This window comes from Dromiciops gliroides, chromosome 1 (genome assembly GCF_019393635.1).
Source record: "Dromiciops gliroides isolate mDroGli1 chromosome 1, mDroGli1.pri, whole genome shotgun sequence".
Taxonomy (NCBI): domain Eukaryota; kingdom Metazoa; phylum Chordata; class Mammalia; order Microbiotheria; family Microbiotheriidae; genus Dromiciops; species Dromiciops gliroides.
The window spans coordinates 65,472,364-65,543,415 of NC_057861.1; the positions used below are offsets into that span (position 1 = coordinate 65,472,364).

The 71,052-nt window shown below is 47.3% G+C and overlaps 1 protein-coding gene and 2 non-coding genes across 10 annotated transcripts; 1 reads left to right on the forward strand and 2 right to left on the reverse strand.

Annotated features, from left to right (window-relative positions):
• Positions 1–5,254: 5,254 nt before the first annotated feature.
• DPP9 (dipeptidyl peptidase 9) lies at positions 5,255–57,207 on the reverse strand. 8 transcript variants are annotated; one of them, XM_043975594.1, is made up of 21 exons: positions 57,021–57,207; positions 53,305–53,394; positions 43,135–43,388; positions 39,119–39,231; positions 35,746–35,919; positions 35,149–35,317; positions 34,638–34,751; positions 31,391–31,519; positions 30,418–30,479; positions 27,622–27,722; positions 25,975–26,152; positions 25,506–25,668; positions 24,874–24,953; positions 20,244–20,396; positions 18,331–18,466; positions 16,726–16,871; positions 15,261–15,407; positions 13,932–14,084; positions 13,194–13,336; positions 11,066–11,177; positions 5,255–8,561 (listed from the first exon to the last, which is right to left on the reverse strand). In XM_043975594.1, the coding sequence occupies exons 2-21, from the start codon at positions 53,358–53,360 to the stop codon at positions 8,469–8,471; spliced, it is 2,676 nt and encodes an 891-aa protein (XP_043831529.1). In that variant the 5' UTR covers positions 53,361–53,394; positions 57,021–57,207; the 3' UTR covers positions 5,255–8,468. The 8 variants fall into 8 exon arrangements, with proteins under 8 accessions (XP_043831529.1, XP_043831530.1, XP_043831531.1 ...); XM_043975595.1 differs by having other exon boundaries at positions 57,106–57,188; XM_043975596.1 differs by lacking the exon at positions 57,021–57,207 and adding an exon at positions 56,826–56,844.
• A 229-nt stretch (positions 57,208–57,436) lies between these two features.
• TRNAG-UCC lies at positions 57,437–57,508 on the forward strand. The gene has a single exon. It is a non-coding gene; the product is annotated as a tRNA-Gly (tRNA).
• A 149-nt stretch (positions 57,509–57,657) lies between these two features.
• On the reverse strand, positions 57,658–57,730 carry TRNAV-CAC. Its single transcript has one exon. It is a non-coding gene; the product is annotated as a tRNA-Val (tRNA).
• Between the last annotated feature and the right edge of the window lie 13,322 nt (positions 57,731–71,052).

Here is a 71,052-nt window from a genome sequence, read left to right on the forward strand (position 1 = left end):
TACCTAACTGCCCCGAGAAGCGCTAAAAGCGCTTTCTATATTCAAGGCTCGGTGCTAGGCTGTAAAGTTATTTTGAAATTATGTTGTATTACATCATAGATGCTTTGCGTTTGCGTAGTGTATGCAGGTTGAATTTGTAAACCCCCACCGCAGTCTACAGCCTTTGTTATGTGGGACAAGTCCCGGCACACTGGACCTGTTTCTTCATTTGCTCCAAAACAAGGAGCTGGGAGTAGGCGACTTCCAAGTTCTCCTGGGGTCCCAAAGCCATGTGTCCTCGCAGTAGGAAGTTTCATTTTTGTCTCTGTTTCCCTAGCAACCCAGCATTGCGTCTTGGACGTATGACATGCTTAATCAAGTATTGTTAATTTGGATTGAAATTCAGGCCATGAGTCACAGAACCTTCTCTCCAGAAGCTTACAACGAATTGGAGCCATTCTCCAACTGACAAATGATCAAAGGATGTGAATGAGCGGGTTTCAAGGGAATAAACCCAAACTATATATAACCATGTGAAAAAAAAATGCTCCAAATGACTGTCATTGTTCAGTTGTTTCAAACTCTTCCTGACCATATTTGGGTTTGGGATTTTCTTGGCAAAAATAATTGAGTGTTTTGCCATTTCCTTCTCCAAGTTCATCTTTTTTTTTTTTTTTTTGGGTGAGGCAATGGGGGTTAAGTGACTTGCCCAGGGTCACACAGCTAGTAAGTGTTAAGTGTCTGAGGCCACATTTGAACTCAGGTACTCCTGAATCCAGGGCTAGTGCTTTATCCACTGCACCACCTAGCTGCCCCTCCAAGTTCATCTTTACAAATGAGGAAAGTGAGGCAAAGAGGGTCAAGTGACTTTTGGAGGGTCACACAGCTAATAAGTGTCTGAGGTCACATTTGAACTCATAGGGGGGGCAGCTAGGTGGCACAGTGGATAGAGCACCGACCCTGGATATAACAAACTTAGGTAGTTAACCTAAAAGGGACAAGGGGGTAAGCAAGAAGAGCTTCTTGCAGAAGGCAGGACTTGAGCTATGTCTTGAAGAAAGCTGGGAGGTGGAGATGAGAAGGGAGAGCAATTCCAACACAGGAGACAGCCAGTGGAACGGATACAGAGTTGGGGAGGTGGGTGGACTGCCATCTAGTAAGAAGACTAGCATTGCTAGATTGTAGCTAGGAATAAAGTGTAAGAGAACTGGAAAGTAAAAAGAGGACAACTCATGAAGGACATAAAATGCCAAACAGGGCATTTTATATTTGATTTGGGAAGGAATTAGGGAACCATTGGAATTTAAGTAGGGCAGCATGGTCAGACACAGGCTTTAAAAAACAACAACACTGAGCTGAATGGAAGATGGGTTGGAATAGGGAAAGACTGGAGGCAGAGAGACTGATTTAAAGTTGTCCAGGCCTCTGAAGGACCTATGAAAAATGCAATCCATCTCCAGAGAAAGAACTGATGGTGTCTGAATACAGGTTGAAGCATATTTTTTTTTAGTTTTTTGTGTGTGTGTGTGAGGCAATTGGGGTTAAGTGACTTGCTCAGGGTCACACAGCTAGTAAGTGTCAAGTGTCTGAGGCTGGATTTGAACTCAGGTCCTCCTGAATCCAGGGCTGGTGCTCTATCCACCTACCTGCCCCTGTCTATTTTCTTTTGCATGACTACACATGTATAACATATTGAATTGCTTGAGTTCTTAAAAGGGAGGGTGGGATGGGAGGAAGGAAGATAATTTAGAACACAAAGTTTTAAAAATCAACCTTAAAATTGTTTTTAGATGTAATTTGAGGGAAAATATAAAATTCTAAATTAAAAAAAAAAGTTGTCCAGGCTTGAGGTGACGAAGGCCTCCATGAGATGAGGGTAGCAGCCGTGTGAGTAGAAAGAAAGGGCCACATGGAAAGATGCTGGTAAGGTGGAAATGACAAGATGGGACAGTGAATATAAGTAGTCAAGTATGGTAGAGATTATGGGAATGAATGACTAGGAGGGTGATGGTTGTAGGAGGCCAGTTGAGAGGAGGGGAGGGTTTGGGGGAAAAGATAATGAGTTCTTCTTTGGACACACTGAGTTTGAGACACCATGGAGATATCTGATACAAGATGAGTAAAAACAATTAATTTGGAGAGACTGGCACTCAGGAGAGAGACTAGGCTGGATATATTGATCTGGGTAGCTGCATAGGGATGATAATTGAACCTTGGGAGCCGATGAGATCAAGTCAAATAGAGAGGGAGAAGAGGGGGGCGTTAAATGCCTTGGGGTGGGGGGAAACCCATGGTTAGCAGGGATGATTTGGGTGAATATCCAGCAAAGCAGACATATGGAAGGAGAACCAGGATGGAGTGGGGTCAGGAAGACCTAGAGAGGAAAAGAATTCAGGAGAAGATGACAGTGCCAAAGGCTGCAGAGCGATCAGGAAGAATGAAGTTTGAGGAAAAGCCATTAGATTTGGCCATGAGGAGATATTAGTGACTGTGGAGAGAGTGATTGCTGTTGAATTATGAGGTCAGGAGCTACACTGCAAAGGGTTTAGAATTGAGTGAAGGCAGAGGAAGTGAGACATTTTTTCCTCTATTATTTTGAGGGGGAGAAGAGATGTAGGATGATAGTGGGGATGGGTGGGTCAGGTGAGAGTATTTTAGGAATATGGGAGGCATGCATATGTTTGTAGTCAGCCTGTAGATAGGAAAAGACTGAAGATCAGTCAGAGTGGGGATGATAGTGGGGGACAATCTTCTGAAAATGGGATGAGATCAAGCACATGTGGTTGAAGGAGAAGGTAGCTGATTCCAGATGAGGAGGATGGGAGAAGAGGGAGCTCTTGTTGAAAGGCCCCAGTTTGTTTTGGTGAAGTATAAGAACCTCAGCTGAGAGGGTAGCTTGAGGGGGTGTACCTTAAAGTCTTGAGGAAGAATGAAAAGGCTTGTTTGTTATAAATGCTATGGTGTGTGGGATATTGAACTGGTTGGGGGAATGTAAAAGGATTGCCTTGTCCACTGAGGACACCAGGTGAAGTTATGGAACATAAATTTGTACGAACTCAGCTCCATCCTGCAGCATGTGAATGGTTGGGGCAGCTATGTGGCAGATGGATTGCTGGCCCTAGAGTCAAGAGGACCTGAGTTCAAATCTCACCTCAGACACTTACTAGCTGTGTGATCCTGGGCAAGTCACTTAACCCCAATTGCCTCAAACATCAGGGGCCATCTCTAGTTGTCCTGATGTATATCTTGCCACTGGACCCAGATGGCTCTGGAGGAGAGAGTGATGTTGGTAACCTTGCACAGCCCTCCCTCACTTAAATCCAATTCACTACATTACCCTGATGTCATGGTCCCCTTCAAGAAGGACAAACAATAACAATGTGAATGGGAGCAAAGGTGTGATGGGTGTAATCTACAACTGAGGCCAAGCAAGGTACATTCAGTGAAAGGACAAGGGGGTGGGGGTGGGGAGGGATGTTATTTGAAGAGGGGGAAAAGGAACAAGCATTTAAGTGTCTACTATGTACCAGGCAGGGTGCTAAGCTCTTTACAAATATTATCCCACTTGAGAGATAGGTGCTATTATCCTTCTCATTTTATAGTTGAGGGAAACAGAGGCAGTCATCAGTTAAGAGATTTGCTCAGTCACACAGATAGTTAAATGTCTGAGGTTGGATTTGAACTCAGGTCTTCCTGACTCCAGGCCCAGTGCTCAATCCACTGCAACACCTAGCTAATTACCCTTTGGTGACAGGAACTGTTTTTTGGTTTTGTGTTCTCAGTGCAAAGGAAGCACTTAATGTTTTTTATTTAATTAAGAAGAGGGAGTAAATATAGATTGGTTTTACTAGAGTCCCCTCAGTGAAGGAGAAGAAAGAGATAAGACTGAACAGAAAGAGAAGATAGCAGGGCCTAGGGAAGGGTGTTTTTGTTTTTATTTATTTTGAAGTTAGGGAAGACCTGAACTTGTTAGTATACAGAAGGAAAGGAAGAGATTGGGGATAAGGAAGAGGGGGAATTAACCAGGGGGCAAGGTCTGTGAGGAGACAGGAATGGAATCAGTTCCATTAAACTCCACCAGTAATGTCTCTATACTAGGCACCAGGAGTACAAAGACCTAGATGAAAGCGTCTTCCATGCTCTCCAAGAGTTTACATTTTACTGGATTAAGGACACAAATGGGGGAGGGGGGAGCTTTGGCAAGAACAAGGAAGGAGACGGGAGGACTAAGGAGAGATGGGGAGTGTTCATGGTTGGGATGGCTTCACTGCTCAGTCAATGAAAGCAAGTGGAGTTAGGAGGCTTGGAAGAGATTTGGAGCAACTGCTGGAATCTCTGAGAAATGAGGAAAAGGATTACCGTTCTAATAAAGCACTTTCTCCTTTGTGCATCATACAGAGTACCCTCCAGATGGTGTAGGAGGCCAGGAGTCACAAAGGGCAGGATTTCTTCTCTCTTCTCGCTTAGAAAGCCCTTCCTTCCTCACCTACACTTTAATCCTCAGCTCTGTGAACAGCTCTTCAATGAAGCCTTTTTTCTGCCCCTTCCCTCTCCTTCCTCCTCCCACCCCGCCATTCCTCATACACTTACAGGCACAGGGACTTTCTGAAGCAGAAGTGGAAGCCAGGTCTGACACAGGACATTTATTTGGCAAAGCCTTTTAAAACGTCCACTTTCTTTTCTGGACAACGGGCCTGTCCAGGTAAAGCCAGCATGTGTGTGTCCCACTGGCTCAGTGTTAGCCATAAGCTGCCTTGTGATCTGACTCCAGAAGTCCTGGGTTTGAATTCTGACTCTGCCTCTCAGGAGCTGTGTAGAGTAAGTTACATCACCTTAACCCAGGGGAGATGAACCTTTAGGGCAAGCTGTACCATCCTGATTGCTAATCTCTTGGGTCTATGGTCATTGTTACTTAAGCCTGGTACCCTAGAACTTTTCCTTCACCTGTCCCAGCTCTCTTACCTACCAGTTTCCCTGGAAATTACCCAGGAAAGAGTCCAGCACTAAAGGAAAGTGCTCAGTAGGTGTCATGAACTGAGGTGAAAGGCAAGGAAGGGCATGGACAAACCAGACTAGTTGGATTTTATGCTCTCTCTGGTCTCTTACAACTAAGGCACAGAATTGAAGTTACTGTTGGAGATGGAGGGCACCCAAGGGAACATTTCTCTCTCTCTCTTTTGTTTTTTAACAGGAAACCAACCTGAGGCTAAGAGAGGGGAAAAAAAAAAACCAACTAGCATGAGGTCATATAATGAATACATGAATAAAGCATTTATTAAGCGCCTGCTATATGCAAAGCTAAGTGCTGGAGATACAAATAGAAAAGGAAGATAGTCCCTGCCCTCAAGAGCTCACACGCTAATGGAGGAGATGAGGCATACTGGAGGTCGGATGGAAAAGTCCCATGCTCCTTAGGGTGCAGCCCCAAAGCAGGGGCTAATGCCTCTTTTTTATGCCATTTCCAGTGACAACAATCACGCCAGTGTCTGATGTTGAGCCGTTGTGCAGTAGCAAGGACTTTAGTGACAGAAGCTTTCTTTCTGGGTCTTGTAGCACCCAAGGGAGTGCTTTGTTGCTAGGCTGCGGTTTCCCGTGATGACCATCACATGGGTGCTGTGCTGGAAGTATTGGGATTTCCAAGGCTGGGCTCGAGGTCCTGGGCTGTCTTCATCAGGGTCTGAGGAAGATGGGGGTGAGCAGTATCCTAGGTGGTGTAGGCTTGACTTTTTTCTCCCTCAGGGCTCCTTCTTACTTCGGCCGAGCTGGCTTGCCTGGCCAGTGAGTGACAGCTGGTAGGGATAGCTGACCCCCTTTGCACAGGGCTTGCTTCCTTGGACAGTGGATAAAAAGTCTGGGTTGGAAGCAGACCAGTGGGGGGGAGAGATTGGCAGGGCACAGTGTGGGGACAGCAGTACTGCCACCCTCAGGGATCTTGTGTCTATCTGTTAGTGGCAGTTGGTCAGCAGTGGTTGCTTATGGTGATGCCGAACGTGGGTCTCTTTTTCAGTTTCTTCCCTCAAGGATGGCTATGGGGCTGGGCTGGAAGAAAGTCTGGGAGGTCAGGGCCACATCCTTGCCAAAGGTTCGTGGTCCTGGCCTGTTGTCACCATAGGAGTATAGTGAAAGATGGCAGTCAAGGTGGCGGGGGTGGTTTGACTTAACTGAGTTAGAATCTTGCCTCAAACATTTACATAGTGAGTCAGTGTCAGCATTAGAACCCAGGTCTCATGACATCTGGGACAGCATTCTTCTCTTTCCCCACAATTTAACCTAATCAATGAATGGATCTGTGATTACCATTGGAAGTTGTTTGATGACTGGAAGAGAACTGCCTTCATCTATTGCTGTCACAACTGGTTAAGTGAAAACTCCAGTCAAGCCCAGTTACGGCAAATTACTGTAATAAAATAAAATGTCTTACTAACAGATCAAATCATGCCCATTATGTTTTGTGGCACATAGGGCAGATACCTCATTGTAGAAGGGAAGGCCTTCTACAAAAGCAGGCCTGTTTTTGCCTTCCACCAGTGTTGAGTCACAAGACTTGGGTTCAAATCCTAACTCAATGCTACTTAATGGCTGTCTGACCTTGCGAGCCCCTCTCATCTCCCTTCTCTGGGCCCATTTCCACATCTGTAAGATGAGAGGGCTCATTGGTGTGACCTCTGAGGTCTTTTACTGCTTCTAGGTCACTCCTATGTGTGGGGTAAGAATTTGCCCTTCTGAAAACTTTATCAAAGGCACTGTTGGTTTGAAGGTCAGCAGGTCAGTCACCACTGTAGAGTTCACGGATGGAGGCAGCAGCTCCTCCAGATGGCACACGTCTAGGTAGGCAGCACCCTCTCTAACAAGAAGAGGAATCTGTTCCCTTAAATGTCCACACTGAATCAGGAGACGGGCCTTTCTCTAGCAGTCACCAACATCTGTCACTGACTAGTCAGAGTTCAATGGGTTCTCAGGCTAGAAAGAACCCTTGCACCATTAAGTCCAGCCCCCTTGTTCTAGAGAGGCAGAAGTAGAGACACAAAGAATGAATGTTAAGTGACTTTCCCAGGGTCACAAAGGGAATGCTGTAATTTAGCTCCAGTTCCTTTGACTCCAATTCCAACATTCATTCCTCCCACCTTGGTGAGGGCTCAGGCCGGGGTTATTCTCCCAAACCTGCTCACATGCATCCCCACTCTTTCCAGTTACATAGAGGCCCAACCCACCTGAATCTTCGCTTCAAAGAACACTCCACCAGATGCTAGGCTGGCATTTGTAATGTTTTTAATGAGTTGCTACGTCTTACACTCATAATTATAAAAGAATAAGAATCCACAAAAATATTTTCTTTTCATAATACGCACTTAAAATACTCGGGCAAAGTAGATGTGGTTCGTTTACTTTTCTTTAACGCCCCTGGCGGAACTCTTGGCTGGGAAGGAAGGCAGGGAAGGGAAGGGTTTACCCTGATGTGGGATGGTTCTAATTCCCAACCCCGGACGCGTGATTCACATGAGCTAGGTGAACAGAGATGCATTGCAGGAGAGATGGCGAGGGAGAACAGTCACTGACCTGCAGAGAACTGAAGAACAGCAAATATTTCAGTGCATGCCTGAAAGCTCAGGGAACGGTGTTGGGGAGGGGGGAGGCTGATGGAGAAGAACCAGAGAGGAAACAGGACAAGAAACATAAATATTCATTTCATTTCATCTAGGAAAAAATCCTGGATGACACTCCTGCAGCCCCTGGATGGGGGAGCTGTCCAGAGGCCAAGATACCTGCTGCCACTGTTCTGCCCATTCTGGGGAACAGAAGAATGTGTGCTGAGTCATCCCAACAGCCCCAAGCAGTTGGGCCGTCCCCTCACACAGCCCCAGAAATCTCTCAGGCTGCCCAATCCTATGTGAAAGCTCCAATCGTCAAGAAGCCCAAGTATGGAGGAGGGAAAGGAGGGAAAGACCACGTGCCTAGGTCCCAGATGGCTGCTCCTATGCTGTGGTGTGTCTCACGGGACCCAAAGCAGGTGGCCAGTCTGGATGCCACAGCCTCCTGGCTTAAGGCAGCTTTCCTAATTCGCTCATCTCGGCTCTGGTCTGGGTGCTCCACCCCCTACCCCCACCTAACCAGGACAAACTCCAGCCGTTTGGAGGCCCTTTATCCCATTCCCTGCAGACAGCTGTAAAACAGGTAGAAGGAAGATGCAGAAAGGGAGCCCTGGTGGAGACTGGCCACTGTCTTTCAGTCCTGGGATCAAAGAAATGGGAGCCAAAATAGAGGGTCGTTAAAAAAATGACAAGCATCAGCTGGCAATGGAGAGCAATTCCACAGGGGTGAGTCAAGGGAGGAGGCACCATTCCAAGCATCCTTGGCCCCTTCCCCATGCTCAGGCCAGGTGATGGGGAGCCAGGAGGTGGGCTGTTGGCCATTTGTGCTCTGGATAAGAAGGCTATTAGGGGTCAGAGGTGAGCTGTCAGTGTTCGGTGGGTCTGGCCAAGACCATGTGCTCAGAGGTATTCTTGTAGAAAGTGCAGCAGCGTGATTTCGTAGTGCTCTCCTGACTCGGGGCATCGAATACTGTGTCTCTCGTTGGGGTAGATCTGTGTGGGAGACAAAGGAGCTCATTACTGGGCACTCGCATGACACAGCCATGGAGGGAAAGGGAACTTCCGTCAGTTTTGCTCCTGCCCTTGCTGAATCACCAAGTCCAGGGCACCATCCCACTTTCTTCACAACCCTTCTCCTTCCAGTGACATCCTGTCTCCCAGCTCCAAGGGCCCAGTTGTCTCCAGTTCTCCACCCTCCCCACTAGCAAAAGCTGCTCTGAGGTATCATGGAGGGGGGAGCACTTTGGGGATGAGTAGGGAAGTTGATAAGTAAATCCACACTGAAGGATAAATAACTGTTTTAAGGAAAAGTTTCCCTAAAAATTAGCCCCAGAGGAGAATGAAGTGCCTCCGGAGGAAAGGGACTCTCCCAATGCAATAGATCCTCAAGCCAAAAGCAGATGAGCACTTGTTGGGTGTGTTGTAGAGAGTATTGTTGGGTCATGAGTTGGAGGTAGGTGGTCATGGAGGTCCCTCCCAATGCTGAGACTGTGTGACTAATAAATGCTTTCTGAGACCATCTGTCTTAAGAAATGAATCTCAAATGGTAGAATTTCAGGCTACAGACACACTTTGAAAGGATTTCTTGGGCAGAACTGTCTTTCTGGCACGCCTCAAGTCACATTATGAGCAGCAGGGAGATGTAGGAGTCAGAGAACCCAGGCTCATCACTGACCAGCAATGTGACCTTGCCTAAGTCCCCTAACCCAGCTAAACATCTGTTCCCTCACCTGCCAGATGGAATAAGTGACTAGCTGCCTGCTCCCTCAAGCTCTTGGGAGGATCAAATGTAAGAATAAGCACAGAAGAGCTCTAGGCATCCTCAGTCATGCTAATGGAGATGTCAGCTGGTGAGTGAGAAGTGACCCACTCAGCCCAAAGGACATACAAGGCATACCGTGCCTTCATTTACTCAAAAAGTTTATTTTTTAAAATTTAAACATTTAAAATTTTTAAATTAAACTGTAAAAAAACTGGAAAGACTCATATGAACTGATGTATAGTGAAGTGAGCAAAACCAGGAGAACACTGTGAACAGTTACAGCAATATTGTTCTATGAGCAGCTGTGAAGGACTTCATTACTATAAGCAATACAATGATCCAAGACAATCTCTAGGGACTAATGATGAAGCAGACTATCCACCTCCAGAGAAAGAACTGATATTGACTGAACACAGACAAGCATGCTATTTTGCGCTCTTTTTTTTTTTACTTGAGTCTTTTTATATAAAATGACTAATATGGTAATGTTTTACATTATTGCACATGTATAAGCTATTATCTGACTGCTTACCACCTCAGGGAGGGGGGAGGGTAGGGAGGGAGGGAATGAGAGAGGGATAGAATCTGGAATTCAAAACTTAAAAAAAAATTTAGATTGTAAAAATTTATTTTATAAACCTTAAAGCGTTCTATCAATGAGAATTATAGTTATTTTTCACAATGTGAATGAGTGGGTGGGGACTCTTCTTCAAGAACAGGGTAAGTGGGTAATGCCAACTGCCTGTGTACAACTCCTCTCAGGGAATGGCTACAGCATAAGAGGCCTGGCAGAGCCTGGAGGGGCACCAGAGGCATTAGGAGAAAGGGAAAGTGATGGGGAAGGGGAAGGGGAAAGGGAAGGTAAACAGGAGAAGCGGGAGGAAGAAGAGGACAGGTTCCTTCCTCTCCACTACTTCTCTCTACGGAGCAGGTGACCACCCCCCAAAAAATATCATTAGCAGCCCCAGCCCCACTCTGCACCAAAGGCTTGCCCATCCTCAAGTCTCCATTGAAAAGGCAAATGCAGGCACCTTGTTACCATTAGCTGGGGAAGGAGCCCAGCTAGGAGACAAATGGGATCCCCAACTCTGGATGTGGCCTCTGCCATCCTGGCCCAAACCCCACAGTAGACCAGGGTTTGGTTTTTTTTTGTTAAGTCCCTTGAGCCCCTTTGACAGTCCCTACAAAGCACTGGCTTAACCTCTCCCCCGCTCTATAGCCACTTGGCCTCACTCAACCTTAGCTTTCTTGTATGTAAAATGAGGGTGTTCTCCTTCCTTCCCAGAGCCCTTCCCAACTGGCAGCTGTTGCTCCGCAGGCAGCAGCCTGCCCTGATGGAGGCCCTCTCGTCCTCTGCCACCCGCCTTGCCTACCCTTGCCCGGTCCCAGTGTCAGAGGATTTAGAGTTGGAAGGCCCTTGAGAAATGACCTCATCTCAACTTGCTGTGGGATGGCCCACAGCTGTATCCCCCTCCCTGAGCCTCCTGGCAGTGGAAAGGGCACTGCATGTGGACTGAGGACCCAAGTGCCCATCCTGGCTCTGCCTGGGCACATCACTGTAGCTTCATGGGCCACATAGGGCTCTCACCTGTGAAATGAGGGCTTGGGACAAGGCCCTTCCAGCTCTGACAGCCTAGGATATACAGAGTGAGCTGTGGGCCCCAGGCATGGTCCCTGGCCCTCCCCAAGAGTGCTCCTGGAGTGACAGTGGAAATGCTCACCAGCCCACACCCACCTGCAGCTGGTAGGGTTTTCCAGCCCGGATTAGCTGGGAAACGAGGAAGTTTGTGTGGAAAAAGTGCACATTTTCATCCAGGAAACCGTGGAGGATCAACAAGCGATTTGGCCTGGAAAAGAAGGTGTGGATGAGAACCTTTGGGCAAGAGTACAGAACAACCTCCTCACCTTGGGGCTAAAACCCAAGAGTCTCTCCCAGCCAGCCCCAGAAGCAGAGGCATGGGAAGCACGTTTCATTAGGGTGGACACCCAGGGAATTAAAAATATGTTTGAAGACCAACATTTACTAAATACTCTATCATAAAGATATCTTTATTGATCAAACTAAAGAACCTCAAACTTAATTTTAAAAAATTAACTAGGGGGCAGCTAGGTGGCTCAGTGGATAAAGCACCAGCCCTGGATTCAGGAAGACCTGAGTTCAAATTCGGCCTTAGACACTTGACACTGACTAGCTATGTGACCCTAGACAAGTCACTTAAACCTTACTGCCCCACAAACAAAACTAAAAACAAAACAAAACAAAAAAGTTAACTAAAGCTTACTTTTAAAATACACACTTTAGGGGGCGGCTAGGTGGCGCAGTGGATAAAGCACCGGCCCTGGATTCAGGAGTACCTGAGTTCAAATCCAGCCTCAGACACTTAACACTTACTAGCTGTGTGACCCTGGGCAAGTCACTTAACCCCAACTGCCTCACTAAAAAAAATAAAAAAATTCACACTTTAACAATGAGACCCAAAGTTCCCATTTTTTTTTTTTGTTGAGAAATTAGGGTCCACACCCGGGTACTGACTGGCACTGCCTGTCCTGGACATATTTATGCCCAGAAGCTAAGGGCTTCTCTCCCTAGTATCAACAGGAACAGAGCCCATAGCATGCTGGGTCTTTGGGGGTACTAGTGTTGATGGTCAAGAAGTGTTGACTAAAAAGGTACAAGCATAAAAAAAGGAGGAAGAAGAGAAACCAGCTGCCGATGTAATGAAGTGGGGGAAAGTAACCATCATGTGAGGGATCACACACAAGGGAGGAAGGTTCCAAACACGTGTATGCCAGTCTGGCATGCTGAGGAAAGACTCAGCAACAGCCGAGTCTGGTAGAGGGACTGTCAGGAGAGTCCACGACTCATCTCCTCATTCTGACACTCAATGAAGGGGAAATCGCCTGAGATTGCTCATCTCAAAATGGGAGGTGAGGCAGAGGAGCCGAATGTCAGAGGGAGAGCTGGGGCCCTGACCCACCTCTGACCCAGACTAGCTGTGTGACCCTGGGCAAGTCAAAGACCAACCCTCAGCCAATCAGTCCTCCGGGACCACATACTATAGGCAAGCTGCGGAGCTGTGCCAAGGGAGGGAATTTCCGCATGAAAGGACAGGTTCAGCCAGCTCAAAATGGAGACGCTGCTATTTCTCCATCTACCTCACAGGGCTGGTATGAAGAAGTCACCAAAGCACTCCAAGACAAGTTAGAGTTCTGATTATTAACGAGGATTTCCTGAGCACCTGCCCCACAATGGTCAGAGGGAATCTAGTCCGATGGCCTCATTTTACAGATGAGGAAAGTGAGGCCCAGAGAATGAGGGGGAAAGGGAGGGACAGAGGGGATGAAGAGTCACACGACGGGTACAGACATTAGGAATTCTGGGAAGGCCCGGAGGACTAGGACAGTGAGAATCAGGAAAGGCTTCGCAGAGAAAACAGCATTTTGAACTGGGTTGTATGGCATATCTTGATAGTGGGAGAGCAGGGCTGACCATTCTAGCCAGTGAGACCAGTATGATTAAAGCCCATAGTTATTGGAAAGGACAGCACCTGACCAGAATGGCTAAAGCAGGGAGTCTGTGTGGACCTGGGGCTCTTCACCCCAGGCCTGTGGACTTGCTTTTAAAGCATTCTGATAAGTGCATTTCTTTATAACTGGCTTCCTTTGTGATGCTACATATTTTATTTTCTACATTTAAAACTATGATTCTGAGAAGGGCACGGGCTTCACCAGACACCGGAGGGGCTGTGACCCCCCAAAAGGCTCAGGTCTCTTCACTCGGAGGTCCAGTGGAGGAGGAGCAGGGCAAGTGGTGGTGGTGTCCACCTGTAGAGAATTCTAGCAGGGTCTCCTAAGCCACTTACTCATTCGGCAGCTTCTCCACGTGCAATGCCACAGAGCCTGCCTCATAACCCTGCTGGTTGTTCTCCGGGACATCCATGTACCGCTCTGTATATCCAGTATCATAGGCCATCCATACCGTGACTGGGGCGCCCGCGATGGCAACCTGGCAAACAAGAGATGGGCAAGGACACAAGAAGCTAAGGTCATCCAAACCCAACACACCAGATGACCCGCTGGCCCTCACTCTAAACTCGAGAGACCCAAAGGAATAGTTTTCATGAAGCTTGACTACTGGGTCCTTTGCGCACATCAGTGGGCTGGTGGGGAGGAAGATGGGGGCCCTTAGACGGTTGGCTTTTGAGGCCCTCCCAAGCAGCCAAATCCCCACTATTTATTTGTTTACCTTGTCCTCATCCCCCAACCCCAGCCACCTCCACAGGCCTAATGACCCCTCACCCGAATCCTCTCCACACCATTCCCCACCTCTGCCCATCTGAGGCCGGAGTCCCGGGTTCAGCCTTAAACACAAAGTTGCTGATGGGTTTTGTGAAGCCGGATGCGGTTCGTGGATCAGCAGTGGAGGGCAATGAGGAAAGAGGGCTCTTCCCCACAATACTGCTGCAGGGAGAAATAGCCAAGTAGCACGACCACCTCGCTGGCACGGGAGCTGCCCACGTTCCGTCCCCAGCACACTGAATTCTCGCACAGCATTACAGAAGGGCAGAGCGGGGCCCGGAACCAGTCTGGGGGGCACTCACCTTGAACACATGGGGCTTGTGAATCAGCCCCATGAGGGACAGGAAGCCCCCATAAGACCAGCCGTGGATGGCAACTCGATTCAGGTCGATGAACCCATATTTCTCAGCCACAAAATGTAAACCTTCCACCTGGTCCTCTATTTCTACCTGACCCTGGGGAAGAGAGAAAGCAGAATCAGGAGGCCTGGCCATGGCAACTATGCACGGACATAGACTCCCAGAACCAAACGGACAGACTGCCAAAGGGCATGGTGGCTTCCCTGCCGCCAGGCCTGTGCAACTCAAGTCCGACCCTGCTCTAGAAGCCTTCCTTTACGATATGGGGCAGTAGAAATGGTGCTGGACTTAGGTTAGGGACTCTCTGTTCAAGTCCTGACCCTGCAGCTTGCTAACTGTGTGGCCTTGGATAAGCTGCTTAACATTGCCTGAGCCTCAGTATCCTGATCTGTAAGATGGGTAAATTGAACACTTGCATAGCTGACTTCCCAGGATTGTTTTCAGGTTCAAAAAAGATGGTGCCTGAAAACCAAGAAGTGCTACCAGCACTGTAGAGTTAGGAGGACATAAGAGAGTATCTACTTTGACATCTCTATTTGACAGAAAAGGAAACTGAGACCCAGAGGGTGGAGCTTACGTGCCCAGGACCACATGGCAGCTGGGAAGCGGTGAAGCCAAGATTCCAGTGTAGGTCCTCTGACCCCAAACCCTGCCCTGGGAACATTAACTGTCTTCATCTTTCCCTTTCTTCCTGAGCACCCTGAGCTTTTGACGGACACACAAGTCCTCTGGGGCGCTGATCATACGCAGTCTGACATGGCTGGTTTGTTTTCTCTTTCAATTGTCTCTCTTCAAGTTGAATGTGAGCTCAGGGCAGGGTCTGGCACAGCATAGCTGCCCATTAAATGCTTACCAATTAAGTGGTGGGTCTTGTTCCTGCCTTCTGCAAGAAGCCTTTCCCAGTCTCCTTTGACATTACCTAGAAGTTAACATCTATCTACACTCATACACGTATGCACAGATAGTCTGTACATCACTGTTCACTACTGTCTCCACTATTAGATTGTGAGATCCTTGAGGGCAGATTCTGTCTTTGCCTTTCTTTATATTTGTATCAGTGCTTAGCGCAGTGCCTGACACACGGTAAGCACTTAAGAAGTACTTGTTGACTTTTTAAATTAAGAAATGCCATAAGGGGTCCAGGCAGTCTGCATCCAGCTTCTGACAGTGGGACAGTGTGATGGGAAAGACAGCTCTCTTCCCAGCATGGTGTCCCCAAGGAAACCCATCATGGGCCTCTCCCTCAGGAACAGAACTGGAAATAAGGTTTACCATTTGGTTTTTAAGAGCCCCTTCGAACTGAAGTCCTCGCTGACAAGAGCCCCGGCCATCGATCACCACCACAGCATAGCCAAGAGATGCTAACGTGTTGAGCCTCAAATATTTAATGCCTTTGAAAGAGTTGTTAACTAGTTGTACCTGAAGGGGGAGCAGAGAAGGAACACAATTCAAAAGACCATCATGATATGTTTTAGGCAGTCACAAAAACCAATGGAGATCCCCTTCCCTTTCTGACAAAGCTCCAGTACATCCTAGATCAAGATGGTCACAGCCCTGAGAGACCCATCTCCCTGTACTGTCCAACACGGAGCCTTCATTCCATCAAGGATCACTCCACATCCCACAAGGTCCCCCTCCACCTTTAGACCTCTGGCCACGCCACTGCTCTCCAATCCCAGCCCATCCCCCAACCTCAGAACGCCCCTGCTCCTCCTCTCCATCTAGACATTCAGAGAATGGCCTTGGGTGTCATCCAGTATCTGAATCCCTCATTTAGTGCAGAGAGGCCAAGTGTTCTGGCCAAGGCCCCACAACTAGTAAATGGTGGAGCCTGGGCCCAAACTCAGGCCTCCTCACTCTGAAGCCTCTGCTCCCCTTCACATCAAGCTACCTCCCACCAAGGCCAAGTAGATGGTGCACCACCTCCCCTGTGAAGTATTTCTAAACCGAGTCCAGTCCTGGGCGATTACTCTCTCCTGTTCTGCTGTTCTGACTTTTATCATAACCCTTCATGTGTTCCTCATCTCTTTGTCTGTGTTCTCCCTGGCTAGGAAGCATGTCTGATGCACCTGGGCACTGCTGACAGTGTTGCTACACTGGCTATATCAACACAGAAGCCAGTGAGCCACGATGTCATCCGAGGGTGCCCCCGGCACTGCCTCCCATGCCTACCTCGTGCTCCCCAAACCTTAGGCTTTATCAGTGACTGTGACCAAACAACACCCCCACCGCCAAGGGCTGACTTTGTCCCAAGGAGCCTCCATGCAATGAGCGAGGCCTGCCTTGCCAATCAGGACTGCACTCAAGATTTTTCAGCCCATTAGAGCCTAGCTGTTAGTTCCATTTACTGAATGATTGACTACAATTATCTTTCTTTCCTCACACCTCATGAAGCAGACTCTTCTCCTCCAGTACATTTAGGCTCTGTTTTGGTGATCTGTGTCTGTGTCATAACCTACCAGCCCCAGCCCCTTTAGAAGACAGACTGAGCACAAGGACCATATGTTAGCAGTCATTGCCTCCCCTTTTCCAGAGTCAAGCACAGGCCTCTGAATGAACACACATGCCTAATAAACGTGGGATCAGCATTTGAAGAATGACGTTCTAGCTGGCCAGGCAGACAATGGCCACCTGACTCGGTCTTCCTGGGAGACCAGCGCTGCCGCAGGACACAAGTCCCAGCTGCAAGGAGAGGAAAGCCAAGGAGGAAAGGGCCCGAGGTCAACTGGGTACTGACCTGAGGTCCTCCGTATACAAAGAGCACCGTTGGATGCTTTTTTCCAGGCTGGACATTGTGGGGTTTGTAGATCATGCCATACAACTCCACATCAGACTGCGTATGGAAGTGAAAGATTTCAGGAGGCACGTAATCTGGGGGACAACCTGCAAAGCACAAGCCGGCAGCTCAGTGGTTAGGTTCAGCCTCTGGGAATCCCTGACACAGCCCAGAACTCTGAGGGCCAAAGCTGCGCAGCTTAACCTGCGCCACCTCTGGCTGATGCTAACCCATAACCATTCCCTTTTGTAAGCAGAGGACACAGAGCACTGTGGGGACCAATTTTTAATTGGGGAGTGTTAGCTAAGCGGTTTGCCACAATATTGGGGCAAGGAAGGAGACTGGCAGCCTCCCTCAAAACAGAGCAGGATTTATTTAACAAGAATGAACTTAAAAAAACACAAACAGGATCAGTAGGATCAAGGGAGAAGAAATAAAATGGGGAAAGGGAAATTATACAACCTGAACAACACAACTGCCCAGGAATCAGCTGAGAACACACAGCCGCATCCTGTCACCTTCCAGCTTCAAGCTAGAATGGTGAATCTCCTCCCTCCTTCCCAGCAGACCCCAGTCTGACCACACACAGCCCCCAGCCAATTGGCTGGCCGCTCTGACAGTCACATGACTGCCCTCACTAGGCTTCCAATCATTATAATTTTGTCAGGCCCACGTAGGCATCAGCGAGTGGTGATGATGTGAGGTGCCAGTGGGTGAAGCACCGTGCCGTTTGCGGAGCCCCAGAGGCTGGTGCGCATGCAAGGTTTTAAAAAAAAAATTCTAGCCAAAAGATGGGGTCATAAAAACCTCAAATAACAATTAATTCTTTACAGTGCAGAATAGTGGGGCAGGAAGGACTCGTAGCACCTGGAACATCAGAGCTAAAAGGGACCAGAGAGGGGAGAGACCGAGGTCAGGGGCAGGGTTGGGACTCAAACCCAGGTCACCCAGCTATCGGCCCAGTGCTCTCATCTGTGCTTGAAGTATCCCACTAGTAACCTATAGCAGGGCTTCTTAAGCTTTTTCTATTTGCGACCCCTTTTCACCTGAGAGATCTTTACACGACCCTGAGTATAGAGGTATATAAAATAGCTATACATAACCTTTAACTATTGCCAAATTTTTCACAACCCCCCACATTCAGTTACAGGACCCCATATGGGAGTTGAGAGGAACCTCAAAGGTCATCTGCTTAGCCCAGTGCCTGGCATACAGTGGTCGCTTAATAAATGTTTACTGACTGCCTGCTTGAGAAGCCCAGATTTCTAGGCCAGGGTTTTTTCTACTGCTCTGAGCTGCCCCTGACAGAGGTCAGAGAACAAGAAGTCACACTCATGATGTAATGAAAGGGTTTCAAAGCCCCTCTGTCCTGTTACCCTCAGGCACTAGAAGGCAGCCACAATCAGAAGCAGTGGAATAACTGCGTCACAAAAGAAGAAAGGACCAGATGAACCCTTGCTGTCTCAGCCTGAGGTGCAGAGGCCTTTGCTGTCCCAAAGGGCCAGGTCTCCTTGGGGGTGGCCCTCAGTGTTATCCCAGCTAGAGCAGGAGTTTTCTGGTACTCACTGGCTGCCTCCATCATGCTAGCCCAGAACTTGGGCTGTCTGTGCAGTGGGTCGTCTTCAGAACCGCTCAGCTTGTAGACGTGCACACAGGGTGGGGTGCTAACGTTGCTGTAGTGGCTGATGAACATGTCAAAGTTCTACGGGCCAGAAAGAGATGGAGGACATGTTAGGAAGGCTGGCCGGATGCGTCTCTCTGGGGGCTCAAGGGCCCCTTCCTAGAGGAGTCAGAAGGCCTGGGCTCCACCTCCAGCTCTGCTCCTCACTCCCAGCCCCCTCCCTCAGTGACTCGGTTTCCTCCTCTATGACATGAGGCGCTTAGACAGCTCCCACCATCTGCCTTCTGAACCTCTCTGCACACTTCCACTGAACCAAATGAGGCCTTATCATTATCATCAGTCACAATAACGACAGCAGCTGCTGTTCCTAGGGCACTTCAAAGTCCACACGGCGCTTTCCTCTGATTCACCCTGTGAGTACGGGGTACAACTATTACTATCTATAGTCCAGAAATGGGAAAGTCCATGACCTGCCCAAGGTCGCCCAACTGGGAAGGGTTCCATCATTAAGCACTTACTATGTGCCAGACACCATGCTTAGTGCTTTGAAATACAAAGGTAAAAACCCACAGCCTCTGCCCTCACGGAGCTGTCATTCTCAGGGTGGAGGCTACATGTACATAACTTCTCCATGGGATACATGGCGTGTGAAAGGGAAGTCAAGTGGAGGGGCCAGGGTGAGGAAGCTAGGAGAGAGAGCACTGTAGGTGGGGGCCAGCCGGAGAAAAGGCCCACTGCCCACTGCGAAGATGGACTGTTGTGGGGGAGTGACAGGGAGGGGGCAGTGAAACAGGCGGAGGGAGGGGAAAAGGCCTAAAGGGTTTTTGTTTTGTTTTGGGGTTAAGTGACTTGCCTAGGGGTCACACAGCTAGTAAGTGTTAAGTGTCTGAGGCCAGATTTGAACTCAGGTACTCCTGAATCCAGGGCTGGTGCTCTATCCACTGCACCATCTAGCTGCCCCAAGGCCTAAAGGGTTTTAAAGGCCAAACAGAGCATTTAACATCTGATCTCAGAAATAAAGCAGGGGATGTGGTCAGATCTGCCCCAGAGGCAGGAAGACCAAGCAGACAGCCCAACTGCAAGTGTGAGGGGAGAATGGCCTTCACCGCGGTGGGGGGTACCTCGTGGCGCTGCCAGCGACAAGGCCGGGCAACAGACTGGATCCATGGAGTGGGTGTCAAGAGAGGGGAGGAGGAGGACCCTGAGCCTGCAAGCCTGATGGAGGGAGCAGCAGCAGTCGGCAAGTTCAGGGGAGGGGAGGAAGTCTGCTGGGACATGTTCAGTTGAGGTGCCTGTGGGAAATCTGGACAGAAGTGTCCCAAGGGAGCTGGAGATGGGAGACTGGAACTCAGGAGAGATATTAAGGCTGCTGACACCAATCTGGGAATCATCTACATAGGGATGATCATTAAACCCACAAGACTAGATGAGATCTGGAAGAAAGGGGGCAGGAGAGAGCCTAGGGGTCACTGACAGTGGGAATGATTTGGATGAAGGTCCAGCAAAGGAGACTGGAGGAATAGTCAGTCACAGGAAGAAAACCAGGAGGGAGCAGGGTCAAGAAACTAGAGAGAAAAGGAGATCAAGGAAAAGAGGGTGATCAGAAGCTGCAGAGAGCCCAGGAAGGCTGAGGCCTGAGAAAAGACCACTAGCTGGGGCAGTCGCGAGATCACTGGTAACCCTGGAGAGGGCACTTTTGGCTGAGAGATGACCCAGGTCTCTTGACCCTTGGGTCCCAGACGGTTTGCACCTCATCCATGAGATGGCTCTCATCACCCCCAGGGCTGAGCATGGAGTCACAGTCTATGGTAGGGCTGGGGTGCTAAAGGGTCAGACTGGTTGGCCTGAGCGGGCTGACCTGGCTCATGGAGCAGCTGTGTGAGAAGCCCGGCGTAGTGAGTCTCACAATCTCACCAGAAGATTCGTAACTGACCACGTAGAGATGGTGCTCCAGGGGGGTGTCCTTGGTGGCCTGGAAATACACCAGCTTTGTCTCCTCATTCACCCAGATCTGCAATTAGAAAATGAACACCGTTACCTCAGGAAAGAGCAGCCCAGGTCCTGGCCCATGAACCTTCTTATCACCTGGTAAATTGCTCCTCGGTTGCAAAGGCCATATTGGAAGGAGCTATTCTATACATTAAAGAAGAATGGGCAATTCAACTAAGCAACCACTTAAAAAGCACCATTGTGTATGCTGGTGCTCAGGAGATTCAAAGTTTCAATTAAAAAAAGTTCCTGCTAGGGTGGCTAGGTGGCGCAGTAGATAAAGCACCGGCCCTGGATTCAGGAGTACCTGAGTTCAAATCCGGCCTCAGACACTTAACACTTACTAGCTGTGTGACCCTGGGCAAGTCACTTAACCCCAACTGCCTCACTTAAAAAAAAAAAAAGTTCCTGCTCAAACAAAATTAATGCATCTAGGCAAAGAAAGGAAGTTGACAAATGGTTAAAAAAAAAAGCTTTGTATCAAATTTCTTAGATATCGGTTTTATATTCAAGATATGGACAAGTAACAGGTATATGTAAGATCAAAAACCATTCCCCAGTAGATAAATGGGTAAAAGATATGAACAAATATTTCCCTCTCAAAAGAAGAATTGCAAACTTATTAACCATTTGAAAGACTTCTCCAATTGCCAATAACGGAAATACTCATCAAAACAACCTTGAAGGGGGGGCAGCTAGGTGGTGCAGTGGATAAAGCACTGGCCCTGGATTCTGTAGGACCTGAGTTCAAATCCGACCTCAGACACTTGACACTTCCTAGCTGTGTGACCCTGGGCAAATCACTTAACCCTCACTGCCCCACAAAAAACAAAAAACAAAAACAACCACCAAACCAAAAAAAAGAAAGAAAGAAAGAAAGAAAGAAAGAAAGAAAGAAAGAAAGAAAGAAAGAAAGAAAGAAAGAAAGAAAGAAAGAAAGAAAGAAAGAAAGAAAGAAAAAAACAAACAACCTTGAAGTTTGACCTCACACCCAGAAAATTAAAATTGGCAAAGATGACAAAAGGTGGAAATGGTCAGTGTTGGAGGAGTCATAGAGCAGTGCTGGTGGAGCTATGTATGAATCAGTACAGCCACTCTGGAAAACAATTTGGAATTACAAAAAGTAAGTGACTAATGGAGCCACATTCTCGGCAAAGACTCTACTACTGTGCATATGTGACCCAAGGAGACGTCATTAATTTTAAAAGTCCCCCAATACACCGAAATATTCACTGCAGCACTTTTTGCTCCAGCAAAGAGCTAGAAACCAAGTAGACACCCATTAACTGGGGCATGGCTAAGCAAATGAATGTAATGAAATAGGACTGTGCTGTAAGAGAATAATTAGCAGTGGACACCTATTCTCCCGGCTTTGGGCTGGTGGGCTGGAGATTCAAAGGTTCAATTAAAAAAAGTTCCTGCTCAAACAAAATTAATGCATCTAGGCTAAGAAAGGAAGTTAACAAATGGTTAAAAAAAAAAAAAAAAGCTTTGTATAAGATTTCTTAGATAAGGGTTTTATATTCAAGATATGGGGTGTGTGGAGGGAGGCCAGAACCTTGGCCCAGTGTTTTTCAGAGAATGTCCAGCACAGGAACTCTGAGATCCCTTCCCACTGAGAGTTCAGGATGGACAGCGGCTCTATCCACAGAAATGCTTCTGCTCTAGGGCCAAAGTCTTACATCAAGGGTGATACTAAGCGAGATTCTGAGGCAGGAAAGACTATGGAAAGAGGTCCGGTCAGAGAACATGCTTATTTGAGCTCTGGGTCTGCTGCCTTGACATTTTCTAATTGTGTAACCATGGGAAAGTCTTGCAACTTCCTGAGTCTCAGTTTCCCCAACTGTAAAACAAAGATAATACTTTCACTGCCTTCCCTAGAGAGCTGTTGTGAGGAAAGCACTTGGTAAGCCGTAAAGAACTACAGAAATGGAAGATGTTATTTAGACTCTAATGAAGAGACTTGTGATGGTCTCAGATTCTCAGTAGGGCAATTCAAAGGGTCAGTCAAATGACAACAAAGCAGAACTGGAGGTCCAAGATGGGAAATGCTGGAGAGATTCACTCTGGAAGTGAGCCTTTAGCTGCCTCTGACTGCAAATCCCACAAGTGGATGAGCAAGTGGGATGGGTTACCATGGGAAACCAAGATGGTTTAGAGCACATCTCTGATCTTTGAGGCTGATATGCAGGAATAGCATTGTGAGAGGCAGACACTGTAGACTGGAAGAATTAAGAATGTGACCATGGGAAACCAACCCAGCTGTACTCAGAAAAACGGAGACATCCGAAATGATGTCCAGTACTTCCATTCCTTCTTTTGAGCCGCTATGGAGTTTGCTATAAGATGAAAAGGGTTAGTGCCATTATTTTAGAAGGGACAATGACAAGATGGGTGATGGCCCTAGGAAAATAGTCAGCATGGGGATGGGACTGGAACTCAGGCCACATGAGTTATGGCTGAAAAAAGTCAAGAGAAGAGTCAACTTCAGGAGTAATACATGGCAGCCATATTTGAAGACCTGCCACATAGAAGGTTTGTTCTGCCCGACCCCAGAGGATGAAATAAGAAACAACGTAAATGGCCATTATAAAGAGACAGCTATCAGCTCATGAAAAACAAAACAAACTTCCCAACAATTAAAGAGGTGTCAAAAAGTGAAATGGGCTGCTTCAGGATGCAGTGATTGGAATTTAGGTGGACAGTGGATGAACACGCAGCAGGAGAGTGGTGGAGGGGATTCCTGGTGGGGGGTGGGCTAGACTGACTTTCTAGGGTATGGTGGCTCTGGGTCTGATTTAGTGCAGCACCTCAGATGCTCCCAAGAAAGTTGAGTGAGGCATGAGCTGTATGTGTTTAACTGCACAGACGCCACAAAGCTGGGAGGGATAGTGGCTAACACTAATATGGTAGATAACAATTGGGATCCAAAGAATACTGGGTCAGAACTCAGATGAAGGAAATATCTAGGCAGCAGCTGAAAAAGTGTCTGAGGCACGTTGGTGGAAAGGTTAAGTTCTGTAAGAGTCAACAGTATGACAGGACAGTCTAAAAAGCAAACACATCCTCGTGCTGCATTCAGAGAAGCAGGCCCTCCGGGGAACTCAGGGGGGCGACAGACAGCTCTTCCCGAAGCTGCACCACATCTGCATGGGTGCATACACTCCTCCCTAAGCTTCCACGGGAAGGGTTTTGAGTCCATGCCATATGACAACTGGTTAAAGGAGCCAATGCTGTCACCTGAGACACTCTCTTCTGACACTGCCACCACTCTGGTAGAGGCCATCGGCCTATCACACCTCAACTACTGCAACAGCCTACTGGGGGTCTGCCTGCCCCAAGTCTCTCCCCACCCCACTGGTAAGTTGATTGTTCTCAAGTGCAGATCTAACCACATCACTTCAGGGATTCCCTATCGCCTCCATCTGAAGTCCCTCCTAACCTTTCCAGTCTTCTCACACCCTATTCCCCCACACCCGACACACATTCTGTGATCCAGTGGCCCTGGCCTCCCTGACATTCCTCCATTGTTTGAGTCCATCCTTTTTTCTTGCTGGCCATCCCCTATGTCTGGAATCCTGCCCCCAGCTCACCCCAACACTGCCTTCCCTGGCTCCTCAAGTGTCTCCTTAGGCAGTCTCTCTGTCAGTTATCTCTAATTCATCCTGAGTCTGGCTTGTTTGTTCAAAGTTGTTGGCACATTGTCTTTCCCCCCCAGACTGAAAGTTCCTTGAGAACAGAGGCTGTCTTTGGTCTTTCTCCAGATCCCCAGTGTATAGGATGGCTCCTAGCATACAGAAGGTGCTTAATAAGTATTTGCTAACTGACTAAACTAGAGAGGTTAAGCCTGAAGAGGAGAAGACTCAGAGGGATGACAGCTCTGCTTAAGTATCTGAAGGGCCTGGTTCTGCTAGGCCCCAGTGTCCAAGAGCGATGGCGGGAAGATGCCAAGAGGTCAAAGCTGGGTGTAGGATGAGCTTCCTAATGACCCCAAAGGTCCCTACAGAAAAGGGCTGCCTCAGGAGGGGGTCTGGAGGCACATGTTTGGGGTAGTGTAAGGGGCATTCTTGGGGCCCTCTGCTCTCTTCTGCCTCTAAAAGCTTCAGTGAAATCATGGTTCCAGATGATTCAGACTGCCTGATGTCACAGGAAAGACCACATCACAGCAGCAGAGGACCCTCCTCGGGCTATGCCTCATCCACACTCCCAAAGCAAGCCTGAATCTGGCAGGTCCATCTTCTCCCCCCAAATTGGATGAATGGGATCCAGTAGGGGCTGACTGGGGTGTCAAGTGGCCAATCCCTCCTCAGCCAGACAAGTTCTCCTTAGGCCGAGTGCTGAAGATGAAGAAATGTGCTTCTCCAGGTCAAAATACAAAGAACAAGGAGCCAAGAAGAAGCCTGACTTCCCAAAAGAGGTCTGGCAGAAAAGGAAGATGGAGGCCATGCATATAGGATGAAAGGGGCAGGGAAGCTACAGGAAAAAAAGCGCTCTGGTACCTTAGATCCGTGCCTTGCCAAAACCTCCCATTCACCACTGGTCAAGGCAATCTCCTCTTTGATGGGGCATTTAAAGTCATCTGGAAGACAGGAAAGAGACAAGTCAACGGGAGAACCCAGATCTACAGCAGCACTCTGAAGACTGACTGAAATGCAAGAGTCGTCAGCCAAAGTTGGGGGATCTTCTTTGGGTAGTCGGCGTGGGTAGGAAGAGTGATGCAGAAAACAGGGAGCAGTGTTCTCCCTCCTCAGAGACAGCTATGCTGCTCATCCTAATCTGCCCCACAAAGTAGTTTTTGTGTGCGAGATGTGCTGCACTTGGCCTCAGGAGACCTGGGTTGACCAGAGCAAGTTACTGTACTTGGGTTTCCTTATCTTTTAAATGGGGATAACGCTTGCACTACCTACCCTTCCAGACTGTTGTGAAGAAAGCACTTTGTAAACCTTAAAGTGCTTCAGAAATAGGAGATGTTACTACGATTACCCATCCTCTTCTCAACTAGAGTTCTGAGGGCTAGGGCTTGGTCCTCTGTGGGTCTGTCCCCACTGCCTCCAGTGCCAACCAAGTATGGCACGTAAGTCAGAAAGGGTCACCCAGTGGACACTGAATGAATGCATAAAATCTCTCTCACCTTCCCCAGAAATGAAAGGCTGGGTCCAGTCGTAGCCATTTGGTTTTAGCACTGCTGTGACTTTGTACAGGTGGCAAAAGCCAGTTTTGCATTCATTGGCTCGAAGAAAACAGATCTCTTCATCTCCCTCCGATTGGGGAAAAGGATAGAAAATATCATGAACCTACCAAGGAAGAGAACAAAAAGGGCATCAGAAAGACCAATGGCTCCAAGGCTTGGGTGAAAGCCCTACTAAAGAGGGAACAAATAAGTTCAAGGTCACTCCGAGAAATTAGGAAAGCTGGTAGTTGGAAAGAGTGAAAACTGCTGTGAGCCAGGCTTGGGCCTATGCTCTCAGCCCTCTCTCAAGAGGCCGGGCTGGTACGAGTCTGCCCGTGTTCAGCTGCTCAGCCAGGAGAAACAGAGTGGGGCCCATGGGAAAAAGGACTGCGACTACTGAGGGCAACAGCAGTGCCCCCTTGGTCCTTACATTTATCCACACATCTGTGACTTCTTCATACACGACATATGGCTGGATGTTTTCAGGGACGGCTTTGGCATATTCAAGGCGCTGCTCCTCACTCTCAGGGACAGGGATGAAGAGGGCCGGGGGAAGGAGAACCAACTGGAGTCGCTGCTGAGGCCTGTCCAGGAACATGGCCCAGGCACTAGGAAGCAAAGGACGGACAAGTTTTTTGTAAGAATTAAAGACCACAGAAGTGTGGACTATCACTATGGCTATGTGACTCCTATGAAGGCGGATGGGGGGCAACAGCACAGAGTTCTGGAAAGGGCACTGGATGGAGAAGCAGAAAGACAGAGTTCAAACCCCAGCTCTGCCTCTTCCTGTGTGTGCAACCTCAGGCAAATCTCTTGCCCTCTGGACCTCAGATTACTCTTCTTGACCGTAAGATGATGGGGGCTCTAAGGTTCAGTGTGGGTCCACATACTACAGTGCTCTAAGAGAGAAGGGGCGTCTCTGTTCCCTCCCCAAAGGCACTGTGTAGCATGGGGTATCTGCCACCATGTCAGGACTTTCAACCCCCCTCTCTACTTGGCATCACAAAAGCTCAAAGTCCACGAGAGGGTCACACACTATAAAGTCTTCTACAAATGGAAGGGATGCTTTGAACAATTCTATGTGTGATCAGAATCCTGATTTCCAATCTCTCCTTTTCTTGTTTCAACTGAAAACGAGTCCAGTGTCTATCTCCTCATCCCTACAGTGTTAACTAAAATATCAGAGGTCATCTTGGAATAGAAAGCATGCTTCCAAAATGAGACCTCTTTAGAAGGATATAGGTAACACCCTGAAAAAATCACTACCCTAAATAATCATAAAAATATACAAATGTGTGTTGAACACATGTCAATATGAATATGTAGGGATTTTTTGTTTTTTGTTTTTTTACTGTGAAAGTTGGACAGTTGTGAAGGCAACAAAGATGATAGTAATGAAGACCCCAGCAAGGAGGGAGTATCCGCAAATTCAGAGCAGGATTCACTCCACTGGAGGGAAAAAGAAGCCGATGAGGACAGACCATCAATTTCACACTGATTCCTACTTACCACTGGAGGCCTCTAGAGACTGGCTGCACAAAAGTCAACTGGAGTTGGATTATAGGCCACATCCAGGCTTTATAGAAGCCGGATTGGGGAAGAAGGAGGGCCTGTATTTAGCCACTGGCTATCACTAACAAGGCTATCTGCCATGACTATGTATTCCTTCAATGTTTGACGGAGGCCTTGTTTCTGCTGATGGCCTCTGCTGGCAAGAATCTGTAAGCTCCCCTCTGGCTCTGACAGCTACAGCTAGCCATGGCTTTCAGTATAGGAAGCCAGACATCAGTCAAGGAGCCTTGGCTTCTTCAGAGTTGGTCCCAATCTGTACTATATGTAACCTTTTAGATGTCAGGGGCTATGGAAAGAGTCAAGACAACTGAGTTCTACAGTGCCCCCTCCCCACTTATGTGTGACTCACAGCAAGTCAGCTAACCTCTTTGAGCCCCAACGCCCTCATCTATAAAGTGGGACTCATATGTAAAATAAAACAAGATTACATCATGGCCCAAAGAGAAGAGGTAATGGGTAAGGACTTGTTCTGGGGCCCAAGGAAGCAAAGGAAAAACCTATGTACTATTTGCCATCTCGTGTCCATCCGGCTCTGGCGATGTACTCTGCCGCAGGGAAGAGCGTGCTGAATGGCTGCACCAACTCCTTGTCCTGAGCACAAACAATCTAGACCAAAACAAAACATCAGGTTATATGCTGCTCCAGCCAACCCTTCCCCAAGGAGACTATAGATCATGGGGAGATCTGTAAAGAGTCTTGGAGGCCACTGGGTCCAAGCTCTTATTTTCTAGAGGAAGAAACTGAGGCCCAGAGAAGCTGACTCCAAGTCACAGAGGGAGGGGCAGAAGCAGGGTCTGACTCCAGTGCTTTCCCCACTGTACTATGCTGCCTCTTGCTACAAACACATCCACTGCACCACATACTACAAGGATTAAGGAAAGGTTCTATACTGGAGGGGTTTTTTTGTTTGTTTGTTTTATTTTGCGGGGCAATGAGGGTTAAGTGACTTGCCCAAGGTCACACAGCTAATAAGTGTCAAGTGTCTGAGTCTGGATTTGAACTCAGGTCCTCCTGAATCCAGGGCTGGTGCTTTATCCACTGTGCCACCTAGCTGCCCCTATACTGGAGTTTTAAAAAATCTACTGCATAAGTCCAGGGGAAGGAATGTGTACGCAGGGTCCTCTAAAAATGATCAAGGGTGCTAGACAAGTGTGAGATGGTTCTGTTATTAACTAAATTGTCACACATCTCTGGGTCCATTACTATTCTGTGGGCATGGGCAGCTAGGTGGCGCAGTGGATAGAGCACCAGCCCTGGATTCAGGAAGACCTGAGTTCAAATCTGGCCTCAGACACTTGACACTTACTAGCTGTGTGACCCTGGGCAAGTCACTTAACCCCAATTGCCCCCCCCCCCCCACAAATCACTTAAAACTATTCTGTGGGCCTCTTATGTAAAAGGAAGACCATCTAAAATTTAGGTGGCAGGAGGGAGTACTACACATAGCACACACCTCAAGTTCTTCTCAAGCTGGGTCTGGGCAAGAAGGGTCCAAGTCATTTCAATCTGATCATAATAATGAATTACAATGAATTCTGGGGCCCATACAAGCTCCTATTAGTTGCCATTGTAGAATAGCAAGAGCAAAGGACTGGGAGTCAGAGCACCTGGGCTTAAATCTTACCTCTGCAATGCAATACATGTATAACTTTGGTCAAGTCACAACCTCTCACGATTTCAATCTTCTTATTTGTAAAAGGACAGTGTTGGGGCAGCTAGGTGGCGCAGTGGATAGAGCACCAACCCTGAAGTCAGGAGGACCTGAGTTCAAATCCGGCCTCAGACACTTGACACTTACTAGCTGTGTGACCCTGGGCAAGTCACTTAACCCCAACTGTCTCACCAAAAAAAACAAAAAAAGAAATCCTCTTCTCCAACACTGTTTTTTTTTTTTTTTTGGTGAGACAGTTGGGGTTAAGTGACTTGCCCAGGGTCACACAGCTAGTAAGTGTCAAGTGTCTGAGGCCGGATTTGAACTCAGGTCCTCCTGACTCCAGGGTTGGTGCTCTATCCACTGCGCCACCTAGCTGCCCCCGGAGAAGAGGATTTCTAAGGTTCCTTCCAGCTCAGAATTCTATAACCCCATGTTCTAATGGATTTCCACTGTATTGAATACTGCTTGTCATAAGTGGGCCTGCAATCCATACCTGAGCTTTATTTTAAAACGGGATTTGACTTGAAAAGCACTTTCTTTGGGGCTGCCTGTTTATTCATCTGATAAAGTTTCTCCCCTCTCTGGTGGGCCTCTTGACTCCATGAAGCCTTGCCTGTCTCCTCCAACCACTTCAAATTTTTCACAGCACTTTGCCTGGACCTCTTAACAATCGATGATGATACAAGAGAAACAAAGATACCTCTGGTTTTCATCATTAGATTGTAAACTCTTTGTTGTTGTTGTTGTTGAGTCGTGTCTGACTCTTTGTGACCCCATTTGGGGTTTTCTTGGTAAAGAAACTGGAGTGGTTTGCCATTTCTTCTCTAGCTCATTTTACAGATGAGGAAACTGCAACTAACAGGGTAAAGTAACTTTGTGCATGATCACATCTAGTAAGTATCTGAGGCCGGATTTGAACTCCAGAAGATTTATCTTCCTGATTCCAGGCTGGCCCTCTATCCGGGGTGCCATCTAGCTGCCTAACCTCTCTGACAGTAGAGTTTACTTATCTTTGTATCCCAAAGGCTCTATTGAGGGCTTTAATCCATAATAGGCTTTTAATAAATGCTTTTTGAATTAAAGTACATTAGAGAATGACACTGGGTTATGTCCAAAGAAACACATTCTCTTTTGTAAGAAGGGTGATCCCTACAAAGTATATCCACATTCCACAGTGGTGTAAAGATAATTGGACCTGGCATCAGGACACTTGGGTTGGAGACCTAGCTCTGTCAGTCACTGCTTGTATAACCTTGGACATGTCACTGTCACTGCACTCCCTGACCCTCAGTCTCCTCATCTGCAAAATGAGTACAGTAACACTTGTGCCAACTACCTCATATGGCAAAGCACTATTAGGTCTGTTCTATACCACATCCACCCAGGGCCACAACAGGGAATGTGAGCTGTTCTCAGAGACAGGGTGGCTGTGAATACTTCTCACCTCAGGCATTGCTCCCAACCAGTCTAGAAGGATATTATTAAGCCCTGGGCATGCATACAATGACAAGAAGATCCCCTTCTAATGGGAGGAGATGTGACAGATTCCTCTACTGGAAAGGAACAGAACACACACAGCAAACCTTGAGGAGAAGGCACCAACAGCTGGGAGGCCAGGAAAGGCAGAAAGCAGCTAGCCCTACTTACCTTTCCTTGATTATCTGTCTGAAATTCAGCCAGTTTTAAAGCGATCTTGGGGTTCTTGCTGCCTGCGGAAAGGACAAGGAAGTGAGCAGCTGCCAATTGCCAAACATTCTGTGTATCTGCCCCCAAGCCAATCTCTGGGTCAGTTCCTGGGGCACAGAGTACAGGGATATGTGGGGGAGGGGGGGTGGGGGAGGGGAGGGAGACCAGGCAGGTTGCTCAGGCCAAGGTGATCCAAAAAGGCACTTTCTTTTTTTTCTTTTTGCGGGGCAACAGGGGTTAAGTGACTTGCCCAGGGTTACACAGCTAGTAAGTGTCAAGTGAGGCGGGATTTAAACTCAGGTCTTCCTGAATCCAGGGCCAGTGCTTTATCCACTGCGCCACCTAGCTGCCCCCTAAAAAAGGCACTTTCCCAGAAGGAGCAGAGTGCTGAGCATCCAAAGGTATGTAATATGGGTTCTCCTCCATGACCAAAAACAGCAGGTTATTGAGTCACCCTCGGATTGAATAAGTGAACTTCATTAAGTGTGTATTAAGCACCTACTCAGTGCAAGGTCCCAAGTGAGGCAATAGGAGGGACTAAAAGAGATATGAGGTGTGGGGCCTGCCCCCCAAGAGTATACAAATACAAAACTAGGTGAAGAGACAGGTGCTAAACACGAGAAGTTTCAAGAAGTCTGGGTCAGGCCTCAGATGCAGGGGATAGATCCCAATCTCTAAGGCTGGGGCTAGATCCTGAAGAACGAGGAGAGTGAATGAGTGAAGAAGTAGAGGAAGCAGGCTCCCCAGCTAAGCTGCCAACTCCTTGAGGGCAGCACACCCCATGCTTACAAATGGGCAGAGCCTCTGGGCTGTCAGTGCAAAGATTTGGCCACTTTCCCATAAATGGAAGGAGGGTGTGTGCTCTGAGAATCAAGGCCAGAGTGACAGAGACAACTCCAGATTCCCTTGCAGCGCTGCTGCTGCAGCAGCTCACCTGTCCGGGGATACCGATAGGAATCAGTTTTTCTTTCTTCCAGAGCAGGAGAGGGAACATGAATGATCTCCACTTCTGATTCATCTACTTCTTCATACAAGATTCGCAGGGTCTTACGATCTTCAGACCCTAAAACAAGAGGAAGACAGGGCTACATCTGTGGTCTTGAGGAGGTCAAAGACAGACAGAAAAGCCCCGCATATACCAAAGCAGTCATGGAAGCACTCTGTGGCAGCAAAGTACCGTAAAACAGACACTCAATGACTGGGGAACAGCTAAACAAATTGTGGAACTTGGACATAATGGGATGTTATTACTGTGCTGTAAGAAACGATGACTATAAAGAATTCAGAAAAACATGGAAACATTTATATAAACTAACACAAAGTGAAGCAAGTGGAACTGGGAGAACAATATATGCAAAAATAGACAACAACGGACTCTGAAAGAGAAAAAAGACGAAAGTGAACACTGTGAAATGATAAAAAACCAAGCTTGGTCTCAGAGAAGATGAGAAAATACACATCCCATTCCAGAGGTGGGGATCTATTGGTGTGGAACTCTGCTGATGCCATGGTCCATTTTGCTGAAATGCTCCCCGCTCTTTTTCCCCCTGCCTCCTTTCTAATATTACAAAGGATGGCTTGCTGGGCAGGCTTATGGAGTAGGGATATACTCAGAAATAGAGGTGATATAAAAACAAAAAAGATCAATAAAAACATTATTTTAAATGGCTTGCCACTGGGACAAATGCTATGTGGGAAGAACAGTGAGAAAAGACTAGGGTTGGAGGCTCGGTAGAACAGGGAGGAGCCAAGGGATCAGACGCCACTCTGAGGGTAGGAAAGCCCTGAGGTCACTGGATTCCTTAGAGATCATCCAGGCCAAAGCCCACCTGTTACAGATGCAGAATCTAGGGCCTGGAAAGGGAAAAGGGACACTTGCTACATAGTAGCCCGAGGCAATAAAAAGCAAGTATTGAGGGCTATTTCTACTCCCTAACCTCTACCTGAAACTTTGTGGAGAATCAAAGGAATTATAGGTAAAAAGACAGGAGTGTGGCCAAAGAAAAACATGGATGGGAGACAGTGCCAAGCCAAGGTGAGGTCTATGTTTGCCCCTCCTGGGGGCAGATGAACTTTCAAGGACAGTGACAAAAGGATCTTCGGTATGACGTCTCCAAGGAGGATGGTGGGGACCAGGTGAAAAGGAAGACCAGGCCGGGCCCCAAGGCCTGAGGAAAGCAGAAACAGGATGGGGAGAGGAGAGAAGGACTGGAGAGCACGGGAGCTCCTGAGTGATGAGAGCAGAGTGGTAAGGACAGTAGTAAGCTGGCGTGTCAGCCTGGAGGTCCCTGAGCTAACAAGGGAAAAGAAATGGCTAGTGCTGGACCAGACCGACAAAGGAGGTCAGTTCTTAGGGAAAAGGGAGGGCTTAGCTGATGTGATCATCATGTGAGGCAGAGGAAGGGGGTCTAAGAAAGAGCAATTAAGGATGGAAGGAGTTCCAAAGGGCAAGATGAAAGGAGGGACTAGAAGGGGATGGGGATCTTGACTAAGACAACAGGAGAGATGGGTGGAGTTTATGCCTCAGATGGAATGTCTAGAGCAGGGCTTCTTACATTTTTTCTACTTGAGACCCCTTTTTGCCCAAGAATTTTTTGTGCAACCACAGGTATATAGGTATATAAAACAGGTATACATAACCTTTCATTGTTGGGAAATTTTTTGTGACCTCCACATTCAGTTACCCACATGGGGTTGCAACCCACAATTTAAGAAGTTTTGGTCTAGAGTTATGGGACAAAGGGCTTGTAAAAATTGGGACAAAGGAGTCTTGACTGGCAGAGATGGTTAACAGAGACAAAGGACTAAGAAGCCAAGAGTTGTAAAGTTCTACTTTATGATAATTTGCCATGTCCTCCCCTCCCCTTTTGCACACTGAGATCTTAGACCGTTCTTTAAAGCCCGCCTCCTTCCTTCATGGAAGCATCCCTGTTCTCCCAATCATTATAACTTTGATCACTGCTCTTTACTCCCCACCTCTCTGATCTACTTATGATGTAATGCTTTGTATTAGGTGCTCCCTTCTAACTGTAAACTTGATGAGGGCAAGCACTGTGCTTGCCCCTTGTGCTACACAAAGTATCACTACCAAGGAAGAGCTGTCAACCAAAACTGTCTGCTGGGTACAAAGCATGACCAGGCTGACCCTGTTAACAGGCCCCCAGGAGGCAATCCCCCCACCCACATTGCTCAGTAGTGCAAAGGTTTTGTCCCTTATTACAAAGTCACACAGGAGATGGGTGGATGATAAAGCAGAACTATTAAGGAAGGAGTAAACATTTCCTAACAATTGGGTTTATGGATTTTATTGAGGATTTTCTAGTCAATACTCCTTGAAAAGCTCACCTTCGGGCCATGACAAATCAATTAGCTACATGGGCTTTCCAGCCTGCAAAGGGCCCAGACTACAGGTAAACCTTTTCCAAGTCCACTATGGAGCCATGTAAATGCTAGCGCTACCAGGAAGAGCCTAGCACACAGACCTAGGCCATGGGGGATAATCCAAGGGCCCTCTGAGGTCTCCAGCAGGAAAGAAGAAAGGACGCTGCCCATGCGATTCAGAAGCCCTGAAGATGGTTAGCCTGAAGGAGCCTGGGAGAGTGTGCACAGAAGAGAGCTAGGGAGAGACAGGTGGCAGCAGGACTGACGCACAGAAGAAGAATTGGCTCCAGAAAGCAGAAGCAGGAGGGACATCAGAGCTGTCAGAAGGTGGAAGGCGCTGCTTTAGGGGACAGTCAAAGCCCCTTCCCCAGGGCTCTTTAGGCAAAGGAGGATGACTCCTGGTTGGCACGTTATGGCAGGAAATCCCCCTGGCTACCAAGGTCCCTTTTAATTCTAAGAGTCTGTGGTTCTGTGAATGTTGGCTTTGATCCTATCAGCAGTGCTGGGGTCATATAATCATACTCCCTACCTCCAAGAGGGAAAGGTGGGAAAGTGATTAAAGCACCACAGATATCTATGTTATCATTCTTGGACTCCCGACAGAAGCCAGACAGAAGCCAATCAAGTTTCTGTAGCCTAAGAAGCCAGTTCGTTTCCCCACCCTTCATAAAACAACTCACCATGAAGAACTGATGCTGATGGATCAAGGGAGGGGAAGAGAGTCTAGACTAAAACTGTCCTTTCTTTAAAACCCTGAAGGAAAGGCCCTGCACCATCAAACAGGTATAAAGAAGACACACCTTCCCAGGAAGCTGTTGGGCACCACCAGTAGCCTGTAAATCGATCAAATTCTTCCTGGATGACAAAGGTAGCCACCCCTGCAGACTTGGGGTCCTCCAGGACACTGGACAAACCTGCAGGGGGAGAATAATCCATACACCTTTATTGGAAACCTGCTCAACGTGGGCCCTGGGCTGGGAGTTGTGGCAAACACAGACAATGAAGCTGTTCCCCAAGAACTCACAATCTAGTTGGGGAGCAAAAGCAGTGAGCACTGCACAAGAAGAGGTCACTACTGTGCCCTGAAGGAGTGCCATCCAGTGGAATGGCCCAGGCTGAGCAAACAGCTGCAGCAGTGCAGAAGGGAGTGGGAGGAGCACTATGGAGCGGAGGAATTAAAGCAGGCAGTGTTTGTGGGAGGAGTCACTCTGGTGCCATGGGGTGAACTGGAGATTGAGGAAGGAGACAATCAGTCCAGAGAAGGGCTAAAGCAGTACGTGAGACGGAGGATCCCCAAAGGCCTAAGCTTACCTTTATGACAGTATGTCATCCGTCTCTCCTCCCCAGTCTCAATGTTCGCCACCCACAAATCATTGTTATTTATGAATGAAAAGAAGGAAGGGTCAGCAGGGCAGATCTTGGGATCCATCCGAGGGCCAGAACACTGGGTTTTGATTTCCAGTGGCTTCATGGGGGACACCTGAGGATATATGATACAGATAACAGACACTTCTTAAGTACCCTCTATATGCAGAGCACTATGCTAGGGGCTGAAGTGACAATGTTGACCAGAAGGGAAAAAAATAGGTATACAAATCTCTATGGTGCCAAAGCCTCAGACAAGAAGTCTGAGGAGGGAGAGAGCACTTTCAGTTGGAGAAGGCAGGAGGAAGGGAAGGGGGAAAGAGGATGGAAAATCAAGGAAATCTTCCAGAAGAAACTGGCTCCAAAGCATGGACCAGCAGGCAGTAACAAGGGACAAGGGGACAGCCCCTGAGAAACAGTATGGGCAAAGTCATAGAGACAGGAGATATTATCTGGCAGGAATAGGAACATGAGGAAGAGGGGCCTGCTGATCTTGTGGCCTTATCGCCCATACACCCACCCACCCTGGCTCAGAAAACTCACCATGAATCCATTCTTGCCCCCATCTCGGCAATGAAAGAGGCTATTACTGGCCTGGAAGAGGAAGAGGCCACTTTCACTGTGGAAGTCATAGGAGGTGATACCAAACACCCCAAGACGCTTCCGCTCCCTCAGGAGTTCTTCTTCCCGGGAGTACATGCCATGGTGCGGTGTAGCCTGAGGGCACAAAAATGGAACAAGGACCCAGTAAGGCCTCAGTTGAACAGAATCAGTATCTGGGGCTTGTGACAACACTATTAGCCTCTGTCCCTTAACAGAGGGGAACCACAGGGAGCCAGAGTGACCCTGAAATCCTCGATGCACAGCCCCAGCACCACCAAAAACACTCTGACACCAAAGCAAATCCATTTTCTGGGAGCTGTCCAACATATTCTCCTTCCAACAGCCCCAACACTAATCTTAACCACTTAAGAGACAAAGATCGCTACTGCAGAGGAGAATGAGATGACGATAATAGTAACAACTAGAATCTACCTGCCACTTTAAGGCTTACAGAATCCTTTACAACTATTATCTCATTTGTTCCTCGCCATAACCCTGGGAGGCAGGTGCTGCTATTAGCCCCATTTTACAGATGAAGAAACCGAAGCAGGCAGAGATGAAGTGACCTGCCCAGGGTCACCCACCTGACTGTGTGTCTGAGGCTGGACACCTGAACCCAGGTGTTGCTGGTCAGTGTTCAGGCCCAGTGCTCTCTATGGCACTACCAAGGCCTATGATGACGGCTGGAGTTGGGAGTTTGCCAGCTATGATCACAGGGAAGTCACTTAAGCTCCCTGGCCTTCAGTTTCTTCATCTGTTGAATAGGGATAATTACCATAGTTCTTCCCTCATGGGGCTATTGGGAGTCCTACATAAATGTCAGTTATTAACACAAAAGACAAGGATGCATAAGGCTTAAGAGGGAAGGAGGAGCAATCGAGGACAGGCTTGCAGAAAAGCTGGCCTGTGAGCAGACTTTAGGAAAGGAAGGCCTGGTGGGGCCCAGGGAAGCCCATAAGCAAAGAAAGGCAAGGGAGAGGGTAAGGACCAGGGGTGGGGCTTGTGGAGAGAGAGAGTGGCAGTGAGTGTAGGATGGGGATTATGGGACGAGGCTGGCAAAGTCAAGAGGGGTCAGACTGTGAAGGGCCTTCTATGTGAAGGCAAAGCCCATTTTAGTTGCCAGGCAAGAGGCAGCCACTGCAGGTGGTGGGCCCAAGAAGAGGCTCCTGTGGCAGGCCACGCGGCCCCTCCCACGTTTCCTCAGCCTTCCACTGCCTCTTCCCAACCTGTCCAGGGCGGGAGAGGGAGGTTCTTCCTTGCACTAAAAATAAGACCCCGAGGCCCTACCCCAAAACACAGTCTAATTCTGTTTGGAAAAAGCAACGGCTTGCTCAGATTTAGAACCATCTCCCTCCCAGAAGCCACAGGCTGCCAAGGCCATTAATGATTAGCCAGCCCCGATAAAAGGCTTCTGCTCCACTTTCCCTCACCCTACTAGTACTGCATTTAGAAGGAGAAGTAGATGCTTCTGATCCAGGATTCTTCTCAAGAACACACACTGACATATGGGCACACAGAGGGGGTGGGGAAGTTTCCCAGTGATCCTCCTCCTGGTCTACATTAAGGATGGCAGAACTGCAGAATCCCACAATTAGAAGGGGCCTCTGGGCCCGTGCGGTCCAAACCAGCACCCCCAAACAAGTGCCACCACATGGCCGACAAGGAGGCGCCCAGCCACGTGGCTGAAGGCCTCCTCTGAGGGGCACACTCTATTTCTGGAGGGTCCTCCCTGTGAGGCAGGCTTTCCTGACACCAGGCTCACACAGAGCTCTCTGCAGCTCCAGCTCAGTGCCAGGTTTGAGAGCCAGGCTAAGTCTAGGCCCTCCTTCAGTGGACAGACCCCCAAGACCCCTCCAGGTTAAACAGTCCCAGGTCCTTCACCAGAGGTTCTTCACCACCCTGCCTGCCTTCCTCTGGACGCTCTCCAGCTTACTGATGTCCTTCCCTCGATGAAGCACCTGACCTGGATACAGCATTCCAGATGTGATCGTGCCAGGGCAGAGGACAGAGGACAGCAGGGCTGTCATTAACCCCATGTCACGCAACGCAGTCCAAGATGTAGGCCATCCAATATGCCAGTTCTAGCCCTCCTAGCTTGGTGTCTCCTATGAATGTGATAAACATGCTTTTACCCACACCAGAGAGAAACATTATAGATTTCTCTGGCACTCCCCTGAAGACTTCCTTCTAAGGGGGCATTCAACTGTTAGTAACTACCCTTTAGACTTCATCAATCACCCAGGTCCAGATTAATTTATAACTGTGCTCCTGTCCAGCCATCGTCTCTATCTTGTTGACAATAATAACATTACTTTTTTGTGGTGGCAAAGAATTATAAACAAAGTCAATGCCCAGTGATTTGGCAATGGATAAAAATTGGGGGCGGGGCAGGGCAGGGTGGGGAGAGCATGAAATAATGCAGAACCCTAAAAAATGTCAAGAAGAATTCAAAGAAACATGGGAAGAACTATATGAACTGTGTGAAAGTGAATGAAGCAAAACCAAGAAAAAATCCAATAATATACACAATGCAAATGGAAAAATCCAAATGCCAACTGAACCCTGTGTAATTACAAAGATCCAGCTTGTCCCCAAAGAGGAACTGAGGACCCTGCACATCCCTCTCTTTCTTGCAGAGGAAGGGGAGTAAGGATGTGCAACATTGCACATAGTGTCAGACAAAGTTTTATGTGTCTTTATTCAACTGTTTCTCTTTTTTTAATGGTCGTTATAAGAGGACAGAAAGATGGGGAGGAAAGAGAAATATATTTAGACATGGAAGTAATGTAAAAAACAGAAGAGATCAGTAAAAATAACCTAAAGAAAAGGACAGTGTGGGAGACGTTACTGAATGCTTTGCTAAACTCTAGGTAAAATGTATCGACATCGATCCCCTGCTTCATCAGGTTAGGAAAGCTGTGCTCCTCACAGATACAGGGCACCCTAGTGTTAGCACAAGAAGGGCCCTTAAAGAGACCCTGATGTATAGCCTATTCATTTGAAAATGTGGAAGCTGAGATTCAGAGAGAGGAAGCTGACTCAAGAACTCCTAGGCCTAGCCTAGGGCTCTTCTACCATAACACACTCCATTGTTCACTGCTGGGAACCACCACAGCCATAATTCAACCCAATTCTATCCCTGTCCGGTACAGCTCAGTTCAAACAGACGCCAAGCTGATGCTGTTGGGCTGGCAATGTGAGAGGAGCACAGATGAACCTCCCTCTTCCAGCCAGACAGCCCCTCCCAGATGGCTAGGCAGGCAGATTGCGCCTTGGCCAGGTCTAGGGCAGCGTAGGAAGCACACCATCTCACCTGAAAATGATCCAGCATCTGCTTCCATGATAACAGCAGCAGGGCCTCTTTGCGGACCTTTTTGGGGATTTCTGAGTAAAGGAGAGAATTCTCACGGCTGCCATAAGGCATCCCTGGGGAAACAAAAGAGAAATCCATGGCACCGGGCCCTGGGCAAAGCAGCAAGTGTCCAAACACAATGATCCAGAAACAGGGAAGTATGGCTAGATGATGGTTCCTGTGAAAAAGATCTGGGGGCTTTAGTAGACTGCAAGTCTGACTTGAATCAACAATGTAACATGGTGGCCAAAATAATTGACATGATCTTGGGCTATAGTAAGAGCTCATCATTCAACAAAGAACATAAAACAATATAAATGGAAAGAACAACAACAACAAAACAATGCTACTGAATGCTGGGAAACTATGAAGACCAAGTTTGCTCCCCCTCCCCCAAAGAGAGACATGAGCTATCACTTTCCCCCTCTCTTTGCAGAGAGGGAGTACTATCAGTATAGAACACTACATTATAATATCAGGCTTTTTCAAGGTGCTAGTCAATTTTGAGGAACTGAGTCTGTCTCTGGAATAAATGAGGAAATTTAAGTGATATAAAAACAAAAGATACCAGAGAGACCTTCAGCCAGGATGGGGAAAGGGAAAAAACCAGGCCATGCAAGGACTGACTGAAGGAACTAAAGGTATTTAATCTGTGAAAGGGAAGATTTATGGAGGACAAAGTTAGCATATGAAGACCAGTAACAGAGAAGAGGCGGCCCCAAAAGGAGGAAGTTTCAGATGGGTAGATTTTGGCTTTCCATTAGGAAAAAACCTCCTAAGCAATGAGAACAGCTCCAAGGTAAAACAAGGTGCTCTGGGAAGCAGCAGATAACGGGGCCGGGTGACCAGGCGGCTGCTCGCTGGGACGCTGTCGAGGCAATTCCTATCCAGGTATGGGCTGGACGGATGCCCTCAGAAATGCTGACAGACCCAGTCTAATGCAACACATGCTTATGGTTATTGGTGGCCTGGTAGAAGAAGAGGAGGCGATGGCAGTTAAGATTCAGAGGCAGGGGGTGCAGTGACCAGTCACGGAGCTCCAGCCCACAGCCACGTGCCCATCCCATGGCAGACAAGCCTAGAGGACTCACAAGGTGGCCACCAGCGGTCCATCCTGAGATGCTAGCTGCAGTAGAAACCCTACTGCCCCGGACCAGCCTGGTTGCCTTTCTGTCTAACAAAGGGGAGGATTCAGGGCTGGAGGGGTCCTTAGAGGTCCCCTGTAGCCCAGACAGGTTTCACCTTCCCCCATGGCTCTAGATATTCAGGCTCTTCTGCATTAGGTTTCTAGGAGTTGAGTCAGCACCAGCAGCTCCTCCGCCACAGAACACTTTTACAGCTCTGTGGTGCCCAGGCGCTTTCTGTTTTAGACCATCGAGAGCTGGAAAGGACTGTAGCAAGCTGTCTGGTCCAGTTCTTTCATTTTACAAATGAAGAATCTTAAGCCAAAAGGGTCAAGTGACCTGCCTAAGGTCACACAGGCAGTAAATAGCCTGGATAATAGCCCCCACCTCCCCACCCCCAGCTCTCCCACACACAGACACACATCTCATTATCAGGCCCAGACTCCAAGGTATCACTGTGGTCCTCAAGGCACCCAAGCAACACTCAGCACTCTGAAACCAGCCTCCTCTGAAAGTAACATCTAGTTCCTGGCCTTAATCTAAGGAGTAAGGACTCTGCCCACCTGGTCTTGGCTCATCGGGGGATCCCTATACCTGGCCAGAAGAATGGTGGTATCAAGGATAATCTTCCTTCGAAGTCACTACCATCAGATGACCAAGGGAAGAGGGGTGGCCCAGAGGAAAGAAGCCTAGATCTAGAGTCAGAAAACCTGGGATCTGGGCCCAACTCTCCTACAACTGTACTGAAATGCACTATCTTGGTCTCTCAAATGGGGATAGCCATGCCCAACCCCCCTACCTCAAGGGGATTCTGTATGGAAAGTCCATGTAAATCTGCAGTTGCCCTAAGAAGGTGAGCTATTATTAAGAAAGTTACAGAAAAAAGAAAAAAGAAAGTTACAGCAAAGGCCTCTAAAGACCCAAAAAGGGATGCTGAATGAGCTCTGGGCCCAGAAGGCCTGGGTCTCAGCCCCAGTTCTGCCACTCACAGATCTTAGGCACCCAAGTCACCTAAGTCTTGGGAACTCAAAGTTTTCTCACCTATAAAAAAGTGAACAGGGGGGTTGGACTAAATAAACTCTAACATCCCCATCCCTTCCAGCTCAGACATTTTGGAATGTGGAATCCTGTGGGTAAGAGGAAAAGTAAATCTGCAAAGCAGGAGACTGGGCAGGCTCCTGGAAGCCTCTTCTTCTGGGGAAGTAGGATATGCTTTGGCCCAAGGTCTGCTGTGACCGAAGCAATGACTCAGGGAGGTGGCTCCAGCCAACTAGTGATTTAAAAAAGAAAAAAGAAAGGCCCTCTCATACACACACTCGGCTCTAAATTACCTGACCCTACACTCTCTCTCCCCCTTCCTCCCTGCCCACCTACAGACTGCAGGATGTTCCTAAGGTGACTTCTTTTCCCCTCTAAGGTTCCCAAATTGGTTGCAGATGTATGAGGCTAGGCAGGATCAATGCTCGCAATTCCCCAGAGCCAATGGTCACCTCCAAATTATAATGAGGCACTGAAGGAAGTTTGCAGAGGAGGAATGCAGGGTATGAATACAAAACTAGGGGTCCAAATGATCTAACAGGCTAGAACAATAAGCTGAATCTAACAAGATTAAGTTTCACAGTGATGACTATATTTATGCAGCTGATTTTATTGAACCAAAGTGCAGGTTTTTACATTTCAATACTTCAAAGAAACCTGAAATGGAAAAACCTGGAGCTTGTTTCAATAAAATCAGTCACAGAAACACAGGATGAGGGAGCCAGGGCCAGAAGCAGTTTATGTGAAATGGATCTGGGGGCTTTGAGCGGATGGTCAGCTTGATGTGAGTCAAGAGCGTGACACAGCAGCAACACAAGTTAATTCTATGCCATGAGGCAGTGTCCAGAACAGAGGAGGTGAGAGTCCTACTGTCCTCCTGTGCTAAATAGGGCATGCCTATGATGCCGTGGCTCCTAAAGCAAGGCACCCAAAAGCGAGGCTCTAGAGAAAGGGAAGCAGGGTGGTGACGTGACCAGAGACCATGGCAGCTGAAGGGAATGAGGATGTTCTACCTGGAGAAGGGAAGGACTAGAAGGAGACATGATTTGCAGAGCAGCCACGAACAAGAGGGTGGAACTAGGTACACAGAGGGCAAGCTGCCGTCGTGGGGATGTAGATCTAGGTCTGACACCAGGAAAAGCTTTCTAACTGTTAGAGGCATCCAAAAGTGGAATGCACTGCCCAGGGAGGCGGTCAGCTCCCCGTCACTGGAGGTGTTCAAGTGGAAGGGAAATGACCACTGTCTAGGAAGAATATAAAAGAGATTCCTGTTCAGGTATGAGTTAGTCCAAATGACACTGAGGCCTCTTCTAATTCCAGAAGTCTAATTCTAGGGTTATTTTAATCTGATTTCACTTGGACAAAATGTTGGGGTGGAGGCTAACCAGACCCATCAAGGAAAAGTCCTGATCATACTAAGTACAGAGTGCATAACAGTTAAGCTAAGTATAATAAAAAGCAATTACTGTTACAGAGGGGTTTTTTTCCACCCTCCAACTAAGCAAAACTTTAAATATCAAAGATTTAACAACCAGACTGGCTTCCTGCCAACTCTCCACAGGAAACTGACCTGGTCAAAAGCCTCCAAGCATATTGGCCATGGCTAGGTGACATGCAGGTAGGGAGGCCACGTAGAAGTGACAGCAAATTGAGCAATGGCCCAGTCATAAGACCTGGGTTCTGCTACTTGCCAGACTAGAACTCTAAGGAAGTTGATTCACTCATTTCCTCATCAGCAAAAACAATATTGTTAATGTTGTTGTTGTTGTTGTTGTTAGGGACTGATAAGAGAAAGGGTGTGGAAGCCTGGCTTACCGAGGTAATAAAGCCGGTGAGAGTGAGGGCCTGACTCATCTGTCTTCTGGACAAATTGGAAGTCATGTGGGGCCTTGTTCACTATCATGCCTGAGTACTTCCTGCTGCTGTGAATGATGTCCCGGAGCCCATCCCACGAGTGCTTCTCCACCTGGAAGGGCGAGGAGGGGTCCTCCATCTCCACCACATCAGGCCTCTCAGGCAGCACATCCACAGTGGTCATCCTTTCTTCCCCCTCAGAGATGAGTGAGAAACTACATGGAAGATGGTGGGGGTAAAAAAAAAAAGGGGGGGGAGATGAAAAGGGTGTCACAAGCAGAAGCATGGTAGCCCATAAGAGCCTCGGACACTCAGCTCACTGAAACCAGGCCCTACGAGTCGACCCAGTACAACCCAGCACAAAGACGACCCCCAGTGAAACTCCAAGTAGTAACATTTAGTAAATGGGAAAACCAACATACTCTCCAGCCCTTTACCAGGTACTGAACCACTCCACTCCTTATACCCACCGGCAGCTCCAGCACCCTAAAAGGCAGAAAGCCCACAGTCCCTATCTCTAGTTCAGTTCAACAAGTATTAATAAAATGTGTACTATGTGGAAGGCCCTGCGTTTGACAATGAAGATACAAATGTGAAAAATGACACTATTAAACTCCTTGAAGATAGGCTTAAGTGGGGATTTAAATGTACACAGGTATCATCCAAGAAACAATGGGATGGGGTAAAGGAAAGCTAGACAAAGGACTCTAGGAGAACTGAAGGAGGATCAGATTGGCAAAAAAGGAAAAAAAGGAAAACAACAATTATTGGAGAGGCTGTAGGAAAACAGACCCTCTAAAGCACTGTTGGTGGACTTGTGAATTGGTTCAGCCATTCTGAAAAGTAATCTGAAACTCTACCCTCAAAGTCACTCAACTGTTGCATATCCTTTAACCCAGAGAAACCACTATCAGGCCTCAAAAACACCAAAGAACAGGAGGAAAGGCCCCATTAAGTACAAGAATATTTCTAAAAGTTCTTTTTGTTATAGTAAAGAACTGGAAACTAAGGGGATGCCCATCTATTGGGGAATAGCTGAACAAAACAGAATATATCAATGTCATAGACTATTACTGAGTCATAATAAATGATGAAATGGATGGTATCATGCAAACCTGGGAAGACTAGTATGAACTAATGCAGAATAAAGTGAGCAGAACCCAGACAACAATTTATATAATAACAACCACACCCATAAAGACAAACAACTTTGAGTAACTGAAGAACTCTGATCAATGCTATAGTCAGCTATGATTCCAAAGAATCAGTGATGAAGCACAGTACCCACCTCTTGACCAGAGAGGTGATAGGCTCATGGGTGGAGAATAAGAGATACATTTCTGGACATGTCCCATGTAAAGATCCATTTTGTTTGTCTATGCATGTTTGTTAAAAAGGCCCCTCCCCCTTTTCAGTTGGGGGAGGTAGTGATAGGGTTGCAAAAAAAAGGGGGGGGGTCATTGAAGCATTTTTTAAAAATGCATAGAAGACAAGAGAAAGGAGGCCAAGAAGAAACAGATAGGTAGGACAGCTTTGAAAGTTGAATTTGTTACATACTTAGAAGGAAAAGCAGGCTGGACAGAGTGATTTGCAATTTTCCACAATTCTGCAACTGCAATTCTTTCTATTCTCTTTTACATATGGAAATGCTCATTTTCTTTTTTCTTTTTCTTCTTCTTTTTTGTTTTGTTTTGTGAGGCAAGGAGGGTTAAGTGACTTGCCCAGGGTCACACAGCTAGTAAGTGTTAAGTGTCTGAGGCCGGATTTGAACTCAGGTCCTCCTGAATCCAGGGCCGGTGCTCTATCCACTGCGCTACCTAGCTGCCCCAGAAATGCTCATTTTCTTGAGGTTCAGAATTTTTAAAAGTTAATTTTAAAAATAAAATTTAAGGAGGGAGAAATCAGTTTTAGCTGAGGTAGAAAGGGATGTGGGGGACAGGAAATCAGTGGAGGCTTCACTAAAGAGAGAGCATGTGAGTTGGGCCTCAAAAGAAAATCCAGCAGTGGTGAGAAAGGAGCGTGATCCCAACTTCTGGACACAGGAGAAGGTAAGACAGTTAGTCATTCTGTCAATGAAATGATGCTGGAAAAAAGAGGTTGAAACCAAACTTCAGGGAGCTTTAAAGTCAGACCAAGGAGAATGGCAGTAGGGAGCCAATGAAGGTTTCTTGATGAGCGAAAGGGCATGGGCAGACCCATGCATTCACCAGGTTATTTTCACAAAGTCACAGAATCTTAGAGTGGAAAAGCCCCTTGAGGTCATCTGGTCCAGCTGGTCTGTAGAGCCTGACTCACCTCTAGACCACCACCAGAAAGTGGGTATCCAGCCTCTGCGTGAACATCTCCAGGAATGGAGGGAAGCTCCCACCCACACAGAGATGCCCAGTCCATTGGCTCGGCACTTTTGCTGTCAGGATAGTCTTCCTTATACAGAACCCAAAATGGGCTCCTCCGTACCTGGCCCTCATTGTTCCTAGTTCTGTCTGGGTTCTGGCAAACGGGGTCCTTTATAGCAGTATTTAGGCCAAGTTTTAAGCCAATATTTGCCTGCACAGCAATATAAGCAGTATAAGGGTAAGGACGAAGACAAGGAAGGTGCTTTACTCTTTGGGGAGAGTGTCGTGGCCAAAGCATGTGGTAACAGTGTGACAACAAACCAATGGGCACCTGAGAGCTCCAGCCACTCCCCTAAGTGGGGGCAAAAGTGGAGTGTCCACTGAAGCAACAGCATGCTGAGTTACCGCCTAATCCTGCTTTACTAGCTCCTACTGTACATTTGGCCGTGACCCTGAACAGAGAACCACCAGGGCCATTTTTTTTGGTTTGTTTGGTTGGTTTTTTAGTGAGGCAATTGGGGTTAAGTGACTTGCCCAGGGTCACACAGCTAGTAAGTGTTAAGTATCTGAGGCTGGATTTGAACTCAGGTACTCCTGACTCCAGGGCTGGTGTTCTATCCACTGCGCCACCTAACTGTCCCCCTGGGTCATTTTTTAAAGGGCGAGGTGTCACCTACAAAGTATTAGGCCAACGTCAAAGGTATGGAGGTCATAGCTTGATTCTGAATTCTATGACTTGATTTACTGGCAGAGTCCCGTACAGCTCTGTGAGGCTCAGTGAGAGCACAGAGACATATGAGAATAATCCCACTTTCGGATTCTTTCCTCTACCTGCAACTAATCTATCAGGAGCCCGCTAGCTGCTCTGAAAGCAGGCCTTGGATTTTTCAGTTCCTCTGGGAGAACAGCTTCTATTACTGAAGTCCGTGTTCATTTGCAGGGAAGAATATTTGAAGCTGAGAAAGCATACACCACCTCAACCTTGTTGACTGCTGTCACATGACTGGCAAGATAGGGGTAAAAGGGGTCTTTTAAAGAGGAATAGTGGGACAGCAAGGTGGCACAGTGGATAAAGCACTGGCCCTGTTTTCAGGGGGACCTGAGTTCAAATCCAGCCTCAGACACTTACTAGCTGTGTGACCTTGGGCAAGTCACTTAACCCTCATTGCCCTACCAAAAAAAAAAAAAAAAAAGAGGAATAAGAAGCAGAGCTATGTTGATCATCAATTCATTTCATTTTCATGGCTTCAATTTGTAAGAGCCTTGACTTAAATATACAGCAAGGAAGTTTTTCCCATTTAAAGAGAAACTTGTCTGGACTGGAACCCTCCCAACTGCTTTCATTAGGCTGTGAATTTCTCATTACAGGAGGGGTTAGTTCAAGCAGAGGCCAGACAACTACTTGCCTAGGTTTCCCAACCAACTAGTCAATAGAAAATTTCTACCAATCTGTAAAAAGTCTCATCAGAAGTGCTTCCTTCCTAAAATGGCCTTTCTCTCCTCCCCCTGTTCCCATTCCCCCTCACCCCCATCCTCCGCTGTTCCAACATCCATGCTGTTAAACCTGTCATGCTCAAGTTGTGAGGTATAATATGGATGTGTTCTATCGTCTGGATTGGACTGGCAGGCTGCAAGTCCGACAGCCCGGTCTACACTTGCTGCCCCCACTTCCCAACCTCCCGTTCACTTCCCAATTCCTTACAATCTGGTTTCCAACCCCAGTGCTCACCTGGAATGGTTTCCCTGAGTTTCAAAAGATCTCAATGCTAAATCCAGAGGGCTTTTCTCAGTCCTCTGCAGCTCCAGGATTCCATGACATTGTCCTCCAGGTGTTTCCGCCCACTGTCTGTCTGGTCATCCAATCTCAGACTCCCAGTGCCCGGTTATTCATCACTTGTTCCCCACGCCCATTGGCATGCAGACTGTGCAGTTCTGCCCTGGGCATTCTTTTCTCCCTCCACACCCTAGCTCTTATGCGTTCATTCGAATAACTTCTTTATGTGAATGACTTTCTAGACACAGCTCCTTTCGATCTATCACCAATGGCCTTCTTGATAACTCTTTCAAGCTTAATGTGCCAAATGTGGGACTCATCATGCCCTCCGACCCTCATCCAACCCATTCCTCCCCCAATTTCTCCATCTGTCTCCAGCACACCGTCACCCTTTCAGTCACCCAGATCCTTTCACCCTAGATTTCCTCCTGTCCCTCACCTCCCATATCTGATCAGTTACCACATCTTACTGATTCTACCTCCATGACATCTCTTGCATCTGCTTCCTTCTCTCCATTCACCTACCACCCTAGCCAAATAGTACAAAATAAGTGGATAGCATGCTAGTCCTAAAGTTAGGAAGACCGAGGTTCAAATCTCACTTCCGACGTCTGCCTACATGACCAACATTAAGTTACTCAACCTCTCTGAGCCTCAATTTGTTCAGCCAGAAAATGAGGATTGAAGTTATGAGACTCAATGAAGATGATGTACATAAAGTGTGGACTTACAAATGAAAGCTAAAAATCTCAGCTGGTATTATTAGTTCAGGCCTTCATCGCCTCTAGCCTAGACTACTGTAAGAGCCCACGCTTGGCCTCCTTGCTTAGTCTCTCCCTTCTTCAGTCAATCCTCCAAAGGGCCAAACTAATCTCCCTAAGGCACAGGTGTGATCGTGTTAGTCCCTTTTCAAAGTCAGTGCCTCTCTGCCCCCCAAGGCTAGCAGACCAACACTTTAGTCTGGCACTTAAAGCCTTTTCCAACCTGGCTCCCACTACCTTTCCAGCCACATTTCATGCCATTCATCATGAACTCAATGTGTCAGCCAAGCTACATGACTAGCTATTTCTCAGATCTGAACACCCCTCTCCCACCTCCATGCATTTGCTCAAGACATTCCCCAAACATATCATGTATTTTCTCTTGATCTCTACTTCTCAGAATGTCTTTAAGATTTCATTCAGGTGCCACCTGAAGGCTCTTCCCATGAAGCTTCACTCCCTCCTCCCCTAGACAATGCTCCCTCCTCTATTCTGCTTGCACATGTTCATCTACGGCTTCCTTTCCACCACTGCCCCCGAAAAGAATAAGAGCTCTTTAATAGCAGAACATTTTGTGTAAGTCTTTGTGTTTGTGTTCAGAGCCCAGTAGAGTGCTTCAAGAATAATCAGTGCTTAATGTCTGTCAAACTGAATTGAAAGCAGCAACCCTGGGTTTTGAACCCAAGGCCTCAGATTTTCAAATCCCATATGCTCTGCATTAAACCACACTGCACCCATTTCCTTACATGGGTCTTCAGATCATAGGATCAGAGATTCAGAGCTAGAAGGAAGTTTGGAGGCCACTAGGTTCAATCCCCTCATTTTATAGATGAGGAAACCGAGGGAGAGGTTAGGTGACCAAGCTGATGTCTGAGCTAGTAAGCATCCAGCACTCAGGCAAGCAAGCCAACCTTCCTGTCCCTGCTGCATGGCTGGGTCCTGGGTCACTTCCCTATCTATCATCACCTCTTCTCAGCTCCCATTTTCTAAGGGACGGGGAGCAGGGGAGGGACCCCGGGGAGGCTGGGAAGGATTTCTCACTGATTCTGACAACCTACTTTACTAAGCAAACATTTAAGAATGCCACATGTCACGCTGGTATGGAGCACTTCCGCAAACAATAGCTCATTTGAGCCTCATACCTCTCCCAGAAGATCCACAGAGGTGGGAAGTCCAGCCCAGTGCAACAAGCACTTTTGAAGCGCCTACTATATACAGGGCACTGTATTTGGGCCTGGGGGTACAAATGCAAAATAAAAAAGCTCCTGACCCCAAGAGTTTACATCCTACTACAAAGATATAGTCAATCAACAAACATTTATTGAGCACCTATTAGGTGCCAGACACTGTGCTAAGTGCTGGGATTACAAAGAGAGGCAAAACACAGCTCTGGTGCTCAGGAGTTCACAACCCAGCGTGGGGAATAAGATGCAAACGACTACGTATGAATAGACTCTAGAAAGGCCGAATAGGACATAAAGAACAGGGGAAAGGCACTGGCATTAAGGCAGACTGGACAAGGCTTCCTGTGCAAGGTGAGATCTCAGCTGGGCCTGGAAGGAAGCCAGGAGGGTACGGCTTGTAAACAGACAGGCACACGAGACATAATTTTAGAAGGGTGACATCTGGGCCATCAAGAAAGGCCTTCCGAGGATGGCAGTCCATGAACTGAGCCTTGAAGGGAACTAAGAATTCTCAGAGGCAGAGGGAAGGATGGCTTGAATCCTAGGAACAGGGACAGGCCATCTGGGTGAGGCCCAGATTCGAGGGACGCAATGGCGTGTGGCTAGACCACTTGTAAAGGGGAAAGGTAGGCTGGTGCCAGGCTGAGCAGAGCTTTAAATGCCCAAACACAGACCCTGGAGGTAAAAACACATGGAAATGACCAAGAGGAGGTGGTTTCTCCTCTGCCTCCACCACAGACATAGGATTAAAGCAGAAGGCAGGAAAGGCTCTGGTCTTATTGCCATTTCTCATTCCACTGTTTTGGCCACAGCTTCAGACAGAGGAATCCCAGAACACTGGACCCGGAAGAGCCCTGGTGATCAGCTGGTCTAATTTTATAGGTGAGGAAGCCAAGGGCCCCCAAATCCCATTTAGGCAGTGAGCAGCAGGCCCAAGGCTCGAACTCATGTCTTGGGACTCCAAATACAGTGTCTTCCCACCATATCGTGTTGCCCTGGCGCATGGGTTAAGAGGTGCTAAGTCACCTGGCTACCCCAGGCCTACCCTCCCCTTCTCACTGGGCTGCGGGACTCTCTAAGAATCAGCCCCCGATAGCCTCTTTGGCCTCGATCCCAGTCATAAATATAGGAGGCAAAACATCATCGACCCTCAATAATCAAGCCTGGACTCCCTCCTCTAAACACACTGACTAAAAAGCCACAAGCTCACGCATATGAGGCAAAAAGAGAGAAAATACTTCTGAGTCAGACGTCTGCAGATGGAACATGGACCGAAACCACAGTCAAGAAGACAACGAAGAATGTGACGAGACATCTGGCAAAACTTCCAGGAACCTTCAAAGATGATGCCAGATGTCCCAGCCAGGCAGCCAGCCCTGCTCTCTCTCATCCAGGCAGGGGTTGCTTTGGCAAAGCAACATATCCTTTGCCTTCCAAAAGGCAAAAGACTTGTTTTAAAGTCAACCCCTACCTAGTGGGTATAGAGCACGAAACTGGGACAGGTAAGTGAACAACTGTCCCTTTAAGAACAGGTCTGTAAGAGCTTCCCTCCTTCAGCTCACAATTCAGAGAGTTTGCACAGCTTGAGAAAGTCAAGCCCATTCTGGGCAAACTAATGTACAATTCCACCCACACATTCTCTAGCTAATCAGGGAAGCCCCTTCAAAGATGGTGATGTCATCGAACAAACAACCTCATGCCACTTGAGAAAGTAATTTTCAGGGCCAGGTCAGATTTCAGGGGCCTCAGTGTATCTGCATAACTCAAACCTTGCCTATTTGAGCATCCACTTCCAGAACTTCCTTTTAGAGAGCAAAGGTGGGCTGTGGACATGAGCTAAGAAGTACAGATTACCGTTACTGGTTGTAATCCACTGCACATTCGGTCAATAGCAGAGGGAGAAGAAGTAAGGGAGAGAGAAGTCCAGCAGGCCATTCATTCAGGTACTCTCCTGGCCTCCTCTGAATTCTAGAAGGGATGTGCCTCACTTGGGATGACTGGAAGGAGCAGGGTATCTGGCAATGGAATTCTCTCTCTCTTTTTTTTTTTAAAGGCAATTGGGGTTAAGTGACTTGCCCAGGGTCACACAGCTAGTAAGTGTCAAGTGTCTGAGGCCGCATTTGAACTCAGGTCCTCCTGACTCCAGGGCCAGTGCTCTATCCACTGCGCTGGCAATGCCCCTGGCAATGGAATTCTAAAAGGAGAGTCCCAGGAACAAAGGTCCATTGCTGCAGGTTCCCCTAGGCCCAGGACAGGCCATGCGGCCTAAGGGAAATCTTTCTTTTATCTCTACCAACAAGAGCTGTTCTTCTGCTCCTTCCACCTAATTTTTAGCATATGGTAATATGATGGTAATATAATGACTTTAGGATAATTAATATATCATCATATATAACATACTTATGATAATACATTATCATAATATGAAATATATAACATATTTATGATAATATAATCATTTTAGAATATGATAATATTTGAAGTATTTAAATCAAGAACAGACCAACCAACATCCCCAACTGATGCAATTCCTCCAAAGATAACTGTAGCAGAGAACCATCCAGTCTCCACATCAATCAATGATTATGACAGATAATCGTTTTCATTTTTTTTAAGGACCAGAATCGTGAGCAGATTTTGGAAGAAGGAACCCCTCGGGATGAAACTGTTCCTACCAATGCCAACTGACAGCTGCTCTGCAACAGTCTCAGAAAATTGCCTGGGGCATTTTGAGGTTGACTAAGGTCACACAGCCAGTATGTGTCAGGGCAAGACTTGAACTCAGGTTTCCTTGACTCTGTGACAGGTCCTTTTATCTATTAAGCAGTGCTGCCCCTCAGCTTTCTTCCTCCCCATAGTTGCAGCCCTGGAATAAGGCTGGGGAAGGGCTCCCCACACATCATACACCAAGTCTCTACCTCCTCCCCTCCTTCCAAATGAACCTTCGATGAAGCAGGAAGCAGCAAGATTCTCCCAAATCTCAATCCAGAACTGGCCAATATTTGCAGTGAAGTCACAGCAGTGTAATGGAAAAGCACACAGGGTATGGAGTCAAGACACCTGGGTCTGAATCCTGGTTCTGCCCTTGGGTCCCTCATTTCCCCACCCTATGTCTGTTTCCTCACCTGAAAAATGAAGGCATCGGAGCAGATGCTCTCCCAGGTTCCTTCTAGCTCTAAGAGACCCCTGCCAAATGCTTCAACAGGCTGATAACCACAAGAGCTGTTGGGCACTGGGCCAGAGCTCCACCGGGCAACATTCTGTGCTTTGCCCCCAAAGCTCAGTTTGGGTTTGCTAAGCCACTGGTGGGGGGGATGGCAAGAATCTGAATTCTGGAATGTTCCGCCACCATGGCGGCCTCAGCACCCAGCTCAGAGAGACAACACATCCACACGTGGCCCCTCAAACACAACAGGCACATCACAAATATTTGCTGAACTGAATTGCAACTGCCATGAAAAGTTCTAGGGCAGTTTGATGGAGTCGGCCCGTGAGGACCGATAACCTACTTCCCCTCACCCCAAGGTGTGATTGAGCAAGCATTTCTTAAGCACCTCTTAGGGGCCAGGAATGCAAACACAAAGTATAACAGTTCTGCCCTCTCCCCCACCCCCAGAGCCTCCATGATATTTGGGCTGGGCCAGGCCAGAACTCCAGGAACATAGGCCCACAGACTGAGGGCTGGAAGGACCTCAGAGGGCATCTCATCCAACTTCCCTCAGTTGAGTCAGAGCTAGGCCAGCTGAGCAGCAGCAGCAAGGCAGGCCACGTAGCAGAGATGAGGGTGACACACAAGAACCATGGGCACGCCCGTCTGGCCGCTTTCTCCCTATTCACCCCTGGGTAGAGTTCCACACTTTCACTGTCTGGTCCAGCTGTGCCGGGATGAAGGGACCCATGTTCTGAGCCCAGGTCCACCTCGCCCTCACTCTATGACTTCCTAGCAATTCCCTTTTCCCCAGGGGTCACAGTTTCCTCATCTACACAAGAGAGAGGGAGATCAGGAGAAGAATGAGACGGCTCCCCAAGTCCCTTCCCGCTTTGACAATCCATGACATTCACAAGGGGCAGGCTACCTTCTCCAACTTCCAGTGGTCTTGCTTTCCAGGCGCAACCTCTTTACCTTCCGCATTAACTACTCAGCAGGCTTCTGGTAGGACGGGAACCTAGAAAATAAAGGGGCCATGTGTCAGGGGGATCACACGGCCAGGAAGGGCGCCGAGAGCTCCTCCATGTCTTTTGTCTTCAGGACCTCATTTTGGTCTATTCAGGCCAATCTCTGAGCCAATGCAACTTGCAAAGATCTTTTAGACTCTGTGCCTGAAACGCTAGAAAACTCTGCCAAAATAAGGACACCGGGCAGAAAAGAAGCATCTTTTCTCGGTGCAGTCTTCCCAGCCTCACATGACTCTGGGGTAGCAGTAAGTGAGGAGCCCTTCTTGGGATAAAGGGGAAATGAGGCTGCCTGACGGATGGGAGACTCAAAGCAAAGGACGTCATTCTGTTGTCACAAGACCATGGCAGGGTTTAGCATTTCTGGAGCAGAGAGAAGCTCAGAGTGAGGAAAAGACCCCAGAGTGCATCTCATGCAACTTGTCCATTAGCAGAAACCACCTTTGTAACAGTTTCTGGAAGAAGCTGTCCAGCCTCTGGAGAGCTCCAGGGAGGGGGAAACTACTACCTCCTGAGGGGCAAGTCAAAAGAGTCCTCTCTGTAACTTACCCTTGCTGGTCCTAATGCCAGAAGTCCAAGAGGACAGACCCACAGCAAGATCAGAACACAGGCCCCTTCCCTCTTAGCCAGGGTACCTGACACAGTACACACTCCAAAGCACAAGAAGCTCAAAGGAAGGAATAAACACGATAGCTCCTTTCATATGCCATTTCCCAGTCTAAGGAATTAGAGTGGAGCGGTGGACACTGTAGTGGTGGACACTGGGGTGGATTCAGGGTCAGAGTCCTTGGCAGTTTGAATCCTGGCTTTACTGCTTATGATGGGTGGACAGAGCACTGAGCCTAGAATTAGGAAGATTCCTCTTCCTGAGTTCAAATCTGGCCTCAGACGCGTACTAGCTGGGTGACTCTGGGCAAGTCACTTGACCCTGGTTTGCTTCAATTCCTAAATAAGCTGGAGAAGGAGAAAACTCCAAATGGAGTCTCAAAGACTCCTGAAAATGACCAAATAACACAACCCCGCTGTTTACTAGCTACATAGCCATGGACACATCACATCCTTTCTGGATCTCAGTTTTTTACAAGATGATCTCTATAAGGTTCCTTTCAACTCAAGCCAATGAACACTTATTAAGCACCTAGGCTCTAGGGACAGAATGTCCCAGAATCCCTCGATGCCAAAATGAAAAGCAGCAATCTGTCTCCAAGGAACTTATAATCATCATCATCGCCACCATCATCACTTTATATAGCACTTTTCGGTTTGCAAAGCACTTTGCATATACTATCTCATTTGGCACAGACAAGGACACAAGTGATAATGTGGGAAGGAAAAATAAGCCAATGAGGCAGAGAGCACACATGCAAATTTCCTTTGCTACTGAGTCCCCAAATAATTCCAGCACCACTGACCCTCGAAAGCATCCAGACATCTCCTATTCCAGCTACAGACAGGGGGCCCAGACTTTGATTAAATAAATCTGTTAGTAACTGGGCGGACAAGATAAGCTTTCTGATCTCCTCTCCCCTGGAATTCCCTGTATTCCTGGCGCCCCAAGTTTTACTTCCCACCTGAAAAACTCCTCTGACTCTGAGTAGTGCTTTTGGCTCGTTGCCCTTCCCTCCAGTTCAACTTGGAGATGACACTTCCAACTGTCTTGATTCACCCAGAAGTCACTTGGGAGTTTTAGCAAACTACTCCAAACAAATCTCAGAATAAAAGACTTGTGATATTGAACCTTTAGGCACAGCAAGTTTACGCTTGTTTTTCAAACAAATGACTCCTCCATAGCCCGAGTAAGACATCGATGGGCCAATGAGCCAAGGAAGTCCCATCCCCAGCCTTTGGAGGCAGGAGAGCAGCTAGCTGGGACTGGCAGAGCCACCAAAGAGATGCTGGAGGACAGGAAAGATGGCAAGCCTAGAGCAACTAAGAATAGACAGGTGACCCTCCCACCTACAACTTGAAGGTGCAGTTTCTTTATAAAGAGATTATATGATCTTTAAACCCTTCTAAGCTCTAAATTGATCTAGATCTAGAAGGGACCCCAGAAGGTATAACCCAACCCTCTTCTACGAATGAGGAATTTGAGGCCCAGCTTGGAGTAAGCTGTATCCTTGCTGAGAAAACCTGAAAAGTCAGATAGGACTGAACACCACCACCAACTTTGATTTCAGAGCAAAGGGTTTTTTTTGTATTCTATCCCATTGCCCCTCTAGGTACAGCGGTTAGAGTGCAGGGGCTAGGCTCAGGAAGACTCCTCTTCCTGAGTTCAGAGCTCTACCTCAGATACTTACTTAGCTATGTGACCCTGGGAAAGTCCTTTAACCCTGTATGTCTCAGTTTCCCCATCTGGAAAGTGAGCTGGAGAAGGAAATGGCAAACCACTCCAGTATCTTTACAAAGAAAACCCATGACTGAGAAACAACTGTGCTTTTTCCCATTATACCACATTGTCCCTCAATCTTTTTAACTATGGAAGACAGACATGGAAAGATGAAGACTCTGAGTGTGTTTGAGAAAATTAAGAGGGAATCTGTTGAAATACAAGATCTAGCTGGGGCACAGGCTCCCTCTGGGTCATCCCTGGAAGGGCTACTGGGAACCGAAAAGACCCAGGCTCAGAACATTAAGCCCCTAGAAGGGCAGGGGGAATTGAGGGGCACTGAGGAAGAGAAGAGCAAGAAGGCTTCATGGTACCCTTCTGGTCTGAGAAGGGGGCAGAGGAGGTGGTCTAAGTGCCTGAGGAGGGATTAAGGCTGGGCAGCCATCACAATAGTACTAACAGCTGCCATTCAGAGAGCTCTTTAGCTCATCTAATCTTCACGACCATCCTGCCAGGCAAGGACTCTAGTTATCCCCCTTTTCAGGAGGAGAAAGCAGGAGCTCCAGGGTTTAAGTGGCCCACCCGGAGTCCCCCGAGGCAGGGGCAGAGAGAACTCACCGGCCCTGGGAAGAAGAATGGGGACAGGAGGAAGAAAGGCTGGGAGGAGACACAAAGAGACCAGGAGGTACCTGGGGCAAAGGATACTGGGAGGGGACAGACTGCGGGACACCCCGGAGAGGGGGCCTCCCGTGCATTGGGCAGACCCTCACACACCCACACCCCACGCGCACCCGTGGGGAGAGTCATAGAGGAGGGTGTCAGACCCGGAGAGGACAAATTCACCCGTGGGCTCTAGGGAGACTCGGACGCGGAGGTCAGACTCATGCAAGGAGGGCGGGGTGGGGGGGGAGACACATGGGAGAATGACACATATGGAGATACACACACACACACACACACACACACAGGGAGGGGTCGTCCATCCCGGGGTGACTCAGAGGAGGAGGGTCACCCACACTCAGGGAAAGGCCTTACACACGGGGGCGGGGGTTCACATAACGAGAGGACACGCACACGGGGCGGGAGGGGGGGGCTTACATCCAGGAGACCCCCGGGGAGGGGGGGATACACAGACAAGCTGGGACCCTCGTGGAAGGGAGGGTGGTCAGACATTCCCCGAGAGGAAGCCGGGCCGGGCAGACACTCCCCGAAGGAAGGCTGGGCCGGGCCAGGCCGGGCCGGGCCGGGCGGGAAGGGGAAGGGGAGGGGAGGTGGGGCCGGTCAGCTCCTCACCGCGGCGGGGCGGGGTCGGGGTCTCGGGCTAGAGATCGGGTTCCGGCTGGGGCTGGGGGGGGCGGCCTGACGGCTCGTCACTCACACCCGCGGCTTCATGGCCCCGGCAAGCGGCCCCGGAAACGGCCGCGGAGGGCGGAGAGGGGAAGGTGGCGGACACGGGGAAACCCGGCGGCTCCAGACCTTTCACCCGGAAGTGAATCCTCCAAGGCGGGGGCATGGGTCCTGAAAAGAGGGAGTACTGCACAACCGCCCGGATGTGACAGATATAGTCGAGGGGAGGAGCGAAAGGGAAAAGGAAAGAGCCAATTGGGTGATCCTCAGTGAGAGACAAAAAAGGATCCTCCCTCCCTCGCCGAACATTAGCCACGGAACACACTGACTAGGAGACTACCACGAGAGAAATTCATAGCTAGGCGTTGGTGGTATAGTGGTTAGCATAGCTGCCTTCCAAGCAGTTGACCCGGGTTCGATTCCCGGCCAACGCAAATTTTTTTCTTTCTTAACTAAAATAGTGAGGAATGAAAATCATTATTCTCGTATTTATTTATGAGAATAATATTATCTAAACGAAAAGTGAAAGCATATTTTAAAAATCAGAAACACGACTCCTCTCTTGTCCCCCACCAAAATGCCATGTTTCCGCCCGGGATCGAACCGAGGACCTTTCGCGTGTGAGGCGAACGTGATAACCGCTACACTACGGAAACTGACGGTCATGGGTCCTCAAGAAGATCGTAGAGATGGGAAAGACTGCTGCCTGGCTAGTGTTTCTGTTCTGAGTTTGTCCCCTCCCCGGATCTATGTCCTGATCTGAGGACACGTTTGCACCGAGCTCCCCCTCCCCATGCGGTACACACACACCGAGCGAGGAGCCGTGACCTGTGTGCCTAATCCTGCTGCACTCACAAACACAAACACACACAAAGAAGAACCATGAATTGTGTGCCCAACGAGAAGCCCCCACAGAGAAGGGAGGAAGGACCTTGATCTTGAAGGAGAAACGGGGAGAAGTGAAAATTGCCATCCAAAGAAATGAATCTGGAGCGGTGAAATAAAAGTCTAACCCAGGTCCATTGAGTCACCCTGGCCCTCAGTCTCCCCATCTGTAACAATGAGAATAATCATCCTTGACCTCAGAGGAACGCTGAGAAAAGTGATTCATTCGTTCGTTCGTTCGTTCATTCATTCATTCATTCAGTCAGTCAGTCAGTCAGTCAGTCAATCAGTCAGTTAACAAGCACCTTACTAGGTGCCGGACACTGTACCAACACTGGGGATACAAAGAAAGGCAAAAAGCAGTCCCTATTGTCAAATAGTTTATAATCTGCTGGAAGACACCACAAGTAAATACTTAAGTATAAAGAAGATGTAAAAAGAATAGGTAAGAGGCATTAGCACCTGGGGCGGCCAGGAAAGGCCTCGCGCAGAGCAGAAAGATTTGAGCTGAGCCTTGAAGGAAGCTGAGGAGACGGCAGAGCCTTGCCAGGAGGCGCAGCTGGTGCAAGGCTACAGAGTCGGGAAATGGAGTATCCTGTGTAAGAACAGGATCTTTTAAAAGTATAGCTAGAGGGTATGGGAGGGATGTAAAGTGTAAGAAGACTTGGAAAGACAGCAAGGGACCAGGTTATGAAGTGGGTTTTTTGGTTTTGTTTTTTGTTTTTGCGGGGCAATGAGGGTCAAGTAACTTGCCCAGGGCCCCACAGTTAATACGTGTCAAGTGTCTGAGGTCGGATTTGAACTCAGGTCTTCCCAAATCCAGGGCTGGTGCTTCATCCACCATACCACCTAGCCCCTATGAAGTGTTTTAAAAGCCAAAAAGGTGTTTCTGATTGGAGCCACTGTAGTTTAGTGAGCAGAAGTGAGGAGAGTGGGGCTGGCATGGGATCATCACCACCACTTTAGGAAAATCACTTTAGTAACCAAATGGAGGATGGAAGAGAATGAATGGGTAGAAACTTGAGGCAGGGAGGACAACCAGAAGGCTATTTCCATCATCGTGGTGAGCAAGGATCAAGGGAGCCACTAAGATTGTAAGCCTGGGTGACAGGGAGGATGGTAGTGTCCTCCACAGCAACAGGGAAACAGAAGTGGGGAGGATTTGAGGGAGGGAAAGATGAGTTCTGTTTTGTACATGTTGCTTTTGAGATTCTTTGAGGACAAACAGTTCCAAATATTCAGGAGGCAGTTAGTGGAACCTAGGATCAGGAGAGAGGTTAGCACTGAATCTATAAATCTGGGAATCTGCAAAGATTCCCAGATTCAACCCTTGGAAGCTGATGAGATCACCAAGTGAGACAGTATAGAGTCAAAAGAGAAGAGGACACAGGACAGAGCCTCAGGGGACCCTCAACGTTAGTGGCTGGGACATAGATAACGAACCACCCCCAACAACAAGAAGAGAGCAGTATCAAAAGAACCTGGAATGGAGAAAATATCTGGAGGTCTGATTCATTGGTTTTCAAGCCTCCAGTCTCTCCTCTCTCCAATCCATCCTCTACACAGCTGCCAAAGTGATATTCTTAAAACATAGATCTTGCTATATTACCCCTGCCCTTCTTACTCAAGAATCTTCCGTGGTTCCCTATTGTCTCCAGGGTAAAACACAGACTTCTCAACTGAGCATTTAAAGCTCTCCATGATCTGACTTCCCTCTACTTTTCCTTTTATTTCATATGACTGATTAACTCAAGTACAATTCCATTCCATTCCACACGCATTTGTCAAGCACCTACTGTATATCGGTATGAAGCCAGTCCTGAGGTTCACTCACTCTTGCAAACTGGCCTGCTAACTACTCCCTACACGTGACAATCATCTCTGGTCTCCATGCCATTGCATAGATGGTCTCCCACGTTCGGGATACATTCTTTCCTTCTTCTTCCTTGAATTTCTACCTTCTTTCAGACATAGCTCAGGTATCACCTTCCTACTGGATCTTTTTCTGGCTTCCCCTACTTATTAGCTGCGTGTGTGTCGGTCTCTTTCTGTCTCTGTCTCTCTCTGTGTGTCTCTTTCTATCTCTGTCTCTCTTTCTGTCTCTGTCTCCTCCCTCCCTCCCTCCCCCCCACCCCTGATCTCTGTCTCTCTGTCTCTTTCTGTCTCTCTCTCTCTGTGTCTCTTTCTGTCTCTCTCTCTGTCTCTCTCTTTCTGTCTCTGTCTCCTCCCTCCCCCCACCCCGATCTCTGTTTCCCTGTCTCTTTCTGTCTCTGTCTCTGTCTCTGTCTCTCCTCCCCACCCCCCCATCTCTGTCATTCATTTTGTACTCTTTTGTGTTTACTTTTCTGTGTACATGTATTTATTCTGCTCCTTTAGGACAGATACTATGTCTGGTTTTTGTTTCTCGCATGTGTGGATTGGTTTTCTGTTTCCTTTTTGGTCTTTGTTCCCCCAGAATCCGCAACCAGGCACATGCATAGCAGGTGCTTAATAAATGTTGAATCAAATTGCATTGCTCTTGATGTAATGGATCTAATGGCCTCTGGGCTCCATAACCTGGGTTTGGAAAATGTTGTAGTCTGTCCTCACCTTCCCACTTCCACTAGGTGGGAGTAGAAGAGCATATTTGGAAAGCAGATCCCTCCATTGGTCCCACCCCCTTTCCTGACTTTTCTGGACCCCTCTCTTCCCACCCTCCAGTCCTACAGCCCAGTCCCTATCAAGAGCTCCCCACTTCTCCCCAGGAATCCCACTGTGTCTACTCCCTTTTTCTTCTAGCCTCTCCCTCTCCCCCCTGCACTACTAGTCCCCTAACCTTTAACTGATCCCTTGGATGGCCCATTTAAGGAATGGAGGGGACAGGGCGAAATAGAAACCCAGTTACTATGATAAATTTACATACAACTGGAAGGGCGTTTAAGATCATCTTCTAATCCAGGGAGACTTAAACTGAACGGATTTCAAGAGGTCCCAGGATTTGGATGGAGGAAAAGCATATCTTTATTTTCACTACCCTCTAACTGGAATTTAACATTTCCTTGAATTATTTTAAAACATTTTTCTAAGAAGGGGTGCATAGGCTTCATCAGACTGGCAAAGGGCCCATGGCACTCGCACACAAAAGTTAAGAACCCCTGTTCTAGAGGATGGGGACTGAGGGAAGGGCTAGGAAACCAGTAAGGGTCTCAGTTGGGGGACAGAAGCTGAATAGAGTAAGGACCCAGTAAGAGGAATGGAGATTCAGTAGGAGGATAGGAATAAGAGGGAAATAGCATGGAGGGAGGAATGGAAGCTCAGGAGTGAGAGCAATGCAAGGTGACGGGAAGTGCAGTAAGGGAGCAGAACCTCGATAAGAGGAAAGAGTCTAATTGAGGAAATTTGGGAGTAGAATGAGGGGATGATGGTTCATTGAGGACAGGGATTTGGGGCAGCTAGGTGGCACAGTGGAAGCACTGACCCTGGATTCAGGAGGACCTGAGTTCAAATCCAGCCTTAGACGCTTGACAATATCTGTGTGACCCTGGGCAAGTCACTTAACCCTCATTGCCCCGTGAGCAGATAGGTATTTAGTGGGAATGGGGGATCAGTGCAGGGTGGTGTGATAGGGGACTCATTGAGTACATCTGGGTTTGATGAAAAGGACAAATTAATTATGGAGATGACTCAGATTGGGATAAAAGTTTAGTCAGTAAGAATATAGGGTCACAGTGAGTTTGATAGGGGTGCCATGGTCACATGGGGAAGGAGGTTCATTAAGTAAATAGTGTCTCAGTGGGGGATTTGTCAGGCAGAGTGAGGGCATTGAAGCTCCATGAGAATGTAACCTCAGTTAGTAGATGGGTGAATCACGGAAGGGAATGGGCATCTAGCAATAGGGAGCTAGAGTTTAGTTAGAGGGAAGGGGACCCAGGGATGAAAATGGGAACTCAGTTGATGGAATACAGGCTCAGTGAAGGAAGTAAGGACTGGGGACTGGGTGAACAAGATGGCATCTGTGAGAGCAAGGAGACTGAATGAGGAGGGTGAAGCATTAGAGAAATGAGCTTTCAGTGGGAGAGGTCAGATCAGAGGAGAGAATGGAGCACCGATGAGGAGAATGGGGGCAGACTAAATAGAAAGGAAGAGTAGGAAAGGGGATAAAGGCTCAGAGAAGAAACAGGTCTTGAATAAAAGAATATCTCAGAGGTTTACTGAGGGAGGCAGAAATTCACAAAATCATTCAAGTTAACATTTGGAAGGTATAACAAACATCATTTAGTCTAATTCATACGTGGATTTTAGTGATCGTTTGTTTTGACATTTTTCTCTGCATCCCTCCTCTCCCTCCTCCCTAAAATCTGTCCCTTATAACAAAAGGTTTTTTTTTTTTTCAGAAAAAAGAGGAAAAAAAATCAGCAAAGCTAATCGGTACATTAAAAAAAAATCCGACACTATATGAAATATTCCACACCCATGCACTCCCTACTTCTGCAAAGGAATAGGCAGATCTTCCCACAGTTCTTCTTCGGGCCAAGGTAGTTAGTTCTTTGTCATTTCGCAACATTCCTTTTCGATTGTTCTGTGGTTGCTATTTACATCGCTGTCGTGAGTGTATGTATTGTTTTCCTGGCTCTACTTGGTAAAGTTGATTTTTTAAAATGCAGCTATAAGCCTTTACCTGCACCCCCATTCAATTTCACCTTATGAAATCCAGCTCAGTCAAGATTGTTTTGAAGGTTCACAGGAGGATGGGGTGGCGAGTCAGGGAAAGGGATTGGAACTTAATGATGGGAAAAGCTGTGAATGTTGCCAATGACACTGGTTCTGTAGCCTTAGACAAATCCAAAAACCATAGATGTGTCCTCTGGGAGCCAGCGTCTTCATCTGTCATGATATCCACAGGGCCTTAGAGAGTTGTTATGAGTATCAAAAGAGACAATGTATATAAAATGCTTTTCAAACCTTAAGGAACAATGTAATTGTCATGTGTGTGTGTGTGTGATATACATCTATAATAATTAATGTAATCTTCTCGAACACAAGGACTGTTCTATTTTTGTCTCTGGACCCCCAGGGTTTAGGACAATGCCTGGCATATAGAAGGTTGGGGGGGCGGAGGTTGAGTGTTTATTAAGCACCTATTATGGGCCAGGAACTGTGCTGAGCACTGTACAAATATTATTTCATTCGAATTTCACAATAATTCTGTGAGGTATGTGCCATTATTATTCCCATTTTAGAGATAAGGAAACTGAAGCAGACAGAGGTTAAATTGACTTGCCCAGGGTCACTTTACGACTAATAAATGGCTGGAGCTGAAATTAAACTCAGGTTTCCCTGACTTCAGGAAGTTACTTAATAAGTATTTCTTGGTTAGTTGATTGGTTATTGGGGGATTTTGTGAAGTCTTGGAGAAGTTTCCTTCCCCTGTTCAGGAACCTGTCTGAGCCCAATCCTTCAGCAGAAGTGGGGCAGGGGGAGCTGCTGGACTCAGAGTCCTCTTTGAGGCAGCCTTATGTTATGGGCCCATAGCACCCCAGAAGTTCTCTGGGCCACATCAAGGAATCGTCTTGAGAAACTAAACCAGAGGACAGATACTCCTAGAGGGATAAGTGGAACCAGTTCGGACTGAGCTAGCTCCAAGATTCCCACCCTTCATTCTAGTCTCCCTCAACCCTGGGGCGATAAGATTAGGTGTGGCTACTTCCTTGGTGTCCTGAAGAGATGGCTTGGGATCTACAGCCACCCCTCACCCAACTCCTCCAGCCACCACCAGTGGGGGATGGTCCTCCACCCCTCACCCAACTCCTCCAGCCACCACCAGTGGGGGATGGTCCTCCTTCACTAAAGGAACTTTCCACAGTCAGATGGTCACCCCCATCTGTCCTCTATAAAAGTACCTGCCAGTCTCCTGCTTGAGGAGATTGGTATCTCAAAGCCACATGCTTTGTGCCATGCCTCTCTCCCCATGGAAAGTCCAAGGATTTCTTTCATGGTTTCTCTTCCCCTCCCTTCCCTTGCCCCTAAATAAACTACCATCTTATTCTAACTGCTTTTGTGTGCAAGAGGGTATAATTCTTTTTTTTTTTTTTAGTGAGGCAATTGGGGTTAAGTGACTTGCCCAGGGTCACACAGCTAGTAAGTGTTAAGTGTCTAAGGTCGGATTTGAACTCAGGTCCTCCTGAATCCAGGGCTGGTGCTCTTTCCACTGCGCCACCTAGCTGCCCCTGGGTATAATTCTTTAAAGAGGAATTCCTAAGGACCCCAAACCCTTACCCCATTTCCCCCATGACATTTAGATTGAAAGCCATGAGTCCTAGGTTCTGGTTCAGATTGCAACTAAATAGCTGTGATAAGTCACCCCCTTTCCCTGGACTTCAATTTCCTCATCTGTATATTATAAAATGGGCTAGATGTCCTCTAAGATCACTTCCTCCATTTCTTCCTAATATTCTATTGTAATCTCCACCCAGAAGCCTCATCTGCTAATAGCAAAAGATCATCCTCTTGTTCAGGGCTTCTTAAACCTTTTCCCCTAAGAAATTTTTACATGACACAGGGTATATATATATATATAAAATAGGTACACATAACCTTTTACTGTTGCCAAACTTTTCATGGCTCCCCACCTCCCCCCATTCAGTTACATGACCCCATATGGGCTTGAGAGCCACAGTTTAAGAAGATAGGCTATGGAAACAAACCAAAACACCCTCACTGGAAATAAAGAGTCTAAAACAGTTTTAAAATAGTCCTTCCAACTCAATCTGACATCCATGTTCTGTCTAAGGACTCTTACAGTTATAACATTATCTAATCAATATTCTTTTTTTTTTTTTGCGGGGCAATGGGGGTAAAGTGACTTGCCTAGGGTCACACAGCTAGTAAGTGTCAAGTGTCTGAGGCCAGATTTGAACTCAGATACTCCTGAATCCAAGGCCAGTGCTTTATCCACTGCCACACCTAGCTGCCCCCTTCTAATCAATATTCTAAAGCCTAGAGGCTTGTCCATTCATTCAATAAACATTTATTAAGCATCTACTATGTTATAACTAAGCAGTGGGGATACAAAGAGACAAAAGGATAGTCCCTGCCCTCAAAGAATTTACAAACTAATGATTGTTGCCTATTACATATACATAACAATAGCAGGACTTTGAAACAAATAAAACTCCTAAGAGATTTTATTCTTGCTCCCTCTCTCTTTCATTTGCATGAAACCTAAGGATGTTGGGAATATCTAGCTCTGAATCAAAAAGTTGTCTGAGACAAAGGACTGAAACTTAGTCCTAGGACAAGAGGTTTTTAAAAATTAGGCTTCATCTTAATCTGGGGACACTCTGCCCAGTTTTGACCCTAATTGAGGCTCACAACCTCAGTTATAATTAAATAGTGATCAGCCCAATCTTAACAGAAAGAGGCTTTCTGAGTACCACAGTAGTGCACAGGAGCTGAGACGATCAGCAAGTACTCTAAAAAGAAGCCCCCAAACTGGTCATGGAGATAAGTAGCCATGAGAACAGTAGAGAGTTCCTGGACAATGCTTTGGAAAGATAGTGGCATCACCTCTCAGCTATGTGGCGAAGTGCCCCAGAGATGACAGCTTCTTAGCTTGAGAGAAAGAAGCAGCTGGAGCAGTGGTGGAGAAAGAGGGAAAGAAATTTCCATGCTTTCAACTGAATGTCATCCAAGTGGTGAGAGGGCCTGAACTCTGATTTTCTATTGAGAGAAAGGGAATTTCTACACGGTATAGTTGTGAACATCTACACTTGGGATGGTACCAATGACAGCTAAAGGTGGAGCAACAACAAGACACTATACACTGGGGCAGTTAGGTGGCGAAGTGGATAAAACACTGGCCCTGGATTCAGGAGGACCTGAATTCAAATCTGGCCTCAGACACTTGACACTTACTAGCTGTGTGACTCTGGGCAAGTAACTTAACCCTTATTGCCCTGCCCCCCCCCCTCCAAAAGAGACTATAAACCATCATATACAGAAACAAGGGACTTAGACTTTGCACTCCACTAGTTCTGTGAGTTATTTTGACCATTATTTGGAACATGGGGCATTGCTCATCTTGTAGCCCCAGGCGTGTTACCCTTCTGAGGAACTCAGTAGAGAAGGAGGATAATTGCATTGATTATTTAAGAGCTCCTATGAGTTGCCACTACACTGATGAGTTCTTTCTATGCTTTTTTGGATTTTCTATGGGATAGAATAAAGGATGCCCTGGACTTAATATATGCATTGTTAACTTTGAGTATTTGTACATGACCTGAAGACTCTTTTTTTGTGGGTGTGTGTGAGGCAATTGGGGTTAAGTGATTTGCCCAGGGTCACACAGCTAGCAAGTGGTAAGTGTCTGGGGCTGGATTTGAACTCAGGTACTCCTGACTCCAGGGCCGGTGCTTTATCCACTGCGCCATCTGGCTGCCCCCCTGAAGACTCTTTTAACCACATCTGTGAACACCTAGACATAAACTATATTCCGTGATTTCCCAAAGGAATTCTGATGGGAGGCTTATCCTTAGAGAGTTTGATTCGGGAGGGATTATCTGCAAAACTGAGCCTGGTCCATGGAAACTCAGAACTAAGGATCCTGAGCAAGGCATTATTATGTAAAATCCCCTCACATCAACAAAATTCCAGTCAATAAATATTTGATAAGCACACATCACATGCAAAGCATAGTGCTAGGCACTGGAGTTACAAAGGCAAAAATTATGTAGTCCCCCTCAAAGACTTCACATTCTGCTGTAAATAGCAATATGTGTAGATATAGTACATAGATACAGTAAAATGGCTAAGCTCTGGAAATGTCCCATTTGAAAGGTGGGCCATGTGATGATGAGGTTATGTCTACAGCAGTCAATTATGTCTGCAAATTCCCTGGATATTTAGCAGTGCCAAAAAATTCCTTTGATGCTGATGATTCTGTGGTAGCAAGAGATTCCCAGCCTTGGGTGCAGAGTAAACAGCAGAAATGGAACTAGCAAAGGGCAACTGGGGTTTTGTCCCAGGAGCCAACACTGGTGGAGAAAGGCTAGGCATACTCCATATATACACCCAACCAGAGCACCAGACACTTGACAAACTGGCTCCTTTACCTCCCCCATGTTCCCAGTGCTTTTCCATCCCTCACTCAGGTTCTGCTTTCCCATATGCCTCCTGGCCTGGGGATCACTGCAGAATTGAGGATGGAGGAATGGGCAAAAATAGAGTACTCTGGAGGGCGGCTAGGTGGTGCAGTGGATAAAGTATGGGCCCTGGATTCAGGAAGACCTGAGTTCAAATCTGACCTCAGACACTTGACACTTACAAGCTCTGTGACCCTGGGCAAGTCACTTAACCCTCATTGCCCCACAAAAAAAAAAAAGAGTACTCTGGGTGTTATTCCCCGCCCCCCCCCCAGTAGGAAAATCAGGCCTAGCCCTCATCTGTCCCTAGCTTCCATTGCCTTCTCTTTCCATTGTGCCTTCTTAAACCCTCCTCTCCCCTTCATCCTAGGCCTCTTTCTCTTAATATTTCTTAAATCTCCAATAACTCTGCTTTTCCCCTGGAGTAACCCCATCTCTTGGCATCCTCTTCAAAGCTGGCAGCTCTTTATATTATTAATTTGCGGGGGCAATGAGGGTTAAGTGACTTGCCCAGGGTTACACAGCTAGTAAGTGTCAAGTGTCTGAGGCTGATTTTGAACTCAGGTCCTCCTGACTCCAAGGCCGGTGCTCTATCCACTGCACCACCTAGCTGCCCCAAAGCTGGCAGTTCTTCTCATAGCCCTTGGCACACAGGGCCAGGAAGATGTCAAACACTCCCTGCTCCCCACAACTCCCTTCATATCTTTCCTTTGCCACCCTCACTTAGCAACTATCTCAATCTCCTTTAAAGTTCCTTCCATCCCACCCAGGTCCCTTTGGCTACCATCTATGGGACATGAGGCAACACTCCCTCATCCAGAATAAGTTAGTAATGGCATCTCAAGGTTCTCTACTGCCCTTTCCCATCCCTGCAAATGGAAAAAAGATCTTGCCTTCAGTCTGGGACTCAGGGGCTGGAACTCTCTTTGAACACCTGATATTCTCAACCTCAATGTTCACTACAGTTTCTTTTAGTCACATGCAGCAGTGGTCTTATGTTAGAACTTCTTCCCATGGCCAGAGCAGGAGAATAAGACAGGAAGGAGAACAGACAGAGCAGGAGTGATTTCCAAACTTTGGGGATCATACAACTCTATAAGCTGGAATTTTTTGAGCAGATATTTTTTTATATAGAGAGATAGAGATAGACATGATAGAGATAGAGATAGAGATTGAGGTAGAGATAGGATAGAGATTGAGGTAGAGGTAGAGATAGAGATGATAGAGATGGAAATAGAGATAGGATAGAGATTGAAGTAGAGATAGAGATAGAGATTGAGGTAGAGGTAGAGGTAGAGGTAGAGATAGAGATAGAGGTAGAGATAGGATAGAGATTGAGGTAGAGATGGGATAGAGATTGAGGTAGAGATGGGATAGAGATAGAGATAGAGATTGAGGTAGAGGTAGAGATAGAGATGATAGATGGAAATAGAGATAGATATAGAGATTGAGGTAAAGATAGGATAGAGATTGAGGTAGAGATAGGATAGAGATTGAGGTAGAGGTAGAGATAGAGAGATAGAGATAGAGATAGAGACAGAGATAGAGATAGAGACAGAGACAGAGATAGAGACAGAGACAGAGATAGAGACAGAGATAGAGATAGAGACAGAGATAGAGATAGAGATAGAGATAGAGATAGAGATAGAGATAGAGATAGAGATAGAGATAGAGATAGAGATAGAGATAGAGATAGAGATAGAGATAGAGATAGAGATAGAGATAGGGATATGGGGCAGCTAGATGGGGCAGTGGATAGAGCTCCGGATAGAGCACTGACCCTAAAGTCAGGAGCCTGTGAATTCAAATCTCACCTTAGATACTTACTAGCTGTGTGACCCTGGGCCAGTCACTTAACCCCAATTCCCTTAAAATATTCAGGGCCATTTCCAGTTGTCCTGAAATAAATCTTGCCACTGGACCCAGATGGCTCTAGAAGAGAGAGTGAGACTGGGGACTTGCACAGCCCTCTCTCACTTAAATCCAACTCAGTGCAAGTCATGACATCACCTCCCAATGTCATGGGCCTCTTCAAGAACAAAGGACAAACAAATACAACTAAATTACACACACATGTAAAATTCACTACAGATATACAATATAATATATTAGTAACACAATATATTATACAATATGATATATTATTACCACAATACTAATATATTATTACATTATAAACATACAAAAATAGAAATTAGAACAAGATGAAATAACAATAATTTTATAAATGATTTTATTTGTTCACAGTCCAACGAAACCTTTTGTTTTTACTTGAAAAAATTTTTTTTGGTGTGAGTGATGTAATTGATTATGCTCCATATTTTTTTAAATCAATGCTTTGTGATATAGTAATTCAAAGTTCTAAGGTTCTAAATTCAGTTTATTTCAATACTTGATTTATATGACTCATGGATGAAAAAGGGGACTGTACAGAGCTACAGAGATGCAAATGGAAGAAGCACATCACTAGCTGTGCTTACTAAATCATTAGACTCATTTTTATTTCAATACTTAATTTAATTTAATTTTCAGATCTGCATTCACTCCCTCCCACTTATTCCTTCCCACCGAGAAAGCAAGAAAAACAAAACCCCCATTACAACAGTGTATAGTCAAGCAAAACAAATTCTGGCCTTGATCGTGTCCCCCCCCAAAAAAAACCTGTGTCTCCATCTGTACTATGAGACCAATTACCTCTCTCTCAGGAGATGGGCAGCAGGTTTCATCATGATTATACTTATTATTATATTATACTTATTTTAAGATCCCATCTACCAATCATGCAAAAGTTTTTGTTCAAATTTAACTAGTAAATTTCCATCTGTCCTGATTGGGAGTAGGGGAGCACTGGGGAGGGAAGAAACATTGGTCTCTGTTGATCAGGTTCCAGGTCAGGAGACCAGTTGTTTCAGGGAGGAATAAGGGGGCAGCAGCAGGGCAGGGAGCAAGATGCCTGAGTAGGCCTTGGTTTCCAGCAAGTGGATGGCTTTGTTCATTTGCTTCAAAGCTGTCTGACAGGGTTTGGGGGCAGAAGGAGGAACGGTTATTGGAATCTGAGATCTGAACAAGTTCTGTGCTTGGCTACTTGAACTCCAAGCCTGCTCTGCCTTCTCCCCTCTCATTATCCAATACTGCTGTTTGTTCCTTCTCTCGGCTCCTACTGTCACCACCAATGCTATGTCTGCTCCCTTGGTCTCTCCTTGCTGCAAGACCTCCTTGGCCCTGTGGGAACCTCAGTTTTCTCATCTGTAAAATGGAAATAATAACAGAACCTACCTGATAGGATAATGTATGGAAAATGCTTGGCAAACCTTAAGTCATACAGAAGTATTATTTCTTGTTAGTAGTATAGTAATAATGACAATAGAATTATGATAATGATTTTGTCATAATGGTCATGTGCCAGACTGGGCACCATCTAACCAGGGGCCTAGCTAAGGAAGAGCATATAAGATTGGTGTCCCAGGGCACCCTGGGCTTTTCTTTGGTTTTATAGTTTGGGATTTTTTTCTTACATTTCTCTTTTTATCATCTTGGATATCTAAAAATAATCTATCCCTGGCCCCAAGTAGCTCCCTCTCATAGCTCTTATTCCAATAGTGCTTTCCAAAGCACTTCTCTCACAAAAGTCCAGCAAGGAAGGGAGGGCAAAGATTACTCAGATACTGCCAATGAGTCTGTAATCTCATCAATTTGGGAGGTCCCTCCAGGGATGAAATTTCAACCCACCCATGCTTACCCATCTTGGGATACATTCAACACCTTCCCAACTCCCTCAGCCTATTCTTCCCTCGGATTGCAGGGCTGGAAGGTAGAGCACCAAACTCCACCCAAAGGCATCCTTTATAGAGGGTAAAACCTGGACTTTGTAGCTCACTCCACATTGCATCTGCAGTTCTGCTTGGTCTCAATTCCACAGACCCTGAGCTAGGCATCCCCTGGTTTTGCCCCCTCCTTTTCAGTTTCCTCTTGTG

Coding starts and splice junctions, on each gene's coding strand:
- DPP9 (XM_043975594.1), bottom strand. CDS start 53,360: ATGCGGAAGGTAAAGAGGTTGCGCCTGGAAAGCAAGACCACTGGAAGT. Junction 43,389..53,304: donor ACCACTGGAAGTTGGAGAAG/GTAGCCTGCCCC, acceptor TCTTCCATGTAG/TTTCTCACTCATCTCTGAGG. Junction 35,318..35,745: donor GGGGCAAGAATGGATTCATG/GTGAGTTTTCTG, acceptor ATATATCCTCAG/GTGTCCCCCATGAAGCCACT.